The 72,089-nt window shown below is 41.6% G+C and overlaps 1 protein-coding gene across 2 annotated transcripts; it reads left to right on the top strand.

The window, feature by feature from the left end:
* Window positions 1–37,040: 37,040 nt before the first annotated feature.
* On the top strand, window positions 37,041–54,447 carry Ogfrl1 (opioid growth factor receptor like 1). 2 transcript variants are annotated; one of them, XM_021169840.3, is made up of 7 exons: window positions 37,041–37,414; window positions 41,272–41,358; window positions 41,534–41,615; window positions 44,040–44,118; window positions 44,223–44,289; window positions 44,401–44,546; window positions 50,049–54,447. In XM_021169840.3, the coding sequence occupies exons 1-7, from the start codon at window positions 37,178–37,180 to the stop codon at window positions 50,746–50,748; spliced, it is 1,398 nt and encodes a 465-aa protein (XP_021025499.1). In that variant the 5' UTR covers window positions 37,041–37,177; the 3' UTR covers window positions 50,749–54,447. The 2 variants fall into 2 exon arrangements, with proteins under 2 accessions (XP_021025499.1, XP_021025509.1); XM_021169850.3 differs by having other exon boundaries at window positions 41,537–41,615; window positions 50,049–54,446.
* Window positions 54,448–72,089: the final 17,642 nt, after the last annotated feature.

Raw genomic sequence — 72,089 nt, 5'->3', positions numbered from 1 at the left:
GTCATTCACCACATACAAAATTTATAAGTCCCACACAGACTTGGAAGTCTGTCTTCTTTTATGCTATTAGAACATCTGCAGCTTTGGGAGCCCAATTAGAGATTGTCTCTTTTAGGCCAAGAAGGCTTTTCCAGTGTGTTTGTGTTAGCTTTCCACCACCATCATAAATGTGTGAGATAATTTGACTCACAAAGGGAGAAAGTGGGCTTTCCTTGTGGTTTTGGAAGTTTCAGTCCGAGGTGGGTTGGCCTCATGGCTTTTGGCCTTTGTCCAGGCTGTCAAATCCTAAAGCAAACTGCTTATTTTATTAAAGCTAGTAAGCAGATAGAAAGTCATGAAAGAGCCAGGCTCCCACTCTCCTCTTTAAGGGCATATGCTAAGTATCCAGAAACACCCCCTCCCCCATTAAACCCAGTCTTTTGAAGGTTTCATCATTTTTCATTGGCAACACTGGTAGGGTGTCAAGTTCCACATGGGTCTCTGGAGAACACATCAAAACAATGGTAATGTATCAGTTACCAACAGTGCCTTTGACCATTGGAGGGACTATTGCTTGCATATGGAAGCTCTCAGGCTGGTTATGAGAATGGAATTGTGGGGTAAATGTCAGTCAATTCTAGTAACACTTAAGCTATGCTATATGGCAGTTGGGATTAAAGGAGAAGCAAAAGACTAAGGAAAATACAAGGAAAAAAATAGCAAAGCAGGGTGGGCATGGTGACACAGGCCTGTCCTCTCAGCATTCAGGAAGCTGAGGCAGAAGGATTGAATGTTCAAGGCCAGCCTGGGGTAACAGTGTTGCTCCAATGAGGTTCCCACATAAAAAGACAAACAAGGCTGAATGAAAAGTCAGGCCTGGCTTAACACATAGTCATTCTGACCCTCAAGATAGTGATGATGTTTTGCCGACCACGTCCTTATCAGCTGGTGTGCAGTTTCTTGAGCTGCTTTGTAAGTAGGCTGATAGTAGATCACGGAGGCCCTCTTTTCATCTATGGAAAGACAGGACAGTAGAAATGTGAGTACTTTACAATAGCACTTTGCAGGGATGCGGCCATCTATGCATGGTTAGTTGGCATGGAGCTAGAGAAGTTGCTCCTTCCTGTGTCCGCCTAGGAAAAACTAAAAGGAATCATTTATGCTTCAGGCCTGCCTTGAGACTGTGCTGCAGGTGGGCTTCAACAAGGACCCAGGCCCTAGTTCCATCCCCTGCCTTGTTGACCTTGGCCCTTTTATTCTGAGAATAGTGTCTCAGTGACTCTTGTGCAGCACTGTCTCAATAAACCACACTGTTGGAAACCCATACCTTAGATACAGGTATGACAGATTAGGTAGTTTAAAAGGAAAGAAATGGACTAGTGGTAGGGAGACAGGGTCTGGGAGCTCATTTCTTTAGCATCACCTTGAAGACCACAGTTTCATCTCTAGCTCCTCAGCTTCATGCCTGGCATTTACAAAATAATAGACAAAAAATCTTTTAAAAAAATTATACACACACACACACACACATATATACTGTAACTGCCTTCAGACACCCCAGAAGAGGGCATCCAATCTCATTACAGATGGTAGTGAGCCACCATGTGGTTGCTGGGACTTGAACTCCTGATCTCTGGAAGAGCAGTCCGTGTTCTTAACCACTGAGCCATCTTTCCAGTCCAACAAATCTTATTTGTTTGTTTGTTTACTCACTTACTTACTTATTTACTTATGTCAAACGAATTTGACTTGGAGTCCATCGAGTTTGAGAAAGCATCAAAGTCTGAGATACAGAACAGGAACTCAATCAAGACGGTTGTTATACCAGCTAGAAATTCAGATCTCTTATAGTGGAGGAAGTAATTCAAGAAAGAGGCAGTAATTAGTGTCAAGTGCAAATGAAATCTGGCTCTTTTCAGTGTAAAGCAGCCCACATTAGTCTTTATCTCAATTAGGTACCTAATTCTCATTACTCTTAATCAATGAGTTACGATCTTCTAGTAATGTCTGGGCACAATTCCAATTAATGGATTTTGTTCACTGCTAGTAAGTGAGGGCTGGTGGAAAGATGAATGGTGAGTTAGAGTACTTGTGAATTTTGTTTGTCTTTTTGTGACAAATAATAGAACAAGCCCCCAGGATTCTTAGAATAAGAAAGTCAACTCATATCGAAGAAGAGATCAGTATTCATTTTTCTTCATTAAAATATTGTATTTTAGCCAGGCAGTGGTGACACACGCCTTTAATCCCAGCACTTGGGAGGCAGAGGCAGATTTCTGAGTTTGAGGCCAGTGTGGTCTACAGAGTGAGTTTCAGGACAGCCAGAGCTACACAGAGAAACCCTGTCTCAAAAAAACGAAAAAAAAATGTATTTTTTAAAGATCTAAATAAAGAAAAGGAGGTGTAGCATTGATTGAGGAACTCCAAAGATGCCTTTGTTTATCTTTTGAAAAACTGTTTTATATTTTGAGATTATAATGCAATTCTATCCTTTTCTTCCTCCAATCCGCCCTTATATCTCTCTGTTCTCTCTTTCAAATTCATGGACTCTTCATTAAGTGTTGTTACACATACATGCATGTGTGTGTATGTGTACTTTTATATCTTTTAATACGTAAGTACAACCTTCCTGGTAGGTATAATATTATTCTTATGTGTCTCTTCAAGGATAACCATTTGCCATGGTATGTAAATTAGGTCTCCACTATCCAAGGGAAGGAAGCTTTAGATGCTTTCAACTGGATTGTCTAGCTTCTTCCCACACACTGTAGCTATGGATCTTTCGAGTGTGCTTATGCCCCTCCTCCTGGTAGATGCTTGTACTTTTCAAATATGTGTAGCCTACCATCATCCCCCTTCTCTTTTCACAAGTCCACACATATTTTATACCTGTAATACTTCTCATGAATCACATTTCTTAATGTGAAGCTGATTTTCTTAGTTCTTTATCCAATTCGTCGTTATATTTTTATATAGTGCTAATCAAAGAAAATGGGATGTTTCAGGTACAACTTATCTAAAGATTGTTTGAATGCCTATAAACTTTCTTGATACTGGTTAGAATTCATGGCTTAAATGTGCAGAATTTATTGGTACACCTTGAAAATTCATAAATTATTCCACATACAATATCCAAAAATCTCTATGCCATTTCTATTTTATCAATAATCAGGAAACAAGTAGAAATTAAATGAGTTTAGAATACATTCCTGCATTTTATTTATTATGCAATATTGAACCACATCCCATTTTATTTACATCCATAAACTATCATTATTTCTCAATATTCTTTCAAATGGGGAATATCTAGAAATGTAAAAGATAGTATATTCAGTCCAGATTGTTTCTTCAAACATCACTTTTAATCTTTCAACAGAATGCCTTCTTTTCAATAGCGTTTTAGTTGCGCTCACAATGTCATTATTATGACAGTTTAATGAGACTATTCCTTTTGATTCTGACTTGAAACTTGAGAATCTTCTTGCAATCTTGATTTTTTTTATCTTTTATTTACATGTATTTATTTGTGTGGGTGGAATGCATGCGGAGGACAGAGGCTTTACAGAGTCGACTCTCTTCTCCACCATGTGCTTCTCAGGGATCAAACTCAGGATGTCAGGCTTCTTGACAAGGGCTTTACCCACTGAGATATGTCTCCAACCCTGATATCGTGTGTGTGTGTGTGTGTGTGTGTGTGTGTGTGTGTGTGTGTGTGTGTGCATTGTGTGGGTGTAAGTATGTAATAGATATTGTATGCCCATTATACAAAATGTGCAGTGTTTTCTTCCTCCATGACTATATTCCATATCTATAGGTTTTAAGTTTTGAAATACATTTGTTTCTTATTGTAAGATATTCTTTTGTCTCACTGTTAGCACATAATGCTGATGAGACTCCTGGAGGTCCCACTCAGCTCTGTGCTTCCCATGTTTCCCTGGGCACCTTGCTTGTTTGTGAAGTCCTCAGAGAATTGCTTCCTTGTTACTTTAATTTATACCTCTATGAGAGCATTTGCTTTACTCAAAGACATTCTCTTATTTGTATATCACTGTCTCCCACACATCATCGGGTGAGCTTGTTTTCCCCCTGCCTGGTGACTCACAAAAGCAATCACTTTTTTTTAATTAATTAATTTATTTATTCTACACTCCATATTTCTCCTTCACTCTGCCTCCATCCACCTTCCTACTGCTCCACATCCAATATTTCCCCTCCACCACCCTGTCTCCACATTGATGTCGCCCCCCCCCCGCCCCACCTCCACACCGCCTGACCTCTAAACTCCCTGGGGCCTCCAGTCTCTTGAGGTTTAGGTGCATCATCTCTGAATGAGCACAGACCTGGCAGTCCTCTGCTGTATGTGTGTTGGGACCTCATATCAGCTGGTGTATGCTGCCTGTTTGGTGGTTGTATTAGTTAGGGTTTTACTGCTGTGAACAGACACTATGACCAAGGCAAGTCTTATAAAAAAACATTTAATTGGGGCTGGCTTACAGGTTCAGAGGTTCAGTCCATTATCATCAAGGTGGGAGCATGGCAATATCCAGGCAGGCATGGCACAGGAGGAGCTGAGAGTTCTATGTCTTCATCCAAAGGCTGCTAGTGGAAGACTGACTTCCAGGCAACTAGGGTGAGGATCTTATACCCACACCCACAGTGACACACCCATTCCAACTAGGTCACACCTATTCCAACAAGGCCACACCTTCAGATGGTGCCACTCCCTGGTCCAAGGATATACAAACCATCACATTCCACTCCCTGGTCCCCATAGACTTGTTCAAAAACATGAGTCTATGGGGGCCATACTTAAACATAGCATAATGCAAAATGCATTTAGTGCAACTTTCAAAGTCCTCATAGTCTATAGCAGTTGCAACAATGTTAAAAGTCCAAAGTTCAAGGTCTCTTCTGAGATTCATTCAACTTAATTAACTGTAATCCCCAAAGCAAGGCAGGAAACCAGCTGGGCAAACTCCAAACTCTGCATCTCCATGGCTGATGTCAAAGTGGTCTTCAGATCTCCACTCCTTTTTCATCTTTTTTGACTGCAACAAACTGCTTCCTCCTGGGCTGGTTCCACTCCCTGTTAGCAGCTTTCCTTAGCATGTATCCCATGGCTCTGGCATCTTTAACATCTTTGAGTCTCCAAGGCAATTTCAATGTTACAGCTTCTTCTTTCAGTGTCTGGGATTCCACTTGATCTTTTGGACTCCTCCTAAGGACTGGCATCACTTCTCCATCTCTGTCCTCTGTAGCACTCTATGCTCAGGTTGATCCACTCCATTACGGCTGCTGTTCTTGGTGATCATCCCATGGTACTGACATCTCCAATACACTGGGGTGTTCCACTCCCCTAGGCTTTACCAATAGCCTCTCATAGGCTCTCTTCAGGGTGCCAAGCCTCAAATCCTTTGCATGACCCCTTCAATCCTGGGCCATCAACTACAGCTGAGGCTTCACCTTCTCCAATGGGCTTCCCTGGCCTCTCACAGTGCTAAGCCTCAGCTTCTCTCCATGATCCCTTCATTCCTTCACAAGCAGTACCACCTGAGTGACTCTTACACATTACCAAGTCCAGCCACAGCATGAGCTACAACCTTATCTATCTCTGGAACACAGCTTCTTTGTGCTCCCAGAAAACAATTTCCAGAAGATTTCACCTCAACGATGCTGGTCTCTTCTTAATCACCGCTAATTCCTTAGCTCCAGCTAACCAGCATCAATTTTCCCAGTAGTTCCTTCCATTCTTAACTCTAGAGCCAGAGGCACAATGGCGGAAGCTGCCGAGTTCTGCTGCTTACAGGAATTAGAACATGATCCCCTTGTATTATTACATTATCACTAGCTTTATGTTTTCTAAATCCTTCATTGCCTAAGCTTGGCTATCCTGGTTCTTGCTCTGTAGATTGACCCTGAATGTAGAGATCAGCATGCTTGTCTCATGGGATTAAAGGTGTGTACCACCATGCCTGGATCTAATTTAGCTGGGTAGGATCTTGCCCCAAGGTCCTTCTCCCTTAATCTTTATCTCCTAGAACACAAGATTTTGCTCCATTTCGCTTCCTGGTACTCCTTTAATACTCAAACCATATATTTTATATTTTTCCTTTCTAAGCTTGCTATGCTTGTTCAAACTTCTCTTCATAAGACTTACCCAGAGAACAAAGTCTCTGCTGGGCTTTTTTGAAACTTCTTTTGTCAGTGCAATTAATCCAAGTCTCTTCACCTTAGCCTCAGGCAAACTTTTCAGACAAGGGCAAAAAGTAGCCACATTCTTCACCAAAATACCACAAAACCAGTCTTTATGCCACATTCTGAAATTCTTCTCCTTTGAAATCTCTTGGGTCAGGTCAACACAGTTCAAATTACTCCCAGCAACAAAATCTTCCATATTCCTACTAGGATGACCCATTAAGCCCCATTTAAAGCATTCCACTGCTTTCCAAATCCAAAATCCCAAAATCCACATTCTTTCAAATAAAAGCATGGTCAGGCCTATCACAGCAATACCCCACTCCCGGTACCAACTTCTGTCTTAGTTAGGGTTTTACTGCTGTGAACAGACACCATGACCAAGGCAAGTCTTATAAAAATCAACATTTAATTGGGGCTGGCTTACAGGTTCAGAGGTTCAGTCCATTATCATCAAGGTGGGAGCATGGCAGTATCCAGGCAGGCATGGCACAGGAGGAGCTGAGAGTTCTATGTCTTCATCCAAAAGCTGCTAGTGGAAGACATAGAACTCTCAGCTCCTCCTGTGCCATGCCTGCCTGGATACTGCCATGCTCCCACCTTGATGATAATGGACTGAACCTCTGAACCTGTAAGCCAGCCCCAATTAAATGTTGATTTTTATAAGACTTGCCTTGGTCATGGTGTCTGTTCACAGCAGTAAAACCCTAACTAAGACAGTGGTCCAGTGTCTGAGAGATCTTGGGGATTCAGATTGAGACTGCTGGTTCTCCTATAGGATCACCCTTCTCCTTAGCTTCTTTAAGTGTTCCCTAGTTCAACAACAGGGGTCAGCTGCTTCTGTCCATTGGTTGGGTGCAATTATCTGCCTCTGACTCTTTCAACTGCTTGATGGGTCTTCCGAAGTGCGGTCATGCTAGGTTCCTTTTTGTGAGTGCTCTATAGTGTCAGTATAGTATCAGGCCTTGGGACATCCCCTTGACCTGGATCCCACTTTAGGTCCGTCACTGTACCTTCTTTTCCTCAGTCTCCTCTCCATTTCCATCCCTGAAATCTTCCAGACAGGAAAAATTATGGGTCAGAGTTGTGACTATGGGACCCACCCCTCCATTTGATGCCCTAACTTCCTGCTGGAGGTGGGCTCTATAAGTTCCCTCTCTCTACTGTCAGGCATTTCATCTAATGTCCCTCCCTTTGAGTCCTGAGAGTCTCTCATCTCAGGTCCCCCCAACCTCCTATCTCCCAAGGTTGCCTGTTTCCATTCTTTGTGCTAGCCCTCAGGGTTTCAGTCCCAATACCAGATCAGGTTTCCCTCTCCCAATACCAGATCAGGTTCCCCTCTCCCCTCCAACTACCATCCACTTTCCTTCCCAGGTCCCTCCCTCCCTCCCCACTTGTGATTGCTTTTTTCTCCCTCCCAAGTAGGACTGAGGCATCCTCACTTGGGTACTTCAGCTTGTTGACCATTTTGAGTTCTGTGGACTGTATCTTGGGTATTCTGTACTATCTATCTATCTATCTATCTATCTATCTATCTATCTATCTATCTATGGCTAATATCCACTTATTAGTGAGTACATACTATGCATGACCTTTTGGATCTGAGTTACCTCACTCAGGATAATATTTTCTAGTTCCATCCATTTACCTGCAAAACTCAGGATATCCTCATTCTTAGTAGCTGAGTAGTATCCCCTTGTGTAAATGAACCACATTTTTTGTATCTATTCTTCTGTCATGGGATGTCTGGGTTGTTTTGGTGGCCTTATTTGTGATAGCCAGAAACTGAATGTAGAGTAATGGCTAACTGGAGTTTTCTATAGACAGATCTGTGGCGACAATCCTGTCAGCAACTAGGGAGTACATCCTTGTCTCAGTTAGGGTTTCACTGATGTGAACAGATACTATGACCAAGACAACTCTTCTAAGGACAACGTTTAATTGGGTCCAGCTTACAGGTTCAGAGGTTCAGCTCATTATCATCAAGGTAGGAACATGTCAGCAGCCAGGCAGACATGGTACAGGAGGAGCTGAGAATTCTACATCTTTATCTGGAGGCTGCTAGCAGAATATTGGCTTCCAGGCAGCTAGGATGAGGGTCTTAAAGTCAAACTTACTGTGACATACCTACTTCAGCAAGGCCACACATATTCCACCAGGGCCACACCTTCTAAGAGTGCCACTCCCTGGGCTAAACATATACAAAGCATCACAATCCTGAAAGTGCATTTCAGAGAAAACACAGCCCTTTACTTACATGATGTTTGGGATAGCTTTGCGTGAGTTGAGAGGAATCATAAAAGACTTTGTCCTATAGTCCATGCAGAGTTTTGTGCTCCTTTTGGACTGGAAGCAATCATGAGAGAAAGGAAGTGAAGATGGCCAGGCTTGGAATGATGAAGTGGCACACAGAGTCCTGTCATAGGTGACAGAAAACTGACTCTTGGGCTCATGTTCTCATCTATATGAGTCATTTATTCCACTAGACTCTGAGAATTTCTCTTAATATTTACTATTTGTATCACATAGGCAAGACTTTCTTTATTTGAATAAACTACCCTTTTCTATCTTGGTTCCATATAAATCAGAAAATAGAAACCACACCAGGAACCTCACACTGAGGGATTTGCACACAAAGTATTGACTTTTTTAAAGTGTTATAAAACCAACAAGATAAATCAATGGACATAGGTACCCATTGCCAAGTCTGAGGTCTTGAGTTCCATCTTGGAACCTATGTGGTGGGAAAAGAGAATCATCTCTGGCTATTGCACCTCAGATGGTCACAAGCATGTCATGGTAGATGTGCACACACAATCATCCAATCAATAAACATGGAAGTGTTGGAAAGCCTAAAGGAGCACAAGGCATGGAAAGTAGAACCAACTACAGGAAGTCCCTCCTAGGCCCTTGCTGGATGCACACAGTAGAGACCTAGGAAGTCACTCACCCAGGGACACTATAGGCAGAAACTGCACCACTGCCAATTTTGTTGGCAGAGTTGTTGCAACAGTGAAGGCCTTGAGGGTTGGAAGTATACACTGGTGATTGAACACTAGCCTAGGATGGACAAAGCCCTGGGCTTAGTCTCCAGCATTGCAAAACATTGCCTACCTGAGGAAGACAGTGAAGGCCGGGAGGGTGCGGGTGACTGACCTATTGATGGGACTTTCAACTGTGTCACAAACACAGGTAGTGCCTTAATCCTGGGGCTACTCACTGCTGTCAGACTTAGAATTTTAAAAAGCAAAAAAGGACAAGGTCTCTCGATTTCTATCTTTCCAGTATCCCATGGTTGCCTCTTTGTGGAAGATTTCTTACTCAGAAGTCATTTGGCTGGGAATATGGGGACTTCGGTATTCTGTGTTTCAGCCCTAGAGCATGAAAGGACAGAAAGAAAGCTGAGCTGGAGGTGGGGAGTGTGTGTGGGGGCGGGGTGGGGAGAAGAGTGGAGACAAGTGAGTGTCGCATATGCACAGTCAGCTAAAGCTCTGACTCAATTCCAATTCCCCATCTTTTCCCATCTATCCTGGAAATGACTGTTAAAGTCAGACATCAATGTCCCTTATCACTTATAACCTGGCAAAGATAGTTTTCCAGCTTTGAATTTTCTGGATCCTTCTTTAAATCAGGATTTTCTATTCTATTTTCCATAGCACACATCTGAAAATCAGGTCCAAGGACCAACAAGTTGTGGGAACTGTACACTTTACACATCCTCCTGGGAATTTCACACTTTAGGTTAGCATGTAAAGACCCAAAATGCAGCCATTCCAAAGTGTATTTGACTGTGCAGCTGTATGTTGTAGTGAACACAGTGACCGTGGTTTCTGATACCTGGAGTTTAGGTTGTAGAGACAGAATAAAGTGTGTGTGTGTGTGTGTGTGTGTGTATACATTTGTGTGTTTGTGTGTATGTGTGTTTGTGTGCGTATGTAGTTTTGTTTGTGTGTGTCTGTGTGTTTTGTATCTGTTTTTTGTGTGTTTGTGTGTATGTCTTTGTATGTATATAAGCATGTGTGTTTGTGTGTTTATATGTGTGTTTGTGTGAATGTGTTTATGTGTGTGTTTGTGTGTATGTTTGTGTTTGTGTATGTGTGTGTTTGTGTATAGGTATGTTTGGGTGGGTTCACTAAAAGAGAGTAAAGTGATAGAGTTTAATTGAGCACCCTAATGAGGAAACATGGTCAGGACATACCCTTTGAGGAAGATTGACTCCTAACCAAGCAGATGGCATCAACTATGCGCAGAGTCCTCAGCAGTCTGTGAATCAGACTCTATTAGCAAACTGCTCCTGGATCTTAATTACTTCCCTCGAGAGTAAACATTAGTAACCTATAAAGCAACTCCATAAGACCACATTTTATATCTGTTAAACATGAAGCTAAATATCTTGAATCTCTTTTTTAATAGTTTTGGAGGGGTGCTGCCTTTTACAAAGGTGTAAATACATGAAAGATTCACAAGAACAAAATCATTCACCACGCATAGTTTGAAAGGTTCTTAGTAAACCATGGTTGCAAAAACCACCGAGAAAGAGGCTGTTGAGTTTGAGGAACAGACAGTATGTTCATGAGTGGGAGTGTAGCTATGTGTTATGTGCAGAACTTTGAGGAAAAGTTTGGGTCACAGCCCAAAAAGTGGAATCCACTGCAGAATTTTAAATAGCTCAAACTGACACAGGATACATCTTTGGAACAATCATTGAGTTCCTACTGGATGGTGAAATAAGAAGTGTAAAACAGGTTGATGCTGTCAGAACCATTCAGAAGCTTGCAGAGAGGATGTGGGTGTGGGTGCGTGCAGGAGTGATGGGCAGGTGTAAGTTAAGTAGGGAGAACTGAATGAGTTGGCCCGTGCCTAGCTGATATATGAGAGACTGATTTGGAGAAATGGAACAATCACTCAGGAAGATGCCCAGATTTCTCTGAGAAAAACCCAATACATATAGAGATCATATTAATAAGTTTTCATAGCAACAGCGACTATACAACACTGAATAAGACAGAGAAGGAAAAACGTTGAAGATCCAGGACTAAGTCTTAAAGACTAGCTTAGATCCTGTAAGAGCTCCTGGAGTCTGCTATACAGAGAATTGACAGCCTCACAGGTACGTTGATTCCTGCGTGTTCATGTGTTGTGTTCTTAACATTAAATTCTTCTCAGGATGATTATTCAGTTTCTCATTCACATAAGAGTTCATGAAGGGTGTTGTCAAAGATGTAAGGCATACAATACTTTAAAGGATCTTCTATCTGGAAGGTCTCTGACACAGACCTGACTATGTTAGGAAAGAATTATAAGTCAAAAGGGGATCTCAGGGTCTGAGGTATCAACAAGGGTATGACATTGAGTTGGCATTGGGGGTGAATAGATTTTTTTTAAAATCCCATATCTAAATATGCATGTATATTAGCCCCAGACACACATATATTTGCTTTTCTATCTATATTAGTCTCTATATTATTCTCTGAGTTCAGAGTTACAATATAATTCCATTTCAATACTGATTGATTTGTTCTTTGACAACTAAAACCTTGGCCCTAATGGATTACAAGATATTTCTTCATTTGTACAATCCTACTGTACCCAAGAAAGTTCAGAATTGATAACTCATAGTTCTGTAGGAAACACACAGCTTAGAATATATCTGTATAATTAAGTAATGTGTAGTAAATAGTTATAATAAATAATTTGTTTGTAATAGTAGCCTATCAAAACACTGATTCTTACTTATTTCCGTCCTGTCCCTGTTTTGGTGCAGTAATCATTCAGAGGTAAGGTAGGTAACATTTGTCCTAGTTTGTAGTCTCCTCGGCAGTGCCGCCACTTGTGTGCTTTCATTTAGTTGACGAGGAGTAAAACCCACTCCTCGTAGTCTTTCTATTTTTTTTATTAGATATTTTCTGCATTTACATTTGAAATGCTATCCCAAAAGTCCCTTATACCCTCCCCCCGCCCTGCTCCCCCAACCATCCTGCTGCCTCTTCCTGGCCCGGGCATTCCCCTGTACTAGGGCATATAATCTTCCCAAGACCAAGAGCCTCTCCTCCCAATGATGGCTGACTAGGCCATCCTCTGCTACATATGCAGCTAGAGACAGGAGCTCTGGGGGGTACTGGTTAGATCATATTGTTGTTCCTCCTATAGGGTTGTAGACCCCTTCAGCTCCTTGGGTACTTTCTCTAGCTCCTCCATTGGGGACCCAGTGTTCCATCCAATAGGTGACTGTGAGCATCCACTTCTGTATTTGCCAGGCACTGGCATAGCCCCACAAGAGACAGCTATATCAATGTCCTGTCAGCAAAATCTTGCTGGCATATGTAATAGTGTCTGAGTTTGGTGGCTGTTTATGGGATGGATCCCTGGTTGGGGCAGTCTCTGGATGGTCCTTCCTTCTGTCTCAGCTCTAAACTTTGTCTCTCTAACTCCCTCCATGGTATTTTGTTCCCCATTCTAAGGAGGAATGAAGTATCCACACTTTGGTCTTCCTTCTTCTTAATTTTCTTGTGTTTTGCAAATTGTATCTTGGGCATTCTAAGTTTCTGGGCTAAAGACCACTTATCAGTGAGTGCATATTATGTGAGTTCCTTTGTGCTTGGGTTACATCACTCAGGATGATATCCTCCAGATCCATCTATTTGCCTAAGACTTTCATAAATTTATTGTTTTTAATAGCTGAGTAGTACTCCATTATGTAAATGTACCACATTTTCTGTATCCTCTGTTGAGAGACATCTGGGTTCTTTTCAGCTTCTGGCTATTATAAATAAGGCTGCTATGAACATAGTGGAGGATATATCCTTACTACAACTGGGAACATTTTCTGGGTATATGACCAGGAGTGGTATTGCTAGATGCTCCAGTAGTACTATGTCCAATTTCTGAGGAACTGCCAGACTGATTTCCAGAGTGGTTGTACCAGTTTGCAATCCCACCAGCAATGGAGGAGTGTTCCTCTTTCACCACATCCTAGCCAGCATCTGTTGTCACCTGAATTTTTTATCTTAGCCATTCTGACTAGTGTGTGGTGGAATCTCAGGGTTGTTTTGATTTGCATTTCCCTGATGATTAAGGATGTTGAACATTTTTTCAGATGCTTCTCAGTCATTCGGTATTCCTCAGTTGAGAATTCTTTGTTTAGCTCTGTACCCCACTTTTAATGGGGTTATTTGAATTTCTGGAGTCCAGCTTCTTGAGCTCTTTGTATATACTGGATATTAGTCCCCTATCAGATTTATAATTGGTAAAAACCCTTTCCCAATCTGTTGGTGGCCTTTTTGTCTTATTGACAGTGTCTTTTGCCTTACAGAAACTTTGCAATTTTATGAGGTCCCATTTGTCAATTCTTGATCTTACAGCACAAGCCATTGCTGTTCTGTTTATAAATTTTACCACTGTGCCCATATTGTCGAGGCTTTTCCCCACACTCTCCTCTGTTAATTTCAGTGTCTCTGGTTTTATGTGGAGGTCTTTGATCCACTGAGACTTGAGCTTTGTACAAAAAGATAAGAATGGACCAATTCACATTCTTCTACATGATAACAGCCAGTTTCGCCAGCATCATTTGTTGAAAATGCTGTCATTTTTCCACTGGATGGTTTTAGCTCCCTTGTCAAAGGTCAAGTGACCGTAGGTATGTGGATTCATTTCTGGGTCTTCAGTTCTATTCCTTTGATCTACCTGTCTGTCCCTGTACCAATACCATGCAGTTTTTTGTTTTGTTTTGTTTTGTTTTGTTTTTTTATCACAATTGCTCAGTAATACAGCTTGAGGTCAGGCATGGTGATTCCACCAGAGGTTCTTTTATTGTTGAGAATAGTTTTGGCTATCCTAGGTTTTTTATTATTCCAGATGAATTTGCAGATTGTTCTTTCTAATTCGTTGAAGAATTGAGTTGGAATTTTAATGAGAATTGCATTGAATCTGTAGATTGCTTTTGGCAGGATAGCCATTTTTACTATATTAATCCTGCCAATCCATGAGCATGGGAGATCTTTCCATTTTCTGAGATCTTCTTCAATTTCTTTCTTCAGAGAGTTGAAGTTCTTATCATACAGATCTTTCATTTCCTTAGAATCACACCAAGGTATTTTATATTACTTGTGCTTATTGTGAAGGGTGTTGTTTCCCAAATTTTTCTCAGCATGTTCATCCTTTGTGTAGAGAAAGGCCATTGATTTGTTTGAGTTAGTTTTATATCCAGCTACTTCACTGAAGCTGTTTATCAGGTTTAGGAGTTCTCTGGTGGAATTTTTAGGGTCACATAATATACTATCATATCATCTGCAAAAAGTGATATTTTTACTTCTTCCTTTCCAATTTGTCATCTCCTTGGTCTCCTTTTGCTGTCTAATTGCTCTGGATAGGGCTTCAAGTACTATAGTGATTAGGTAGGGAGAAAGTGTGCAGCCTTGTCTAGTCCCTGATTTTAGTGGGATTACTTCAAGTTTCTCTCCACTTACTTTGATGTTGGCTACTGGTTAGCTGTATATTGCTTTTATTATGTTTAGGTATGGGCCTTGATTTCCTGATCATTTCAAGACTTTTATCATGAATGGGTGTTGGATTTTGTCAAATGCTTTCTCAGCATCTAACAAGATGATGATCATGTGGTTTTTGCCTTTGAGTTTGTTTATATAGTGGGTTATGTTGGTGGATTTCTGTATATTCAACCATCCCTGCATCCCTGGGATGAAGCCTACTTGATCATGATGAATGATCATTTTGATGTGTTCTTGGATTTGGTTAGTGAGAATTTTATTGAGTATTTTTGAATCAATATTCATAGTGAAAATTGATCTGAAGTTCTCTTTCTTTGTTGGGTCTTTATGTGGTTTGGGTATCAGAGTAATTGTTGCTTCACAGGATGAATTGGGTAGAGTACCTTCTGTTTCTATTTTGTGGAATAGTTTGATGAGAGTTGGAATTAGGTCTTCTTTGTAGGTCTAATAGAACTCTGCACTAAACCCATCTGGTCCTGGGCTTTTTTTGGTTGGGAGACTATTAATGACTGCTTCTATTTCTTTAGGGAAAATGGGACTGTTTAGATTGTTAATCTGATTCTGATTTAACTTTGTACCTGGTATCTGTATAGGAAATTGTCCATTTCAACCAGATTTTCCAATTTTATTGAGTATAGGCTTTTGTAGCAGGATCTGATGATGTTTTGGATTTTCTCAGGTGCTGTTGTCATGTCTCCTTTTTCATTTCTGATTTTGTTAATTAGGATACTGTCCCTGTGCCCTCTACTTAGTCTGGCTAGGGGTTTATCTATCTTGTTTTTCTTTGATTTTCTCAAAGAACCAACTCCTGGTTTGGTTGATTCTTTGTAAAGTTACTTTTGTTTCCACTTGGTTGATTTCAGCCCTAAATTTGATTATTTCCTGCCCTCTACTCCTCTTAGGTGAATTTGCTTCCTTTTGTTCTAGAGCTTTTACGTGTGCTGTCAAGCAGCTAGTATATGCTCTCTCTAGTTTCCTTTTGGAGGCACTCAGAGCTATGAGTTTTCCTCTTAGGAATGTTTAGCTTCATTTTCATTAATCTCTAAAAAGTCTTTCATCTCTTTATTTCTTCCTTGACCAAGTTATCATTGAGTAGAGTGTTGTTCAGCTTCCATATGAATGTTGACTTTCTATTATCTATGTTGTTATTGAAGATCAGCCTTAGTCCATGGTGATCAGATACAATGCATAGGACAATTTCAATATTTTTGTGTCTGTGGCTGCCTGTTTTGTGACCAATTATATGGTCAATTTTGGAGAAGGTACCATGGGTTGCTGAGAAGAAGCTATATCCTTTTGTTTTAGGATAAAATGTTCTGTAGATATCTGTTAAATCCATTTGGTTCATAACTTCTGTTAGTTTCACTGTGTCTCTGTTTAGTTTCTGTTTCCAGGATATGTCCATTGATGGAAGTGGTGTGTTGAAGTTTCCCACTATTATTGTGTGAGGTGCAATGTGTGCTTTGAGCTTTACTGTAGTTTCTTTAATGAATGTGGCTGCACTTGCATTTGGAGCATAGATATTCAGAATTGAGAGTTCATCTTGGAGGATTTTACCTTTGATGAGTATGCAGTGCCCCTCGACTTTTTTGATATCTTTGGGTTGGAAGGTGATTTTATTCGATATTAGAATGGCTACTCCAGCTTGTTTCTTCGGGCCATTTGCTTGGAAAATTGTTTTCCAGCCTTTTATCTGAGCTAGTGTCTGTCTTTGTCCCTGAGGTGGGTTTCCTATATGTAGCAAAATGTTGGGTCCTGTTTGTGTAGCCAGTCTGTTAGCCTATGTATTTTTATTGGGGAATTGAGTCCATTGATATTAATAGATATTAAGGAAAAGTCATTGTTGCTTCCTATTATTTTTGTTGTTAGAGTTGGAATTCTGTTCTTGTGGCTGTCTTCTTTTAGGTTTGTTGAAGGATTACTTTCTTGCTTTTTCTCAAGCTTAGTTTTCCTCCTTGTGTTGGAATTTACTCTTTATTATCCTTTGAAGGGCTGGATTCATGGAAAGATATTGTGTGAATTTGGTTTTGTCATGGAATACTTTGGTTCCTCCATCTATGGTAATTGAGAGTTTTGCTGGGTATAGTAGCCTGGCTGGCATTTGTGTTCTCTTAGGGTCTGTATAACATCTGTCCAGGATCTTCTGGCTTTCATAGTCTCTGGTGAGAAGTCTGGTGTAATTCTAATAGGTCTGCCTTTATATGTTACTTGACCTTTTTTCCTTAATGCTTTTAATATTCTATCTTTATTTAGTGCACTTAACTGTTTTGATTATTATGTGTCGGGAGGAATTTTTTTTTCTGGTCCAGTCTATTTGGAGTTCTGTAGGTTTATTGTATGTTCATGGGCATGACTTTCTTTTGGTTAGGGAAGTTTTCTTCTATAATTTTGTTGAAGATATTTACTGGCCCTTTAAGTTGAAAATCTTCATTCTCATCTATACCCATTATCCTTAGGTTTGGTCTTCTCATTGTGTCCTGGATTTCCTGGATGTTGAGTTAGGATCTTTTTTGCATTTTGCATTTTTTTTGATTGTTGTGTCCATGTTTTCTATGGAATCTTCTGCACCTGTGATTCTCTCTTCCATCTCTTGTTGCTGATGCTCGCATCTGTTTCCTGATTTCTTTACTAGGTTTCTATCTCCAGAGTTGTCTCCCTTTGGGTTTTCTTTATTGTTTCTACTTCCAGTTTTAGATCTTGGATGGTTTTGTTCAATTCCATCACATGTTTGCTTGAGTTTTCCTGCAATTCTTTAAGGAATTTTTGTGCTTCCTCTTTAATGTCTTCTGCCTTTTTAACAATGTTCTCTTGTATTTCTTTAAGTGATTTATTAATGCCCTTCTTAAAATCCTCTACCAGCATCAGGAGATATGATTTTAATTCAGAATCTTGTTTTTCAGCTGTGTTGGGGTATCCAGGACTCACTGTAGTGGGCATACTGGGTTCTGATGCTGATGAGTGGTCTTGGTTTCTGTTAGTAAGATTCTTATGTTTGCCTTTTGCCATATGGTAATCTCTGGTGTTAGATGTTCTAGCTTTCTCTGGCTGGAGCTTGTTCCTCCTGTGATTCTGTTAGCCTGTGTCAGCACTCCTGGGAGACCAACTCTCTCCTGAGTTCCAGTGGTCAGAACACTCTCTGCAGGCAAGCTCTCCTGTTGCAGGGAAGGTGCACAGAGGTCTGGAGCTCAGATCTGCCTCCTGTCTGAAGATGAAAGCTGGAAGGGACCCTGACCAAGAAACTCTGTTGCTTCTGTGGCCCACGTGCTCTCCTGCGTGGACTGGTCTCTGAGAGACCCAGGGTACAAGATGGTGCTCTCACCTGAATCCCGGGGTCAGAGCCCTCTCTGGAGGCTGACTCTCCTCAGTGATCCTAAGATCCTGGGTGTGCTAGGGTGCCTACTGAGTGGAGAGCCCTCTGGGGACCGTGGGACTGTCAGTTTGTGCCCAAGGTGGTGTGGGGCTGGCACAGACCGGAACCCTTCATAGTCTTTCATTCTTCAGGATTTGACAAAAGCTTAGAGTTCTGTACCTACCATCACAGTCATGGCACAGAATGGTCCTGTCATCTCAATGTACTTTGTGTTTTGCACTTTTGCAGAGAGCCACTCCCATATGTCTAAACAGTTGCCTGCTTCTTTTCAACTTTGTATAAATAGAACAATACCATTGCCTTTGAGTCTGGGTGCAATCATTCGGCAAAGTATATTTGGAATTCACTAGTGCAGTTGCAAGTAGCACTCACTCATTTTTTTAATGGTACCTAGTATTCGATTGGTTGACTATACTGGGGTTTTATCTGCTCTCAACTGAAAAACACCTGGGCTGTTTGCTGAATAGAGATAGGATATACATTCAGGTGTAGGATTTTCTATCAGCATGGTCTGAGATCTTTTGGGTAAAAACACCTAGAAAGGTTTCAATCTTTTCTCCTCTTTGTTTTTCAGTTTGGTTAATTATCATTGACTGGTGTTCAATCTTTTTTAATTTAATTAATTAATTTATTTACTTACTTACTTATTTATTATTTATCTTCCTGCATACTGCTATGCTTTCTGCCATGATGATAATGCACTACACCTATGAAACTATAAGCATGCCCCAGTTAAATGTTGCCCTTTATAAGAGTTGCCTTGATCATGGTGTCTGTTCACAGTGATGAAAGCCTGAGACACCCATATAGATGTAGGTTTTTGTTCCAAATGATAGATGTAGAAGAAAGGTCCTGGTTTAGGATTTCCCTTTGGTAGAGGTGGCTACTGAGTTCTTTCTGTGCCCGCCCACTCCTGTGCACTTCCCCATACCTTAAGTTTCCAAGGGCTATGTGTTTGCCAGTCATCCCACATTCAACTTCTAGGAATCCATTGACTCTTCTACCCAAGTCCTTTCTATCAGGGCTGTGTCTGGCTAAGTTCATCTTTCTTTTGCTGTAGGTGCCTCTCACTCCTTAATTTATAGATTTGGCAAATGTCGATATTCTCTCAAAATCTCATTAGAATTTTGTTGTTTTGTAGTAATAAAATAATTTAATCACACACACACACACACACACACACACACACACACACACACACACACATTCAGCTCACCCCTGCCGTATTTTGACATCCTCATGAGCTTTTAATAGCTGACTGTCCAAGTTAGATATAGCAGACAGAGTTGGTTGTAGGTTTAAGGGCTATCCTGAAGAAACAGGTTTCTTTCTCATTTAGTACAGGAATATTGTGTGACGTTTCATTGGCTTAAAGCATGTTGGCCACTATATTGACATTAAGTCTTAATGGTATTATAAGTCCTGGGAAAGATTAATCTATTGATTAGGTCAGAGGCCTCATTATTCAATCCCTTTCTAACAGTCATTCAGCTGGCCACAAAACCTTTGCTGTGGACGTCTACAAGATAAGTTACAGATCCAAGCAATTGTGCATAAGTTTGGTTTTGTTACAGTAGATTCATTCAATAAAATAAAAACCCTATAGAGAACAAGGCAATTTGGACATATAAATATAAGAGGTATATTGATTTTTCATGGAAAGTACCAATATCTAATAGTTTGAGACTCAGGGTGTATTAGAAGTTAGTGCCTGAGTATTTGCAATGCATTCAAATATCAGTGTTTGAAGTCTTGCTAGCAGATCCATGGAAACCCTCTGCTGACCTTTCTCCACCATGATATGTCCTCAGGTATCATTAGCATTGTATTTTAATCCAATTAATGTGATAAATGTCATTATTGGTCATTAACTTATAGATATTATAATACAGCCATGGTAAATAGCATTGTTTTATTACCTAAAATTTTCTTTGACTCATATTATAAATATAATTTGTTGTTTATTAGTAGACACTCAAAAATGTTTATCTAACTATACTGAGCTTTGTATAGCTTACCAAACACCCAGTCATATGTTATTTTTGCAAAGAAAATTCTCTTTAAAAAGTAGACAATATCACCTTTAATTTGTTTATTTAGTTGGTTATGTTGTGTTAGAATCATGACTCATTTCTGGACAGACAACACCAGGCCAATAAATTACCACGTGGGAAGTTTATTGTGGGGAAGAGGGCAGAGGTGGTGACAAAAACAAAGGGAAACAGAGAGAGAGTAGAGGTGAGAAGGGTATGCCTTTTATTGATGTAACCATTCGCAGGTGAAGGTGGGAGGTGAACCAAGTGGATTCTGGGAATGTATGGTGATTGATTGCCTTGGCAACACATGCTTGGGTCCCTGTCCATTGTGAGTGATGTTGCTGATACCAGCATACCTCCCTTTTTTCTTATCATAAAGAGGAGGAAAAAAGTGGGGAGGGGGAAGCCAATGGTGAAAAGGGAATAGAGGTATCTTGTCTCTTAAACGGCTTCCTGCTGTTAGGGTGTCACCAATTTGGGGGTGTAGCTGACTTTCACCATCAGGGTCTACTTCCTGATACCAACAGGTTGGTTGCTTGCTTGCTTTTGTTTTTTCCAAGACAGGATTTTTCTGTGTAGCACTAGTTGTCCTGGAACTCACTCTGTTAACCAGGATGGCCTCAAACTCACAGCTCCACTTGCCTCTGCCTCCCAAGTGCTAGGATTAAAGGTATGTGCCACCACTGCCCATAACTTGTATAACTTTTTATTAAATATGTTCACATATACTAATTTCATGGTTGCTTTGGTTACCAAAACAGTATAAGCAATCTAACTATAAAGATGTCTCTGGAAGAACTTGGTGTAACAACTTAATTCTGATCTCTATTGTTTTTCTCTCTATTCATATTTTTTTCAGCTAGGCATGGTGGCTCATGCCTCTGATATCAGGTCTAGGTACACCAAGGCAGAATAACTGCAGGTTCAGGGACAGCTTGGGCTACATAGAAAGACCCTGTCTTTAAAAAAAAAATGAAACAAACAGACAAAAAAAAAAAAAAAAACCACACACACACCATATTTTTCTTGAGTTAACATAATGTACCCTTTTTGTATAAAATCCACAGATTCATGTAAGCACTGTTATAACCAGGATACATGAGTTTCATTCCCACCAGGCCTGCCTTAGTAGCATGGTTTCTTGCTGGTTACCCTCCCCTACCTTTCCTAAGCCCTGAATGTGCTCTGTTCTCTCTGGCTTTCACTTTCCTTTCCTGGAAGAGGATGTAGGTGCAGTGGAGGCGTTCTACGACTGACCTCCTTCAGTCAGTACACTGCTTTTGAGTCCCACCCTTGTTCTTACAGTGGCAGTAGTATGCTCTCCTTTATTCCTGAGCAGTATTGGTTGGGTGAGTGTCTTACTTAGTCTCTTCTATTGGTGGACTTTGAGGATTGGAAAGTGCAAAGGAAGCTGCCCTGTTCACTGACACGTATTATGATTTTATTTCTCTGCCTTTCCGGTTGTCAGCTTTTCGTCACCATTACCAAACACCTGAGAGAAAGAACTTTCAAGGAGGGAAAGTTTCGGGGTCCCTATTAATGCAATTAGCACCCTCATGATCCATTTGCACCTCAAGAGAGATACCAGCTTGTAATTCACAAACTTTTAGAGGGGGGCATTTCATATCTCCAACATAAAAAGGTTAAATACAACTGCTGAGACATTTTAAAGTGCATGTCTAACTTACTAATAAACTAACCACTGGTTCCAGGATGTACTTTAGATTTAGATTTTTCCGAGCAATGCAAGCACTTAGCATTCCCAGGTGTTGAAAGGTCAGAGTGAGTGATAAAGGCATGTCAGCAAAACCAAGCTCCCATTTTAAAATGGAAACAATGCAAGCGTTGGGTAGGAAATAAGAAAATATTTTACATTGATATGTATTAAGGAATGAGCTGACTGTGTTATCTGATAAAGACAAGAAAAAATCGAGTGGGCTGAACCATATGGGAAACCTGAGAGACCATGGAAGTACTACTAGGAAAGCCCAGGAAGTGAGTAACTGAATTTTGTATGTCAAAGCTATAAAGTAGCGTGTGACATTTCACATAAAGTACACAGGAAAAGTACTCCTTCCTTAAATGAAACCCAGCCCTGAAGATTTTTCTCTATAAGGAACAAATTAGAACTCATTTAGGGCAGTTACAAGGTTTTAAAGAAAAGAACTAAGAGAATGAGAAGGAGGTTGAGGGTGTCCATAACTTCAGTAGGGAGAAAGATCATGGGTAGCCTAAGATAGCCAGTTTGACCAAATTATGGTCCAGGCATCAGGGATCTCAGCTCTTAGCACTTCACCTGAGGGCCAACATACATTAAAAAAAAAAAAAACAAAAACAAAAACAAAAGCTCATACTGAGACTCTGAGATAGCAGGGACATTGGAGAAGAAAGGTATAGGAAGTAAGGTGGTCTTAAAGTCAGAAACGCAAACACATGTACTTAATAAGTGGACTATGGGTGTCACGTTAGAATGCATTCAGTGATGATGTATACTATGTGCAATGTGACTATTGTCTCAATTGGCAGTGTGTATCCACTGCAAAGCACTAACGAAGCCTGTGCAAGTGAAATGTCACCATGAAAGCCTGTACATACAGTGCAAGTGCATGCATGCACAGCACATGCACACACATACACACACACACCACCACCACCACCACCACCATACCACTACCATACCACACCACCATACCACACCAGTGCTGTGCATTTTCTCAGAAGAGTTACAGCCCTAATTTTCACTTGAAACACCTGTCTTTGATTTACTAGAGAAAGTACTGAATGTAGCACATCTTCTGAAGTATGAAAATAAAAAGATCCATCTCCAGATGTTCTTGTTAATTGTAGAACCTCCTTAGAGGATGAAGGTACCAAATGACAGCCATCATGGACGAGATCTGGTATTTCAAATTGATACCACAATAAGATGAACCCCTTAAGGGAGTTGGGGGATTGGGGAGATGACCGTGTAACTTCCTGAAAGTGGTGGGCAACAGGCACAAAGGCAAATTCAGTCATGGAAGTGGTATATTTAGCAAGAAGACTGACATGTTATAGAAATGCTGAAGCTCGTTCAATGACTTGGAGCAGTTTCAGGAGGGGGATAGAGAAGTGGAATTCAGACAGCACTGGAGGAAACGCGTAATGAAGAGGAAGCACACAGAGCACCTGTCATTTGTAGCTTGGGGTAAGTGGAAGTTAAAAATAGTGCAGTGGCAATAGGAGCTTCTGGCCCAGTGAACTGCTTTCAAAACTTGGTCTGAGGGTCACACTGTCTCCCTCTGTCTCTATCTCATCCAAGAGTATAATCATAATAAAGGATAAATTGGCAGTGCAAAAGAGTGGTGGGTGCCGTGGTGGGTGCCGAGACAAGAGCTTGAGGACTTCCCTGAAAAGGAACTATATATAGGACCTTGCAAACCAGTTGTTTTTGTTTCTGCCTCTGTCCAACCCAGAGTAACAGCCAGAGCATTTATATCTTCCCAAAGATGGCTACGTAGTCTGGGATACAAATGTTTTCACAAGTATTGTCAATATGTTTGGAACAACTTTTTCTAATGAATTAATTCGGGTTTGTTTCCAACCTGAGAACTTTCATGTTAATCATGAGCAGATACTCATGAAACTTTCCTCTGTATTTGCAACATAGACACTGAAGACTGATTGGTCTCTACTCTAAACAGCTGCAAGTGACATTTTTACTTATTAAAATAGAACCTTGAAAATACTTTATTGAGAATTATTTTATTTAGATTACTACAATTAAAAATTTTTAATTTTTATATAAATACCAAAATATGGAGAAAAATTATTCACAAATGTAGATTCTGTGAATGGAAAGGCTGGCCATAACTTGGAATTCATGCAATTTCTGGGAAGAAAGAGAAAATGACAGGGTATTTTCCTATTTATTCTAAAATAAAAACAATACATTGACTTTATTTGGCAGATGTGGCTGATGTATCTATGATCAGATTGAGCCATGTCTGTTACACTTTGTGCTTCCTAATTGTCCTAGTTAGGGTTTTACTGCTGTGAACAGACACCATGACCAAGGTAAGTCTTATTAAAACAATATTTAATTGAGGCTGGCTTACAGGTTTCAGAGGTTTAGTCCATTATCATCAAGGTGGGAGCATGGCAGTATCCAGGCAGGCATGGCACAAGCAGAGGTGAGAGTTCTACATTTTCATCCAAAAGCTGCTAGTAGAAGACTGACTTCCAGGCAATTAGGATGAGGATCTTATGCCCACACCCACAGTGACACACCTACTCCAACCAGGTCACACCTCCAAATGGTGCCACTCCCTGGCCCAAGAATATACAAACCATCACACTACTGATATACCAACTCAAGGGAAGGGGAGAATTAGTACAAGGGTGATGAGACCTGGTAGGAAACAAGGAAGGGAAGCAAGCTCCTGGCTTTTTGGTTTTTCTTCTTACTAATATTCTTTAAAAGTGGGTGTCTGTTTAACATCAGCAGTCTCCGCTTTCTCTTCTAATTTATTATCTATATTTTTAGCCTTCTTCAGAAAATGGCCCAACACAAAGCTTGCGTCATTGTCCCTTACGGAAGTATTAAATTTTGTTGCACTTTTAAAATGCAAAACAAAACTACCCCTTTGCACATTTTACAATTGCAAAAAAGAAAAAAAAAGCCAAAGATGCAATGCTGTAAAATTGGTAATTGTGCTGTTGTTAAGGTCTGTGAACCTCTATTTTTACACAATATAAAAGAAAAATGGAGACAAGTTTGTTCTCAAATGGATTATTCAGTGAATTGAAAGGCCGACAGCGATAAGCACTCAGTGAGCTGTCTTTGTAGTCACACTATTCAGCAGCAAGGTTTGGTGGAAGTAATAGATGCCGGCTTTATGAGCCTATACCTAGGTTTAAGAATGTATTAACCATTTTAGATCTCCCTAGCAATGTGAGCACCTGACATTGCCTGGTTTTTGACCCCATTTTCACAGGTATATACTGCTATGTCACTATAGGTGTGATTTTCATTTCCACAAATAACTATGTAAAGCATCTTTTTTTGTTCTTACTTGACTTGCCCTTTAATTGTGAATGTATTTTTTTTCTAGTGGAGTCCCTATTAAAATCATTTGTCATTTTAATTTTAAGATGCTGTTTATTGTTGAGTTTTAGAAAATTTTCAAGTATTCCAGATATAAGCCCCTTTGAATATATGATTTTTAAAATATTTTCTCCTGAAGTGTAGCCTTCTCTTTCGTTTTTTCTCAATTGTGTTGCTTATGGAAAAAAAGTTTTACGTTTTCATGAAATATTATGACTTTGCAAAAATTTTATGGATTGTGCTTCTTGTTTCATACTGAAAGATCTGTGCCTAACATGCAGTGTCTTCAGGGGGACAAGTCTGCTCAGAGCAGGCACTGATAGGTTAAGCAATGGATTTTGACTTGTGAGGGGCCTCCTGGGGTGGTATATCAAGCATCCTGCATATCAGATATTTACAATTCCTAACAGTAGCAAAATTACAGTTATGAAGTAGTGACAGAAGAGTTGGGGGTCACCACAACATGAAGAAGTGTATTAAAGGGTCTCAGCATTACGAAGGTTGAGAAGCAGTGGGTTAGAGTGTGTCGGGTGAGGGCACCCATGCTAAGTAGCTCTGGGGAGGAAAATATAAATTCCATTGTCATTTGTTAATGTTTATTAGAAGCAGTACTTGGAACAACCATATTACACATTTAAAAGCTGGGGAATCCAGGTTTCTCTGAATACCAAGTTTTGATTCATCATTGAATGGATTCAGATTGAAAGCACAAGTTGCAACAAAGACTGGAGTCAAAGTTTCTAACACAGTTTCAACAACACCCCTGTTCTCTCTCTTCCTTCCAACTACCCTGTAGCAAACATCCCATAATTCAGCAGGAGGCAGAGCAGGGCGTCTCCAGCAGTGGATTTTCCTACTGCTATGCTACTTGGCTGGAACCCATGACAATCCATTCAAGCAGTCAAGTCACTGACGGGCAGAAAAGCTAGAGTTCAAAGTATGTTTGTATGTGTGGTATGTTACATCAGAACATTTCCAGGGGGGTGGAGGGGTTGGGGAAGGTACATGCAGTTCTCCCAAAACTTTACAAAAGAAGGTTGTAGATTTGGAGAGCTGAAGACTTTGAAGACATAAATCCCATAGTGCCCGCCCCACCCCCACCCCCCATCCCTTTTCTGATTCTATGCTCACCAAGTTGAGTGGGGTAGACCCTGAGTTGGGGCAGCAGGCTTGTCAGGGTTCTCATGGTAAATGAAGAAGTGGAATGTGGTTTCATGGGCTGGTCTCTTGAGGGCTTCCCTGATGGACTGGTAAGATGATTGAGTATGCTCAGGCCACGTAAACTCCACACACTGGTCCTTGAAGGTTCTGAGCCTGTGCAGTTGATGTCAGTGAGCTTGCCTTGGGGAGTGCCACAGTGATCAGTAGAAGAAACCAGCTGGGCTTTCAAGAAACTCTTCTATGCTTACATAGACTGATGCCTAAAAAGCAGTAACACCGTTGCAGTTACTGGCAACCCTCATTTTCTACACCGATGAACCGCACTGAACCGCACTGTCGCATTTGTGACAGCCATTCCATGCACCACTGTCGCATTTGTGACAGCCATTCCATTCTTTTATAAAATTCACTTTAATGTCAAAAAGAAGTGACAAGCTTCCTAGAGCAATGGTTTTTAGGAAATGTTCACCCTTTGGGGTCCACTGGAACCCTGACCCTGCCACCAGTCGGCTTTGCTGTACTGCCTGGATCTAGGCCTGAGGAGATGGGAAGCAGACTGCCAGAGATGAAACTGGCAGAGAGAAGGGAAAGGAAGCAAGTGCTTGACCTTCTCTTTTCTCCTGACCGCTACCATTCTTGAAAATATGTGTGTGTGTATTCTAACCCCGGTAGTCCCCCTACCCTCTTCCTATTCTACTTTATTATCTATTTTTACCATTCTACAGAAACTGGTCTAAGGTCACAGTATGCCAGATCTGATGGCCTCGTTTTAACTTCCCTCCACCGTGTTATCTCCTTCCCGTTTCAGGATAGGTGGAAATCTATCCTGTTCTTTGTGGTTTTGACCAGCATTTGTCACACAGCACAATGACTACTTCCTAGGAAATATGAAATACAGTCTTACTGCGAGAGCCAATAACCTTTTTTCATTAATAAAGAAAAGCTTTCTCTTGTTCTTGTGCTTCGACAATCTTTTTCCAAAGAATCGTATTTAATTTTGTCTGCATTGACTCGTGGATGTTCCCACAAAAGTGGGGATGGCAAATGGGAAGAGGGGATGTGGCTCCTGTCACAGGTGATCAGTAGAAGTGTGACCAGTGATTGACCTTGGTGACATTGACTCCATGATGTCCTTGTTACTCTGCAGACTTTGTGACGCATCACTCCTCAAGCACAGCAGCTTCAGATAAAGATCACTTATATTCACTTTCCCATGTCCTGCTGTTTAAGAGTTGAGGAAGGGCTAAGCTGGCCATTGAAGGGGCTCTAGCAGGTCCTAGCACGGCAACATGGTGGTGACAGGCCTTGTCCTAGTCACCAAGGTCTTTCCCCTTATTTGCTCACGTCCCCCTCCCCAGGCTGACAAACAGTTTCTAGCTATCAAAGTACTGAAGTCCTGCAATCCAAAGCCCCCTTTGGCTTACTTAACTAATATGTGCAGTTAAAATGAAATACCTCATCCTAACATAGGGTTTCCCCTTTTACCTTTTTATAAACTGCTATTTGCTTATGGGACACATCTGCCTCCTCTCTATCCAGAGGTGGTTCTTCGTCCCTCCAGAGCAAATATCCCTTACCCCATTCCCTTTGTGCTGAGAACTTGGTCTTGGTGAGTCTTGTGCTAACTCCAGTTCTTTCTGTCACTTTTCTCTTGAAGTGCTCATGGGCCTTGTATGAGGATAAAGGCGTTGAGGTGTCAACTGAAGTGGTGAAATCTCAAGCTTTGCCTTGGGTTAGAGAATTGATTTCCAAGGAAACTACATCCCTTTGGCCTGGTGCCTCTATCTCTCTCCACAGGCTTGCCTGAATGTTCTCAAAGCAGGGTATCTAATGTCCCTTAGAGTGAGCAGCTCAGGACACCGGGGTGGAATCCACAATGCCTTTAGAACCTTGTCTCCTATGCCATATGTCACGGTCCCACCATGCTTTATTGATCATACAGAGCTCCCAGTTAGTGTGGCAAGATATTGAATGTCAGGAGTGAGGACATTAGAGCTTACTAGAAAACAGGGCACAGAGAGTTTAGCCTTAGGGGAAACAGTTTTGAACCTGGACAAAGCTCAGACATGCAGTATTAGGAAGGTAAGCATTCAGTCCCAATCCCCCCAAACAAACAAACAAACAAACAAACAAATAAATACGCAAACACATTGTCATCCAAGAGTGAGTTGTACTTCTTGTCTCTCAGGTTCCCACAGCTCAGTTCCATCTTGATTCAGTGGCTGGCCACCTGTGCATGAGTTACTCTTTAGGTCCCCAAACAGCCACACCCATCCCAATGAAGGCCAGGCAAGAGTTTGTTTGGGTCGGTTTAACATTAAGCTAGTTGGGCTGTTCCTTAGGCAGAAATGTGAGTGTAGTGGAGCCGCCACCAAGTCCAGATAAACTCATTCGTACTTGTCCTTTGGCCTCACTGGATCCCTGGGCCGGGTCTCAGGGCTCTAAGACAGCAGAACTATTGCTTCTGATGTGTTCTCAGAGCAGCATCTGGACTCAGAGTTGCCTGGAGGGAACACACTGCTTTACAACCATTTCAAAAGGGCTGGTGAGATGGCTCAGTGGGTAAGAGCACCCGACTGCTCTTCCGAAGGTCCAGAGTTCAAATCCCAGCAACCACATGGTGGCTCACAACCGTCCGTAACGAGATCTGGCGCCCTCTTCTGGAGTGTCTGAAGACAGCTACAGTGTACTTACATATAATAAATAAATAAATAAATCTTAAAAAAACAACCATTTCAAAAGACCAGGAGGAGGGCAGGGACTCCCAGGAAGCCTGCCTGCAGCACACCCACACAACACAGCATCACACAACACACCACATGCTCCTTGGCTCTAAGCAGTTAGGCTTCTCTGAGGAAAGCCACAGAGGCTGGTAATTCATGAATTAATGCCTAGGCCTTAAAGCTAGGCTCATCACCCCCCCCCCCCCCCCCCCCCGTCTAGCTTGCAACTCAGTAACTCGGTTAACCTGTTTATACTAGTCTATGGCTGACACATGACTAGTTACCTCTCAGTTTCACATGCCTGATGTCCTCTGCCAGTCGGTGGAGAATCCTTCAGATCCTGTCTCCTCCTGGAAGTCTCACCTTCTCTGCTGCCTTGCTGTAAGTCACTCAGCTCTGTCACTCAGCCTTTTATTGACAGGTGATGCTTTTACACGGTTGCACAAGAGATTATCCCTGCACGCAATTGATTTTTATAGCAAATGTCCCTTGGATCTGGGGAAAATTCCAGGATGTGTTTACATGTATATATATTTGGTTCAGTTACTGCTACACTTTTAGGTGATTAGAAAAATTTAAAGGACCAAGAATTATGTAAGGGAAAATAGTGGAATAATTTTTGAAAAGATTATATGATACATATCCTCTTAATTCATGAAATCAACTTTGAAATCAAGCATTCTTGTTTCATAAGATTTATGGTGTTCATTTTAAAACAACAATATGCAGCTGAATGATGCAAAGGAGAACTATAAACTATAGTTTTGAACAAGTGTTATTTTTAACTCTGAAGGCTGGTCTGCTTATCGTTCACAGGCTGACTTCCTTTGTTATGCAAATGACAATTTCTTACCTGGTTCTATATTAGTTTCTGCTTACTTTTACTATCAATATGTCCAGTAACTTACGATGCCCCAGTGCAACACATACACACTACGCACCTTTAATATTGGCCTTTTTGAGAACTTTGGTGTGATTGGTAGATACAAAGGACTTTGTGCTGTGAAAATACTCATTGTCTAATGTGACTGTGGACTTAGCCTTTGAATTGAAAAACAGTTCTTGTAAATAAACCTGTATTTTAGCAGTGCTAAGTTTTCCCTCTTAGACATCTACCTCATTGTGGAATGCGGCAGACCCTCTGGGCCCCTTTGTCTGCGTGGAACCGATTTCTAGTCTCGGGTGGGCAAAGCGTCGGATGAATTGACAGACAGATACACACAGGAGAGGTTGTGTAGAATCTGAATGTAATTTTTCAAATCGAGCATCAAACTTTTTATACAGAAGACAATAAGGAAGTTGAGTGACACACCAGCAAGGTACAAAGAGGTTACTGGACTCTTTCATAAAACAGAGGAATGCAAACAGAGAAGGTCTAATGGGAACCACCTGGGATAGAATTAATTGTTAACAACTGGGATCAACAAAGGCTCCACCTAAGATTCACTTAATCTTAGAAACCAGGGTCAAGGGCTTCGTGCCCTTGCCATAGTTCCTATTTTAGTCTATTGTATAGTCCACTTTCCCCTTAGGCCATTGTAAATACGTGTGTATGGGTGTAACTCAGCTATAGTTTTAAGTATCTATTCTGGTTTTTCTCTTGGTCTGAAACTTCCTTCTTCCTTACTGATGGTAAATTCTTGTGTAAGGGAGTGACTTAGCTTTTATTCAAAGTAATAGTGTAGTACCAGAGGCTATTCTAAATGTCAGTGAATAGCAACATTCTTACTGAATTTCAAGCCCATGGTCTTGCTCAAGGATGTTCTAGGACTGTTGGAACACTGGCTTTAGCTATGTCAAAATTCAATCTTAAAAGACACTTATAATAGGATAATAATAAAAGAGAGCACGTAGATCCATACACTAGACTAACTTGGGAATGAAAAATTAATATATGGGTTAGAGAGAACGCCAGACTCCAGGAGCGAGTTTCTGTGAAACTCTTTTGCCTCATGAGTAGCTTCCAAGCCTCAGCCTGTCAAGCTGACTCGACCAGAGAGCATGGCAGTAGAAATTTTCAGATATACAGTTTTTCGTATTTAAGGGAAGCAAGATGCATGCTAGAATCAGGGTTTCTCAGATTCTACCAAACAGTTAAGTTAGGCTCTGCTGCATCTGTCTGTACTGCAAGTGTCCTAAACAACTTGCCGATGGAAGGTCGCTCCTCACACTAGTACTTTATCTCAGTGTAATAAACAACATAAGCCTTACAGAAGTCATCAAAATAGGGTCGTTATTGGTGAAAGAGGCTACCTAGTAGTTTTTGAAAGAAGGAAAAGAACATCTTTAAGCTGGTTGCTCAGAATGCAGCTGCTCTGGCCGGCTCTGGCTAGCTCTGGCCGGCTCTGGCTAGCTCTGGCCGGCTCTGGCCAGCTCAAGTTTGTCTGTGCTGGAACCAGTCTTGCATTTGCTGTCTTTGTTCACACCAACATCTTGGCCAGAAAGTCTCTTCTCATTGCTCCTTGTTCTGGTTTTACTCCTCTGAGCCTTCATTTCTTCTCTTGCATGTCACCTCCCTCAGAGAGACCTCCTAACACCACACTCCTGTCACCTTGTCTTGTCTCTATTGTACTTGAACTTTGCGTGGCTATTATCAGGTTTATTCAATTGCTATCTTCCCTAATGTTCTCTAAAACGGGAAGTCTGTCGCCCTGGCTTGCACAATGGCCATCCCTCCCCTGGTGAAAGCTGGTTAAACAAATTAATTGTTGCAAACCAATGAAAACAAACTAGAATCATACAGTTATCATATTTTGTCATTTTGATAGATTGGATGTGGTAATATTTAAAGTCCCCCAGGGATGGATTTTAGTCTTGGCAGCAGTTTGACTGCCAGTGAGAGAATTTAATTCATTTTGTTACCAAGATTTGATAGCACAATATTTGGCATTGTCTGTTAATTATTAAAAATACAGAAATCTCTTCATTATATAAAACTCGATTTAAGTTGAAAAAAGATATATGGTTTTTTTAAATCTCATTTTAAAACAATGTTGAGAGCTTTGGCTCTGTTCTAGAAAATTGCTTGAATTGGAGACTGGGGGCAGAGGTAAGAAGAATATTAAGAAAGAGTTAATGGATAGAAAATACACTGGAAATGAAATCCTATAAGGATAATAACAACAGGCAGGATGAAGTCTTTCCAAGTGCAGCATTCAGTAGAGAGCAGATTCTGAAGGAGGTATTGTGGTGGTAATAGTGGTGTGGCCCATGTAGGAGAGCTAGTAGTGGGTGCTAGTACAAAGCAACCCCGAATTTTATCTTCATAAAATAAAACACATTTACAAATCCCTTATTTAGAAAGCGGAGATCGATGAAAATCTCCAGTGAGCTCCGGTTTGGCCAAAGACTCCAGGAGAGGTTGTATAAGTTGCGTCCTTGGTGAAGGTCTGTCCTGGAGTCTGGACTTAGACTCTGGTCCCATGGGGCAAAGAGCATCTTCTTCCCTTCCCAAGGGTACGATGGCCCTGCAAGCATTAGCAGAGACTTCTACTGTGAAGGGACTGGTACAGCACTCAACTGCCTCTTTGAGGCATCTTTTTTCTTTCCACCTCTAGGATTCTACGGGCTGTTGCTGTGGGGTTAGGTAAACTGGGCCTTAGCTGACCTCTGATTTTATTTGGAAGATTCCCAAAGGACATATTCAATAATAGAGCTTCTTTGTTAATATTCTTAAAACACAACTCACCATAAAAATCAAGTTATATCTGATGTATTTGGGAATCTACCCAAAAGGTTTAGTTTCTGAAATGTCCATTACTCTTTAAGACATTTCAATGCTCCCCAAACAAAATTGAAAGCAGAATTACCCTGGGTAGGTGCAGTAGTACTTGTGTGAATTGGGAAGAATCTGAATGCAGGGAGGCAGGAACCATGTTTCATTATTATTTATTCGGAGGGTACTTTTCTCTTCATTCCTCATACAAATTGCAGTAGTGCTTGTCTTAGTTTGGGTTTCCAGAGGTTCAGTCACACAGTATCATCACAATGGGAAACATGGAAGCATCCAGGCAGTCATGGTGCTGAAGAAGGAGTTCTACATCCTGATCCTAAGTCAGCCAGAAGTTTGGCTTCCACCCTTGGTGGAGCCACCCCCACAGTGATACAGTTCCTCCAACGAGGCCATGCCTACTCCAACAAGGACACACTTCCTAATAGTGGGCCAAGCATTCAAATACCAGTCTATGTGGCCAAACCCACTCGAACCAGGACAGTGTTCAATTTGATACTCTTGAAAGATGTTTTAGATGAATAATGACTAGAACTAACATACACTTACAGTGATTCCTGGTTATGGGTTAAGTGTTGAAATTTATTTTGTTTTCAGTCAATTTCCCTCTGTTTCTTGGGTTAATTTTGAACTCCAGGGCTAAATTAACCCTCCTGCTGACACTTCTGAGTGCCAGCACCCCAGGGGCTATGTTGACTAGTTTTATATCAACTAGATACAATCGAAAGTCATCTGAGAGGAAAGAGCTTCAATGAAAATCCTTCTCGAAGGTAAACCTAGGGCATTTTCTTAATTAGTGATTGATGTGGGATGGCCCTTCACATTGTAGTTGGGGACACCCCTGGGCTGATGGCCCTGGTACTATAAGAAAGCAGGCTGAGCAAGCCATAGGGAGCAAGCCAGTAAGCAGCATTCCTCCCTGCCTCTATTCCTGCTGTGTTGCCATTCCTGCTCTGACTTCCCTAAGAGGAGGAACATGACCTGACATTTGAAAGATGAAGTGAACCCTTTCCTCCCTGAGTTGCCTTTTTGGTCACAGTGTGTCCTTACAACAGTACTAACCCTTATTAGGACAGGGGTATGATACCATATCCAGCAAAAGGATGCATTTCTAGAAACACACTCAACTGTTAATTCAAGAATGTTGTATGCTCTCAAAAGGAGGAGGTTTTTAAAACATTCTTTATTAAGGGTAATTCCTTTATTACAGGGCCTAAGAGATATTCAGAATTAACTATTAAAAACATATGTTGAATACAATGTAGGCAAATTATTGCTTTATACTTACTCTAAGAGTTTTTCTATACTATGCTTTTATAATTTCTCATCTAAAACTACATTCACCAATAAACACACTTCACACCTTGGCAGATGATCTATAACCCTATTAAAAAACTAATAAAAAGATCAAAAGGTATAAGAAAATGTAGGAGCTTAACTGTAGCAGTTACTTATGTTTATATATGTAAATATATGTATGCTTGCATGCCTGCTCCCCACTGTATAACAGAGCACTTCAGAATTTAGTGACCTAAAAACAGTAGTCATTTTATCAAATTTCACGACTCAGAAATTTGAGCAGTGCTCTATTGAGTGTTTATTTTGTTCCAAGTAGGATCAATGAATCTTACTGAATGAAGTTTATCTGGTGAATGAAGTCAACATGAAGCAATTCACATTTAATAGGAGATCCTGAGAGGCAGGGATTAGTTGGTAGACCTGGTCAGGGTCCACATCCAGTGGCCTTTTCGGCGAGGCAGTATCATAGGAGTTGAATTTACATGTCAGCCCAGAGCTATCAGAGGGAATAACCCAAACTAATATACTGAAAAATGCAAAGTTCCCTTTGGCTTAACTTTGAAAAATCTTAAAATATATCTTATTCCAGGTTCGATTTTTTAAGGTAGATTAGAACCAATTCAAGAATGAGGGTTAAAACTCTATCTTTCTCTCTCTTTTTTTTATTTTTTGAAATTAAAATATGATTATATTATTTTTATCCTTCCCTTTCCTCCCTCCAACCCTTCCCATGCACCTCTACTCCCTTCTATTTATTTTTAAAAATCAAGTTCACAAACTATGTTTTTTAAAAAAAATTATTGTTGCATATAGTGGAAGAGGTAGGGGAAAGCCTGATAGAGCCAGAGAAACAGGAGTTTGCTTTGCGATTTCCTCTTCTAGACATGTCAGGGAAGCTACACCTGGGAAGACTCATGAACATGCCCTGAACAGGGATGGCACCAATAGACATGCTAACACGAAAAGGGGGAAGTCTCATGGGGCCTCAACCCTAGACAAAGAACTCCATGCAACGAAGACATTCTGGGAGCAGAGGAAATAGACTCCTAATTACAGGACAGCAAAGACATTGCAATGGACTTATTCTACAATACAGGTGGGAAGCAGGTAGCGCACCTGGGCACATTACCACTAGGCTTTCAGCCTCGATCTTGGACTAAATGTTCACTTTGCAGTCCAGTGCTGATGGAAGACACATGGAATCCCTGAATTTTAGCAGTGTCAGATTGATTTGTTCTACAGCTGCCACATACTTTTTTTTTTTTTCTTTCTCACCAAGTCATTGTCAACATAAACCATGATCAAAGGTTCTCTGCAGTGACATTATTTGGGATGAGCAGAGTCCTGAGAGAGAGAAGACAAACAAGAATTAACCACAGATATAGTCAAGAGGGTTTGAGGAAGGATACAACTCTAAATTTAAAAAGAGATAAACTTACAAAAGCACCTTGAATATCAAGACTTTGGGTTTTGGAGGAGGGAGGAAGAAGGCCTTGAGGTGGGTTTCCTTGTATAGTTTGTAGGATTGCTAGGCAAACTCTCTGCGTGATCATTCGTATGGACTGCTGCAGTCTTAATGTTACAGATAATCCTATCCCCTTCCCGCCCCCCTGTTGTGGGAGAGGTGTGCAAAGCAAGCTGGCCTATTAAAACAAACATCTTATCAGCCAAGAAACTCCCTACCTCGGACAGGTATGAACACCCCTCCCCCAATAATACTGTCGAGTTCTAATTTTGTTTGGATCTGACAAGGACTTCATCTTAATATCACCAGTTTTTATGAATGGATATCTGACCAGAACGTTCTCTTTGTGTGGATTAGGGGTCCATTATTAGTTTTTGAGCCCCTGATAGTCATAAGGTCATTAAAGGTGAAGCTAGATGCCACTCCAGAGAGAAAAACCTGGCTTCATTTTGAAGATGAGGAAACTACTGGGGTCTCAAGAAGCTACATGACCTGTCCAAAGCCAGAAACTACTAGTAGAGGCACACCCTACTGTGACGTTTGGAAAGAAGCAACCACTGATTTATCTGTGGAGAGGCATCTGCTAGCCGAATCTTCCTTATGCAATACCCATCTACCTGTATTTGCAATTTATTTAATTACTAGTTCTGAGTACAATTGATGCATCTAATAAAACTAACCCATGATCCCAGGCAAAGTCCCACGGCAGAAAAAAATCCTATCAAGACTCAGGTGCAGGTATCGGGCCACTAGCTCCTGGAGTTTGTTTCACGCTCTGCCATTATCAGATTCTTTGGTTGTTATTTTGCCTAGAAGTATTCTTACAGCAGGTTCGCCTCTGGTCCTTAGAACCATAGTCTTCAGCACTCCACTTAGAACCAGCCTGTTCGTTGTATAAATTCCGACGTTCTTCTGCCCAGAGCACAAATGTGGACTACTCACCGATGAAATAAATGTGCTGGCCTAATTCTTCGTGCTCCTTTGTTTCGAGAGAAGTTTGCTTTTAAGATGAGGGGACAGAGAGCTCTGACTTTTATTTTATAGACTGCAGGGACTCTAGGTGGCCTTAAGTACTGTTCCCGAAGCTTGGATTTCCTGTTTAGAGGGTGCACTGTCAAGATTAGCTTTTGTCTTCTGCTGTGGCTAATTTGTCTTCCTCTTGGAGCAGCCAGTGGAGGCGGGGTGTGGGCAGGACCGGCCTGCTGATGGAGACACCTCCTTCCACTCTCTGACCTGGGCGGGATCAGGCATATCGCTTGGCTGGGAGGAGCCCCAAGGGGGCGGATCCCGGTCCACAGGGGCGGGGCAGCTGACCCCTGGCCACTCCCGGGGACCGTGGAGGGGGGCGCGTCTCGGTGGAGCTGGTGCCGCGCGCTCGGGAGTGGGTTGGCCTCGCTGGGGCGGGGCGGGGCAGGGCGGGGCGGCGGCGGGATGGGCGGGCTGGGACGCGTGCGGCGGCGGCTCCGGGGGACCCGGCTCCTCCCCGCCTGTGCGCCGGAGCGCCGGCGGCCGCGCTGAGCTGTGCGGCGCGGGCCGGGCGAGCAGCCGCCTGCGCCCCGAGCGAGCGGAGCGCGGCCATGCCCGGGCCCTAGCGCGCTGCCGCAGCCCGCGCCCGCCGCCGCCTCTTCAATGGGCAACCTGCTCGGCGGGGTCAGCTTCCGCGAGCCCACCACCGTGGAGGACTGCGACTCCACCTGGCAGACCGATTCGGAGCCCGAGCCCGAGCAGCCGGGGCCGGCAGGCGGTGGCGAGGGCCAGCAGCACGACGAGCCAGAGCAGCCCAAGCAACCTCCCGAGAGAGCCGGAGGGCGGCCCCGCGCCAGCCCCGTGCCCGAGGACCACGCCGAGGCGGCGGGCGCGGAGCAGGTACGCGGCCCCGGGACCCACGGTGGGCCCGGAGAGGTCGTGCTCCCGGCGCCCGGGAGGGGACTGCCCCCCGGGGATGCAGGGCGGGATGCTCGGCGTGCTTGGCCCGGGCACCCGACCTAAGGGAGGCTGCGGTGCCCAGGATTGCCCGCCCCGGGGGCCTTGTTGTGAACCTTGCAGGGAAGTCCCCCCAAGGCAGACCCCGAATCCACTCGGTGTTCTTTGCCTCTGCAGCGCAGCTGGGTGATGCGAAGGTGGGGTGGGAGGAACTAAACTAAAAATAGAAGATTGTGAGGAGGACCCGGCCAGTGCCTGTTATTGATTTTTTTTTTTTAATTTTCATTTTTTAAAAAAAAGATTTAAAATGTTATTCAGAGCAAGACAACTGAACTGCAGTTGCGAAGCGGCCCGCAGCCTCCCCCCTCCCAGCGAGGGTCCAACGGGCATTAAAAGTATCACAGAAGGTTCCTGAGCAAACTTAAAATAACACCGTTCATTTCCCCAAGAGAGACCTTGCAACGACTTGAGTATTCCTTTAACATTTACGTTCACCCAGAAGACTTGTTGATCCAACCAAGCTTAAGTCAGTTGACCAATACAGTTAGGTAGATAGGTTAGAAGAGAGATAGATGGCGTCCCTTAACCTCTTGTGGCTTCAGAAACTTTTAAAAGGAGGAACTGTATATTTTTAAAGAAGTCTGCACCGTTTAAGGTTGGTGGTTCTATATTAGGCCTCCCTTTTACAACTTGAAGGAAAATGGAGCCCAAATCCAATGTGACTTTAGGGGAAGCATCACCCTTCCAGGAAGTCCGAGCCTTCCCATCCAGGTTAATTGAGCGTGTTATTGAATGGAATGCAATTTCCAGGTGTGCGGTCCGTTTTAATTCCCCATTTTGGAGAACTGTGAGCCTTAAAGGAAATCTTGTCCAGAGCATACAAGAAGAGAAAGTATGTCTGTCAAGGCCCTGCTAATGAGATCGTGGCCACCCTTGCCTTGTGTTCCCGTTTGTATTTTGCACTTAGTGTTATGTGCTCAACCCCAAAACGATATTGCATGCCACATTTCAGTGTCTTATCCTCCCATTTGTCTTCCAAGTAAATAGCAGATAGCCACTGAGAAGTTTGGAATTAAAGAAACAAAAACAAAACAAAACTTGTTAATACAATTGACTAGGTCAATTGTAAAACAACATACCATTTCAACAAATACTCTGCAACCTGAGTAAGAATAGAGCATCCTTTAACTGTTAATGTTTGTTCCTGGAAGTTCTACCAGACTTCTTAAATAATCGTTGTGACGTTGTTTTGATTCCTTCCTTACCCTATTTGCCCACTATGCGGACCGGTCAGTTCCCCCTTTAAAGTAGGTTGCAGACTGGCTTCTCCCGCTCACTGTCTTTGCTCTCATCCATCTCTGTAAACATTAGACAAAAGATGGTACCACTAACTGAAGTGAGGAAACCTGGGGTGAAAGATGTTTCAGAGGTTAAGTCAAGGCTTATGCTAAGTTTTACGTCCTATTAGACACCCAAGTGGATGGTCGAGTAGTTAATGGTCTCTATAAATAGATGCTCCATCTAGGCTGGAGCTATAGGCATGCGTTTAGTATCTATACACTGATGCTCCGTCTAGGCTGGAGCTATAGGCTTGCATTTAGTATCTATACATAGATACTGTCTAGGCTGGAGCTATAGGCATGCATTTAGGATAAGTTGTACTCAAAAAATAAAATCAATGCAAGATAAGAGGTCATCAAAGAGTCATGAGGGGTGAGAATAAGGCTGTCTATACGGGTTGTGATTAAGAGGAGCTAAAATAAAAGGGAGCAATGGTACAGGAAGCAAGTCAGGAGAGTGTGGTATTCTGACAGCCACGTGTTAACACTGCTTCAGGGCCTTACAGGGTCCAGAGCTGCTGGGAAGTCCCTGGGATGACCACTGAGACATGATTTGAGTAGATGGGGATTTGTTTGGAAAGTTCCTAATAGTCCCATTTTCAAGCAATGCTGTGGACAGAGTGTTACTTAGGCCGTGGGCTGTAGAGGAAAAGAGAGTATGCACAGTTCCTTGGTGATGATTCACTTCAGAAGAAAGCAGAGACACAGCTTGCAAGTAGGATAGACCCAGGTCAAGGGAGGCGTTATGGTTAGGATTGGAGAGAAGACAGTGTGCTTGGTGGCTGCATGGAATGGTTTGGAAGAGCCAAGTTTTGATGATCTAGGGAAGGGGAGTGTTAAGGAGCAGAATCCTTGCTGAGGAGGTAAAAGCGGCCAGGGTACAGCAGTGAACGGGGCAGACTCTGGCGGGCTGAAGGATGTCATCATTTACATGGTAGTCTTGGGGAACAGGCAGGACGTGAGTCGTTAGCTTCGTTTCACAGATGATAAAACTAAGATTCAGCTAAATGATTTGCTTAAGGCCTCACAAATATTAAAGAGCAGGACCAAGCCTCACCTTACTCTCCTGCATCCAGAGACTTGGGTCGTTGATCTTCATGACAGGATTTTTTCAAATATCCATCACTTCTAGCAGGGACAAAACTGGTTCTGACCCAATTAGTAAGACATGGAAGCAGCGACTTCTTACACTGTTGCTGGGCTCTGAGCCTTGTTCGCTTCCTCTTAAGTTCCAGCAGCTTTGTTCCCAAGATGCCGGCACTAATAACTGTCAGTCAGGTGTGTTTGCACGGATGTGTTTGGTAAATGGGAACGTGCTCTCTGCAAGTGCTTGTGGTTGTAGCTCAGGCTAAATAGATTCTGAACCTTGCTAGGCAGAGCTATTTTGAAAAGTGTGGCAAGAACCAGAATTTGAGCTTTTCCTTGCTTATGTAACATGACAGTGTAACTACTGTTAAACAGCGGAGGACTTGGTGTTAAAGTATCTCTGTACTTGTAGTAAGAGTGAGAAATCACACCACTTCAGAAATGCGTGAAAGCTGCTTAGAAGATGCCAGTCTGTCAGCACAGACAGACAGGGTGGGAAGGGTTGAGACAAAGGGTTGGGGGCAGACTTCTTGAATATTCATATCTCAGCACCGCGGTCTTCTTCATCATGTTCCGTTATACAGTCCTGAGTGTCACTGGACAAGTGCGTTTTGCCATACAACATATGGTCTGGATAATTAGAGGTTATTAGACCTGCATCTTCTCCGTTTAAAATGACATCACATTGCTGGCACTTTGTAAACAGCATGAGCGAGGCATCACGTAGAAAGTACTTCAGTGTTCATTCCACCCGAGAGCTCTGTCTTCTTGCTCTGTGTATTTATGTCAAGTTTGCTGATTTCTAGCCCACTGATCATTGAATGGGCAGATGATTACTCATGCCTTGTATGTTTGTTATGGTGCTTTGAAGTAGTTTAGAAAGCTAATTTAGTTTAAAGCCCTCCTTTTCTTTCATAAATATTGCTTGACTTTCAGGCGCAGCCAGGAGATGAAAATTTAATGAGAATCTTCTGCATAGAATTGATTTACCAACTTAACCCTTTCATGGCACCCTAGGAAATACGCTTTGTCACAGGCTCCATTGTATAACACCTGGTGGAACATGTTTTCAATTCGTTCTGAGCACTGTTCTGCATCGATACTGATCCTTAGCATTTGCCCTCCACGGGCACTGAACAATAAAGTCTTTTTATTTAGTGATATACCTTAGGACAGAAGTTTTTAGTGCAAATAAGGCAGGTTGATGCCAGCAAGCACAGCCCGAAAGCATCATGGAAGAGACAGAATCGTTTCCTTCATCTTGGCAGGTTGGAAGTGCTCAGGGGTCTTTATGGAGGTTGACTCTTTTAAGTTTGTTGCAGCAGTTTCTCAGTACTGTTCTCTGTGTAAGTGGAGTTCCACTTTGTGTCCTAGGGCGGCGAGTCCACGGAAGGAAATGCCAAACCAAAGAGAAGCTTCTATGCCGCGAGGGATCTGTACAAGTACCGGCATCAGTACCCAGTAAGAGAGGGCGGGGCTTTTGCAGTGTCTACTCTTGTCGTCTTTCTGTTTCTCTGATTTTACTCTTCCAGTAAACAAACATGTCAGAAGGGTCCTTGTGCCGTGTGTGTGTGTGTGTGTGTGTGTGTGTGTGTGTGTTTCCATACACCAGAGATTAATTTATCTTTTCCTCTAGCAGAACTTCAAAGATATCCGATATCAAAATGACTTGAGCAACCTTCGCTTTTATAAGAACAAAATTCCATTTAAGCCAGATGGTGAGTAAGCCACCTTGCTAACATGCAGGTTTTAAACAATAACATGTACCTGGGCGTGCGTTCCTTCTTCTGGGCTTCATGCATTCTTGCTGCATTTGCTGGATGATTACCTTGGTTTTGGCTTGCCGTGCCGGCTGATGTGTCCCCGGAGCCCTGGCGGGTAGGGCTGCTTCCATCCATTTAGTGAGCTGTGGAGAAATAGATATTGGTTAGTTGCACCTTCTCACTATCTGTGTGTCTTGGTGGTTATTGACAAGTTAGGAGGGGCAGGTTTCTGTTTGCTGGTTTAGTTTAGTTTCTTTCATTTAGGGAGTTTTAGTCTTCTTTTATGAGCAGAAAAGAGGAAAGATTTGTAGAGCTATCGGATTTTAAGTGATTAGACCTTGGAGGGGGTCAGATTCAGCTTTTTCATCTTGAAGATGTGGTTACTGGGATTTGAAACCTGAATGGCTGACTTGCTGGGCCACAGAATTGATTTTAGAGTGGACCTAAGTTGTTCCAGGGTCCGCAGTTCTTTTTGCTATGCCATACCTAAAAAAATTACTTAGAAGATGAACAAATATAGTGTTTGTCTTTAGAATTTCCTCTGTCACTTTTCAGAATCAAGGATTGGGGAACTACAGCAATCCCAGTTCAAACTGGGCCAAATAAATGTGCCTCGTTCACAATCGTACGGCCTCCCTCATAGAATAGGAGCCTTCCCAAGCCCATAGTGAAAACTCGCAGATTACAAACTCACAGATAAGCCAAACACTGGGGCAGCCCAGTGTGCCTCACAGTGGGTATCTGAATTGTGTGCAGGCAAACAGAAGCCAGATACACTCCTGAGGAGTTCAATGTGGGGTGGCCCGATTGCCCTGATTCTTGTCATTTGCTCTCAGTGAAAGCTGAGTGACATTCAGAGCCATGAGTCAGCTGGTGAAAGTCCTAGATTGTGAGCTGTGCTGGCTAGCTTTATATCAACCAACACAAGCTGGAGTCGGTCGGGAAGAGGGAGTCTGAGCTGAGAAAGTATGCCTGCCAGATTGGCCTGTGGGGCATTTTCTGGAGTGATGACTAACATGTGTGTGCGTGTGTGCGTGTACGCGGGGGTTACCTCACCACGGGCAGTGCCGTCCCTGGGCTGGTGGGCCTGGATGGTATGAAATAGTAGACAGAGCAAGCTGGTAAACAGTATTCCTCTATGGCCTTTGCTTCATTCCCTGCGCTGAGTTTCTGGCCGTCCTTCCTTTTAGTGATGGAATGTGATGTGAAAATGTGAGAGAAATAAGTCCCTTCCTCCCAGTGTTGCTTTTGGTCATGGCTCTGTCAAAGCAGTAGGAACCCCTAAGACACAAACATTTCAGAATGCCACAACCATGGGAAGGAGAGAGTCGTGGGGATGCTGGAAGAGAGTTCAAAGTTTGGAGGTGGTGTTTAGAAGGGGGGAATCCGGACATTTTGTCCTGAGGAGTGTTGCTGAAGTGGGCAAATCCAGGTAACTTGAACTTTTTGGTATTCAGAAGTTTGGAGGGTATAATGCACAGTGTATTTACCGTGATTTAAAAAAGAAAAAAGATAAAACCACGGGAAAATGACTCCAGCATGTTAATAATACTGAAGGAAAAATGGTGTGGTGTTACACAGATTTCTGGGAGGGGCCTTGGGGTCAGGCTGCTGGTCTTTGAGGAAACAAGGAGATGAGTTGTGGGTGTGGTTTTGTTTTTGTTTTTTGTTTTGTTGTTGTTGATTTTGTTTGCTTTCTGTAAGATTAGCTAACTGGCCCAGGCTGAGGACTGTGGCAGACTTGAGGATCACAAGGATTTCCTTAAGTTCTTACTGGCGAGCATGAGCCATTGTCAAAGGGCCTGCTTTCTGCAGGCATGAAGACTTGTGTTCCACTCCCACCCGACTTTGTAACTAGTGTGTGACATTGAACAAATTGTGCTGTTATTAATTTACTAATGTGAGACTCTGAGCAAATATTCCACATAAGAGCAGTGTTTTCCTGTTAGTCATGTGGAGATGGTAATGTTGTTTGAAGCAGTTTCCCTGCACAGAGGCAGATAGCAAATATGTTAGGCTTTGGAAAATAGTCCATTGAAATACTCAAGCCTGCAGGTGTGAGCAGTATAAAAATGTGTGCTTGTGAATATTATCACAAAACGTTGTCTTGTGTTATTTACAAAACGCTTGTTAGGCCATCATTTGCCACCCTCTGTGCATCACCCAGTATGCACTTCTGTAATCCGAGGTGCTGCTGTCTTTATTTTAATTGGGCTTTTAACATTACTGGGTGTATGGCATAGGATATTCCACTTTTAGGATCATTCTTGCGTGTTGCTTTTAAACTGAACACTTTAAGACTTGTGTGACTCACATGTTTTAATGCCATCCCCATGTTTTTAATGAATGGTTCCATTTTTCTCAATATTTGCCACATAGGTGTTTACATTGAAGAGGTTCTAAATAAGTGGAAAGGGGACTACGAAAAGCTGGAGCACAACCACACTTACATCCAATGGTCAGTAACACATTCGCCGCCTTGAGCCCTGTCCTGTTTAATCTTAGGTTTTCAAGACAATGTTAATTGAAAATTGTTCTTTCTTTTTTTTTTTAACAATCAAGGCTTTTCCCCCTGAGAGAACAAGGCTTGAACTTTTATGCTAAAGAATTAACCACATATGAAATTGAGGTAATGCAATCTCAATTCCCTTTCCAGAAGGTAGCCACATAATATCATCATTTTATTGTCCTGATAGCAACCGAGTCATTTCAATTGACTTTTCCCCTCCTTTTATATTAGGAATTCAAGAAAACAAAGGAAGCAATCAGAAGATTCCTCTTGGCTTATAAAATGATGCTAGAGTTTTTTGGAATAAAGCTGATTGATAAGACTGGAAATGTTGCCCGGGCTGGAAACTGGCAAGAAAGATTTCAACATCTTAATGAGTAAGTGAAGCCTAAGTGGTACGCCATTGGTCTCTTCCTGTAGCTGCGTTCTCTGGAAAGTAGCAATAGCTAGCCATTGGAAAGTAGCAATAGCTAGCCATTGGAAAGTAGCAATAGCTAGCCATTGGCATAGGTCTGTCTAGCTGTTGGGCATGGAAATAGCTAGTCATTGGGTGCTGGATAGGCTAGCTATTGGGCATAGGACTGGACATAAGAACAGCTAGCATTTGAACACAGGAATACATAGCTGTTGGGCATTGAAATAGCTAGTCATAGGGCACAGGACAAGCTCTAGGTATTGGGCCTAGCAACTTGACATTGTCCAATTGTAAATATTGAGGAAACAAAAATGAATTGACATTACCAGATATTGGGCATAGGACTGGCTAGATGTTGGGCATAGGATTAGCGTTTTTTGTTTTTTGTTTTTTGTTTTTTTTGCCGTAGGACTGCCTAGTCATTAGGAATAGGGATCAAAATCTAGTCAGAAATGTGTTTATTCCATCCCGTGCATTCTAAAACAAAGCGTAGGAATGAGAATGAACAAATTCTACAGAGAGCTGACAGTTCTACTCCAGAGTGGTTTCCTCTTGAGTCCTCGGCCTCCAGCCCAACGTGGCTTCTCTCCTTATATATTCCACATTTCAAGGAGTTTATAGTTTTTCATATGTTCCCTCTCCTAGGCTATAGGAGTACACATCATTTGTAATATCTTCATGCATGCAAGCTTCTTTGGTTCCATTCATAAATGCATTCTGTGATGTATAAAACTGGGTTCATTTGACGTGGCCATACTTCTACCTAACATAGAGGAAAAAGCACATTTGTCTTCATGAATTAGGGAAAGGACAAAACCTACTTCTGATTAATTCCAAAATCTATAAAGGAAAATTTAGCAGCTTTCTTAGATGAGTTTGGCTGTACCTTTTTGTTTGGATATGTGTAATGGTGATTAATACTTATAACCAAAGTTTAGTTTTAAAAATATTTTCTCCATATGCACACTGATTTTTTTCCTTTTTAATTATAGAGTGACTTATGAGTACTGGACTATAAAACTAACAATTTTAAGAAACTTTTTTTAGTACCTTATAATTAGCTGAACTGGGCAAGAATTAAGGAAAAAAAAAAAAAAACTAACGCAAGCAATTTCTCTTTGGCAAAAACAATCAGAGTTTTGGCATCAGCTCTTTAAATTTTTTCCAGAATTCTCCTCACTTTGGTAAAAGGAGTAAAATATTAGTGTTGAGGCCCCCATTTCCTTTGTTGTAAGTAACACTGTTAAATTAGGAGGTTCAGCCGAAGCTTTGAAACTCGTTAGGTCCTGACTGGAGACTCACTGGCTTATACCAGGTGAAAGTTTGATACGTAAGCTAATGTAGGTGCAAGACATGCCTCTGCCCACCTAATGCCGATAACCATATCTGGATGGTTTCTCTGTCATACTGTTGAAGAAAGCTATCTGCAAGTAAGGCTTTGGCAAACAGTGGTCACACCTCACCCTTTGGGTGCCCACCTCTCTCCTTTTGTTATTTTTGCTTGGAACGACATTCTTGTTTGGTACGTTGTTGTTGAAGTAATAAGTCATGAAGAGAATGTGAGCAAAGGCTTAAAGCTTCCCTAGGGTATCATTGTTAGGTCTTTTTGTTTATAGCCCAAACCAGAGCCCTTTCTGGAGGCTTTATTTAATTAGGTCATCTCTTAGCCTCTGATGAAGAATGGCCTGAACTCCCAGCCTTCCCACTCAGTCCCAAACTAGCAAGCCCTCTCCCTCTCATCCAATAGCTTTCTGCTTTCCCAGCTCTGGGTGAACTCTCCTAGGGGGGAAAAAAATTACATGTAGATGCCTGCTTGTCTGTGGGTGTGCCACACGTATGTGATGCCTGCTTGTCTGTGGGTGTGCCACACATATGTGATGCCTGCTTGTCTGTGGGTGTGCCACACGTATGTGATGCCTGCTTGTCTGTGGGTGTGCCACACGTATGTGATGCCTGCTTGTCTGTGGGTGTGCCACACGTATGTACAGGTGTGCCTCTAGAGGTCAGAAGAGGGCGTCAGATCCCCTGGAACTGGAGTCCCCAGGTAGTTGTGAACTGCCTAATGTGGGTGCTAGGAGCCAAACCTGGCTTCTCTGTAAGGCTTTCCTGTTTATTTATCTTTGAGACCAGATCTCTGAGTCTAGGTTAACTCCAAATTTGCCACCATTTTTGGCACCATCTTCCAAATTCTGGGATTGCAGACACATGGTATGATTTTTTTCATCACCGAAAGTTTTTATTGATTAGGTTTGGGCAGAGGATAAGGAGTGATATGGACGTATCTCCTCTATTTTCATTTGGATTCTTTTGTGATCCATTCGTAATGTCATTGCTCATCTGTGATTAAAGCTGGGAGGCATCTTGAGCTTTTTACAGTAGGCTGGCCAGGACTTGGTTGTGTGTATAGCTCAGTGGAGGAAAACTGTTTAATCAGAGTAAACTGAAGTGAAATTGAATGAGTAAGTGACCTGGATAAAAGTGGTGAAATGTGTTCAGCTATTAAAGTACAGATGCACAAATCTCCTGCTAAGATGCTGGCCAGGTCACATTTGTGATGAGGTAGGATTCCTGAGCCTCACTGAGTCTAGTTTTGGGTTTTATGTCCCTGCTGTGCCTTCTTTTGACCTATCTGATCTTCTGATAAAATTAGCACCGCCCCTTTGTCACCATAGCAGCCCCTTCCTCCATTCCTTGGTGTGGAAGCCAGGGCTGTGTACAGCTCCAGCCATATTTAACTTCTCTAGCCTCCATTTTGCCTTTCATTTCGACGTTTATTTCAAGCTGTCCTGAAACAACCAATTGCTTTGTTTTATAGATAATTTTTTTCTAGAATCCTAATCATTATTTTTCTCAGCTGCTCAGGTTTTTTAACTTCTTTTTTTCCTCGGTTGCATAAATGCTTTAACTTGTGAATATGTAAATACCAATGAATGTATATGCAAATGCCAAGTTTCCTGTTCCTCTTAGAGGGGTTCTGGCTGCAGATCTGGTATCTGCTGCATCCTGTAGTGCACCTTTTCTTTTAAGTAGTCTCCCTGTCTTCTCCACTCCTTGTTCTTATGAAGTCAGTTGTGATACAACGTTCTTTCAATATAAGAGCCCTACATGCATGTGACAGCTAAATCACTGTTGTTAGTGGGATAGTGGCTTCACATTACCCGAGTCAGGTGGTCTTCAAACAGTCAGGAGCAGTTACTGCTTCCCCAGAGGGCCAGTTCCTGTGGGTCAGGCACCCTCTTCTGACCTTCTTTGGCTCTTGCACACGCATGACACATATACACTAAACAGGTACACACATAAATAAGTTTTTAAAAGTTCAAATATTACAGATTCATAAAACTGAGACATATGTGCTGGGTTTTACCCTTTGGATTACAAATTAGATTTTAAAATAATACTTTTGGGGCAGATATCCAAAAGGATGTAGATAACAAGTTTTCTTTTATTCCAGTAGTTGCTTAGCTCAAATAACACCAATTTTTATTTTGTCTGTATTTGTTTTTAAAATATAAGACCGGAAACTATGTACTTATATATCTCTAGTAATTTGACATATTTTTCCAACATTCCCAGGTGATTTAGTAATTACTTCTAATAAAAAACTCAAGCACTTTTGGAAGCCGAGGCAGATATATACAGTGCTTTCAAGAAAATTCAATGTCTGCTCTAAAACAGAAGTTAGCAAGTTAGAAGCAAGTGCTGATTCTGTTGTTGTAGCAATCCTGGGTAAATACATGCCCGACCTGCTGACCTCAGGCGTGGGTCTGTGATGGAGGAGAGGGCCCTAAGGGCTCAGCCAAATGTGTGTGTATGTTCAGCTGAACAAGGCTAGGGAGATGAGTTATGAATTGTAACAAAGTTTGGAAAACGCTAGTCCAAGCATGGCCTCGGTTTTGAAAGAGAAAGGTATAAGTGTCATGTGGGGGAAGTGTGTGTTTAGAATCAAGGTTGTTCTAAGTAAGATCTGAAGCCTTTTAATAAGGCAAGGCTGGTAAAGATGGAGAGAATAGGTTAAATTGAATTCAGGTGTGCTGTTACTCAGTCCTAAATCCTGTTGTTGTAGATGATACTAGGAGTAACAACTGGGGTGCTAACACCTGAGGGTGATAGCTGACACGTGCTCATAATCCCAGGTGGTACGCTTGCAGCCACACTGCATACGTGAACACAGGCACCCACAGAAGAGTTCTAAATAACGTCCCTATTCACTGAGTTTGTTCTCGCCCTCCATTTGTTTCCTCTCGTTGGAGTTTTGCAACGGGGGCAGTGAGAGTGAGAGTTCTTTTTCCCCCCATTTTACAGGTGCAGACACTGAGGCTTAGATGGGCATCATACTTTTTCATTGCAGTTAAGGAACTCTCTTAGGTCCAGAGATTTAGTCCGTTATCAATCATCATGGAGGGAAGCATGGCCGCATTTAGGCAGACGCGGTGCTAGAATGGTCACTGAGAGTTCTACCTCGGGATCAGCAGGCAGCAGAAAGAGAGCAACATTTGAGCCCAGCTTTGGCTTTAAAGCCCCAGAGCCAACCCCCAAGGTGACACACTTCCTCCAACAAGGCCACACCTCCTAGCAGTGCCACTCCCTATGGCCAGACATTCAAACACTTGAATCTATGGGGACCACTCCTATTCAAAGTGCCACAAGTAATAACGCTAGGGTAAGGCAAGCTCTGTCAAGTAGTTTTGTTTTCTTTGTCAGAATTCTTCTAGGTAGACAGAGGACGAAGCACTGCTTTCTGGATTTTGCTGGTCATTTGGTGCTGTTAATGATACCGTTCAGCTTTTAGCTAGTGCATCTCTGTTAGCTAGTGCATCTCTGTTTGTTAGCTAGTGCATCTCTGTTTAGCCCTGGTTACCTGTGACCAGAAGCATACTTCTTTGATGTCTCAAGTTCTGAAGTTCACCGTAGATGGCAGAAGTCGTATGTACAGAGTCCTCCACATCCTCTGTTTTGTTCCACGATGAGGTTTTTAAGTTAGGCGTAGTAGGAGACAACAATAACTAATAACGAAGCAGAGCTTTAATAACATTACCATAATAAAGGCTACGTTCATGGCTCCTTCACTCTCTCATCTTCTACCATGGTCGTTTCTTTTCTTATGGCCGCATCGACTAACCTGATGCTTGGCTGTATGTGCGAAGCTGCTCTTTTAGAATACTAATCTTCAGTGACAATAAATTGGCCCCAGCAAGGACAAAGTCAATCTTAGTGGTTCTTTATGTTGATGCGTCTCTTAAAGAGGAGAGTTGGTTTTTACATTTGAGTTTCACACTTGCTAGATTACACTGCAAGGTTTCACATCCATTAAACAAAATGCATTCTATTTTTTTATTTCGTTAGAGTCACTATAAGACTTATTTTCTTACTTTGCATTTCTGTAAACACCCTCTCAATAGTTAGGGTTTTTCTACTTTTCTTCTCCTGATTCTTTTCTCTCATTTTATTCAATGCTCTCTTTCAGGTCTCAGCACAACTATTTAAGAATTACTCGAATTCTTAAAAGCCTTGGCGAGCTTGGATACGAGAGTTTTAAATCTCCTCTGGTAAAGTTCATTCTTCACGAGGCTCTAGTGGAGAATACTATTCCCAATATCAAGCAGAGTGCTCTGGAGTACTTTGTTTATACAATTAGAGACAGGAGAGAGAGGAGAAAGCTCCTGCGATTTGCCCAGAAACATTACACACCGTCAGAGAATTTCATCTGGGGGCCACCTAAGAAAGAACAGCCAGAGCGAAGCAAAGCCCAGAAAACCCCGACTCAGCCCGCGTCGGGCTCCAATGGCCAAACGTCTACACACAAGAAATCCAAGGACTCCAAAATTTCCTCAGGAGCTAGTCACGTAAACAGCAAATCAGTGGAAGAAAAAAAGGGGGCATCAAGAGAGCCTGGGGAGGAGGCGGACAAGCCGAGCCCAGAGCCTGACAGTGGAGATCCCAAGCCAAGAAACACAGAGAAAGACAGTGCTGCTGACCAATCTGATTCTCCACCCGAGCAAACAGTTACTGATACCGCAGGAAAAGGGGAATGTCCAACTTCTTCTGAAAAAGATGGAGAAGGGGAAGAGCAGAGCCAAGACTCTGAAAATCCTGAAAATGCCGGTTGTCATGCTGAGGTAGTGACACAGCAAAATGTCACAAACCCACAAACCAGTTCTGGTTAAAGAAGTAAAAACAAAACAAAACAAACAAACAAACAAAAAAAAAAACTGCTTTCTAATGTGTCCTGAAGAACAGAAATGAGGTCACATTTAAAATGATAGCCACCTGTGACTTTTGCTGTAAGCCCTTTGTTCTTGTTTTTATTTTGGATCACAATGAATTGGACATTTAATAAGAAGTTTTAAGACCAGATCCAATAAAAGAATACATTTAGGATGTGTTTTCAAATTCTGTATATAACAGTCACTTTAAAAATAGTTTCAAGTTATCTAGATGCAGTTCCATAGCATTTGGTATTCAACACGTTCTCTTGAGAGATTCCTGCAGACATCAAGACCCTCTGGTGATGCGGCAGCACCTGGTTTTTAGCCTAGTGAAGGATGCTGCGTGAGGTGTGCCCAAATGTTTCCAGAAACTAGTCTGGATTCCCTGATTACAGCGCCTCTGTGCTCTTAGCTTTGGTGGCTGCTGTGGCTGGTCCTTCCTTCCCATTGGTCTGCTGTCCTCGTCTTCCCAGCTCTGCTTGCCTGGGCATCATCATCTCTCTCAGCCTCCACATGAGTGTTCTAGTACACGTTAGGATCCTTTCCTGTACCAGTGTCCGGTATAACAGACGGGATTTTTACTAGTCTAATTTCAGGATTTTTTTTTATGTTCATAATAATAAAAATATTCTCAATATTAAGTGTTTAGAAAGGATTTTTTGTGTGTATGTGAAAAAAGGAACAAAAATAGACTTGTTTTTTTGTGGCTGTTCTATACAAAATTGATAGTTGATTATGGATGCAAATCACTGAGGAATATTATAAAAATCACAAAAAATTAGTCATTTTGAAAAGATGACTCTTTATATTGTCAGCAAGCAAATTGTCCTTTAACCCATTAGTGTAGTGATGCCCTGAGGCCTATGCTGATGTCACCAGTCCAGGGTGTCTATACATGTCTATGCATCTTCATGTATCATGTGTATGTTCATCTCATCTTCATGCACTCTGTCTATGTTCATCTTCCTGTATTGTGTGTGTATGTTTGTCTTCATGCACTGTGTCTATGTTCATCTTCCTGTATTGTGTGTATATGTTGTTTATCTTCATGTATTGTGTGTGTATGTTTATCTTCATGTATTGTGTGTATATGTTTATCTTCATGTATTGTGTGTGTATGTTTATCTTCATGTACTGTGTCTATGTTCATCTTCCTGTATTGTGTGTATATATTGTTTATCTTCAAGTATTGTGTGTGTACATTCATCTTTCATTTGCCATTTGAAATTGAGAACAGTTTGAAGTTATATATACCGACTTTAAGTAAATATTAGATTTGCATAGAATTGGTTGAAAGTTTTATTTTCTACAGTGTTATTGCTAATTATTAGTACAAATGAGAAGACAATCAGAAACACTGTGATAGGAACTTCAGAATATTCATACAGACAAAATGATGAACAGAAAATATTTTTACTTTTTTTTTTTTTTTTTTACTGAGCAAAGAACTGACTTAAAAATCTCTCTTCAGCTTTTCAGAAAAGCCCCATATGTTTTCACCCACCCCACCCACCCGCACAGCCCAGGGAACATTTCCTATTTCCTTTTCGTAGTACATATAATCGTTTTCTTGGCTTCTTCAGCCCACAACTTTCAGTGGTGTTTCCTACAAAATACTCCCACTAGTCTTAGGTTAGGTTTTTAGAAATAAGATTTTATTGTTTATTGTTCGATATACACAGCCCAGATATTTATCCCTACTTTATTTGTGCACCATAGTGGCACAAATATGATACATACTTATTTGTGAATCATATCCCTGTAAGTAAGACAAGAAACACTTTGTCATTCTAGGTACATAATACACCAGCTTTAGCTTGTACCAATGTGTGAGGTGTTAAGATTTTGAGGTAGTAATCTTGGTTTAAATTCAGTTTAATGCAAGGAGTTCATGGGCTCTCTTATGTGGTGTTTGTAGCAACAGTCTAAAGATCTTAGTAGACATTTATACAGGGTTCAGGAATGAGAGAGGATTGCCAACTCGGGATGAGTTGTAGGGATATGAGCAATTAAATAATATATTACTTTTGAACACACAATGAAGCATTCAGACCACTTTAAAGGTATTTAGTATAAAAACATGGGACCCGGAGACTAGAGAGATGACTCGGTGATAAAGAGCTCTTGTTGCTCTTCCAGAGGACCAGGGTTCAACACTCTGTGCCTATACTGGAGAGATCACAATAGCCCCTACTACCAGGGGATCTGGCTCCTTGTTCTGGCTTCTGGGGGCAGTGGGACCTGCATGCATGTGGTGCACATACATACACTCAAGCGCATACATACACAGAAATAACTTTTTAAAATAGACATGGAGTCAGATACTAAAAATATTTTTCTTAAAAACCAAGCTACCAGATACTAAAGTTAATAGAATACAAATTACTTAGAAGTTACAGTATGCCAGAACCCTTAGAAATAAAAACACTTACCAATTTAGATTCTAGAGTATTATTCCTTATTAGTGGTTTTGTTAGGTTATGCTACTTAATTTGAGAATACTTAGTCTCTAGAGGAGTACACCCTGGCTTTCATCCAAAATAGTGGCCTTTTTCTTGCAGCAGTTATTTAAACTGCATCCTCATAACATGACAACGTTTCCTACATTTAATCTGTAAATAGCAGAGAAAATAGTGAAGAACAAGTTGAAGTAAGTCATTCCTCATGCTGATAAAAATTGAGCATCTCGAATTTTTTCTATTAAGGGCACTTTGTACATTTAATAGTTTTTTAACATCAGATCTATAGATGATGTGTTTTATGTGTGTGTTCGCTACCAAGCAGTGGTCCAAATTTGACTTAGCTGTTTTGTGTTTCTCCAACCACCATATGCTTACAGTAATTGAGAAGCTGTTCTAGGAGATGCTGTGCGGCATGGCCAAGTAGTTAGATGCATTGCTGAGCATCCACAGGTGTTCTCATGTGGTCTTTGTTGTACCCAAAGCGTCAAGGATACAAAGTATCAACTGTCGATAAAATTACATTTCACAACAAATAGATGCTATATTGCTTGATTAGCTTGGTGCAGTTCTAATATTTTTTTTGCTTTCATATTTCAGAGGAGAAAATATATGTGAAGATATTTTGAAATACTATAAAGTGATAAATAGTTCTATATTTCTGTATGGTGGAGATGTTTCTGACATTAAGATTATTGTATTGTTCTGTGTTTTCCAGATCATTCTCATAGGAAATTTTAAATGATCATGACTTGAAAAAAATAATATCTGCTTTCTCTAAATCGAGGCTTATTGTCAGTTCTAAAATTAAATTGTATAGTTTTATTTTGTTTTTAGGTTTTGAAATTATAATTTATAGTTTTAAGGAATGAAGACCTACAACTCAGGAGTTACTAAGAAAGTTTTAAGACTTGGTTTTTGATGTTACGTATATAAATAAATGAATGTGTAATAAAAACCTGTCATAGCCATGGTGCATTGTACCACGCCCTCCTGATTTTAATAATTTACTAGGAATGAAGGTAGGTTGGGGTGAGAAGGAAAAAACATACACCGAGGTAGTCCTTAGAAAAATCATTTTGATAAATAAACCTACATGCCAATTTTTTTAAGTGGTTAAATGAGCAAAGAATATTTGGATAGTTGTTTTAAGGTCAAAGTTTGTAATATATTTAGTCAAGAAAATGTGAAACTATTCTCCAGGCTCCTCTAAAATCTGTGTTTTGTAACACAAGAAGATCATTTAAAACATCTTAGTTATAATTACATGCACAGGTCTTTAGTGACTATTTGGCGTAAGATTCCTTGTTACAGGAGGTTTGGGGAGTAGTTGTTTTTAGAATATTTTCCTTTTCCTTTCACTGTGGGCACGCGAGTGCATGAGTATGTGCTAGGATGAAATGTGACATGCTAGAATCACTCAAGGCAGGAGTAGGATTAAAGGAAGATGGTTGAGTGAGTGTTGCCTAGCAATGCCTGTTTACTTACCTCTTTAAGCATTGACTTTATTGCAGGAACAGGTTTGTGTGGGATATCTCTAGGCTGACAGTGAATACTACCTCACCCACTGTTCTGAGGAGCCAACACAACCCAACAGATTGTACTCCAGGACAGTCTACATTTAGGAATCTCATTATTGAAATTAACATTGCAGTTATAACATGAATGCCTAGAGGTTTCAGATGTGCCTTAATGAACGTAAATGGTTTTCATTCAGAAGTTCTCATTACTATCCCATTGTAAACTCTTGCCAAGAGGAACCCTAAGCACCCATTCTTTTATTTATTTATTTTTATTTATTTATTTATTTATTTATTTTTATTAGATATTTCCTTTATATACATTTCAAATGCTATTCCAAAAGTTCCCTATACCCTCCCTCCGCCATTCTCCCCTACCCACTCACTCCTGCTTCTTGGCCCTAGCATTCCCCTGTATTGGGGCATATAAAGTTTGCAATACCAAGGGGCCTCTCTTCCCTGTGATGGCCAACTAGGCCATCTTCTGCTACATATGCAGCTAGAGATACGAGCTCTGGGGGTACTGGTTAGTTCATATTGTTCCACCTATAGGGTTGCAGGCCCCTTCAGCTCCTTGGGTGCTTTCTCTAGCTTCTCCATTGGGAGCCCTGTGTTCCATCTTATAGATGCCTGTGAGCCAGGCACTGGCATAGCCTCATATGAGACAGCTATAACAAGGTCCCTTCAGCAAAATCTTGCTGGCATTGTGCAATAGTGTCTGGATTTGGTGGCTGATTATGAGATGGGTCCTCGGGTGGGGTAGTCTCTGGATAGTCCATCCTTTCATTTTAGCTCCAAACTTTGTCTCTGTAACTCCTTTCATGGGTATTTTGTTCCCTATTCTAAGGAGGAATGAAGTATCCACCCATTGGTCTTCCCTCTTCTTGATTTTATTGTGTCTTGCAAATTGAATCTTGGGTGTTCTATGTTTCTGGGCTAATATCCACTTATCAGTGAGTACATATCTAATGACTTCTTTTGTGATTGGGTTACCTCACTCAGGATGATACCCTCCAGGTCCATCCATTCTTAAAGGATATTCAACAATGTGTCACCTTTGCTGAAAGAATTCAGAGGCACAAAATGTCACTGGTGCTAGATTGTTTCTATGTTTCTTCGTTCTGTTACACGCTGGCCCAGTCAAACACCCTTTGGTTAGTACAAGTCATAATGATGGTTTTGCTTTCTGTTCTTGCATTTAGATACAAACTTAAAATGGACTGTTATTAGAGAAATTATTTAAGCCTTCATTCTCATAGTTGTTTGGAGGAATCGGAAATTAGTTTGAAAAACTTTCATATTACCTTCTTAGTCCATACGTTTAAAAAGGCTTATTCTTGCTTTCCCTCTAGATTAGAGAAAGTATTCAAAGGCATCTAATTTTACTAATTCTCTTGTGAAATGTATTGTTTTCATTATTTGTGGAAAATAATTTTCCTTGAATTAAATTTTTCATGTGGACAGTCTTCTGATGTACTTGTGTGGCCCTAACCGTGGCTGGCTGCTAGTGGTTTAGAGAGGAAGGCATGGCTAAAAATCATGTGACCATCTTGAAGGCAGAGCAGGCTCCTTTCATGGGTGTGTGGGACCTTCAGAATTGTCTCTGGATCATGAAGGTGTGATCGCTGATGCCCAGGATAATAGGCCTTCTTGGACCCTATGCTTAATGGGTGTCACTTCGATGGGTGTCCTTTTCCCCAGGATATCTACTATAATTTATCTGCTATCATTTTATAGTGGTTCGGAAATTTATGAGCAATTGAACATCTGCTATGTAAATTAGTTCTATCTTTATACCTGTCCTGGGAAATACTGAAAAATCACCCTTTACATTGGTTCTTCAAATTTCTTTTGGGCTATTTTTTTTAAATGCCATATTTTATAGGCAGGACTCTGGAGAAATATAACTTAGAGAAAAAAATATATATATACCTTTGCAATATAATGTTTTCTATATATTTAGGGATTTGTCAGACTAGCTTACAAGCTGTGGTCCAGATTGTCCAACAGTGGTTGTCTACTAACAGAACATGGAGGAATCTAGTAGCTGTTCAGTCCACAAGGCCGGGTTCTCATCTGGTCTCCAGGATCCACTGGAATCTGTAATGGGAATGAAGGAATGGACATGCCAGCAAAAGCAGAAGCAAGCAGGCCAAGAGAGCCACCTTCCTTTTTCTATATCCTTTATGTAGGCTGCCAGCAGAAGATGGGGACCCAGAGTAAAGGTGACTTCCCACCTTAAAAAAATCTGTATTAAAGATCTATCTTCCCACTGCAAGAAGTTTGTTTTAAGAAAGAAAGAAAGAAAGAAAGAAAGAAAGAAAGAAAGAAAGAAAGAAAGAAAGAAAGAAAGGAAGGAAGGAAGGAAGGAAGGAAAAGAAAACCCTCACAGGTGTGCTCAGCTGCTTGGGTTTTAGTTAATTACAGATGTCGTCTGGTTGCCAACCAAGAATAGCTGTTATGTTTATATTTTAAAAACAAGAACAACAAAAATGTTCTTGTAAAGCGGGTGCAAAAGGGAGCTTAATGTCCACTTATTGCTCTAAAATATTTTCCAAATCATAGCACCATAGTGAAAAAAAATTTAAATGATGATCAGCAATTAAAAACAATGAATTCATGAAATTCTTAGGCAATTTGATAGACCTGGAGGATATCATCCTGAGTAAGGTAACCCAATCACAAAAGAACGCACATGATATACACCCACTGATAAGCAGATATTAGCCCAGAAACTTACAATACCCAAGATACAATTTGTAAAACACATGAAACTCAAGAATAAGGAAGACCAAAGTGTGGATACTTTGCTCCTTCTTAGAATGGGGGAAAATTACCCATGGAAGGAGTTACAGAGACAAAGTTCAGTGCTGAGATGGAAGGATGGACCATCCAGAGACTGCCCCACCTGGGATCCATCCCATATACAACCACCAAACCCAGACACTATTGCATATGCCAGCAAGATTTTGCTGACAGGACCCTGACATAGCTCTCTTTTGTGAGGCTATGCCAATGCCTGGCAAATACAGAAGTGGATGCTCACAGTCATTTTTTGGATGGAACACAGGACCCCTAATGAAGGAGCTAGAGAAAGTACCCAAGGAGCTAAAGGGGTCTGCAACCCTATAGGAGGAACAACAATATGAACTAACCCCCCCTCCCCCGAGCTGCATCTCTAGTTGCATATGTAGCAGAGGATCAGCCATCAATGGCAGGATATGTCCTTGGTCTTGTGAAGATCATATGCCCCAGTACAGGGAAATGCCAGGGCCAGGAATCGGGAGTGGGTGAGTTGGGGAGCAGGGCGGGGGGAGGGTATAGGGGGCTTTGGGGATAGCATTTGAAATGTGAATGAAGAAACTATCTAATAAAAGAGTTTGAGAACTAGAGGCAGCTAAGGGATGCTACGAGAGAAAGAGACAGTCTTCCCCAAAAAAGAGCACCCCAGCTGATTATCTGATATGGTCAGCACTGAGGACATACTCATGCACAGGGCTGAGAAGATTGTAGCTATGTATTTGGGAACATATATGTATGTGTATACACATACACACACATATATAAAGGGAAAAGAAGTAATGAAATTGAAGAACAAAGAGTCAGGTAGACACTTGGGAGGGTTTGGAGGTAGGAAAGCAAAGGGGGAAATGGTATAATTATGGTCTCAAAAGAAAACCTAAAAAATTATGCAGCTTGTATTATCTAGAGAAACCAGGTATAGAAGACACTTTTAGCCTAAGGAATGCTCAACTACTGGGCTTGAATATTTTCAACGCCAATTGGCTTATGGTTTTATGTGAACAAAGACACAGCGAAATCTAAGTTCCTGCAAATACCAGAGTTCTTTGAAGCAAGAGGGTGAGAGACGCCGTGGGGTGTGTTGTGAGGATCAGCCCAGCCGGGAGCTCTGTGCTGAGGTGATCAGCAATTGGTGTGGAAATAGACCCATTAATACTCTCCATGAACTGTGATTTCCACATTGACACCTTCATTACGCTAATGGAATTAATCAAATGATCAGTACTGAACTGAATTCCTTTTTTATGTGCAGACAATCAGAGTTACTAAGCTGACTCAGTGATAGGTGGCAGATGGAGTTTCTGTCTCCAGCACTATCTAGTTGTCTGCATAGTAATTGTATGGCATCACAACTAAGAATAAAGTGAGGGCCAGAGAGAAGGGTCAGGGGGTAAAGATGCTTGCTGCCAAGCCTGACATCCTGTTGGATTACCTGTAAGACACATGGTGGAAGCAGAGAGCTGACTTTTGCAAATTGTCCTTTGACTCTCCCAAGTGCACCACAGGCCTCTCAAAGGTACACACTCCAAAGCACAGGAGCGCGCGCACACACACACACACACACACACACACAGTAAATACATGAAAGTAAAGAAACCACAAAACAATACATGAGTGAGAACAATTTTAAATCCTTTCTTAAGTTTTTTATCTTCTCTAAAGCACTTTTGTTTGTTTCCTAATTGACATTGGTTCGTTCTTTTTGCTGTCTAAGGAGGTTTGGGGACAAAAAAATGTCTAGGCACTATTTTAAGTTGGAAATTGTTGGGTCTCTGGTATTTCAGGGAACTGGGTGGGGCTCTTATAAAGGTGTGTGTGTTCCCCATTACCTGGCTCCCATCCTCTAGGGGTGACGGAGTTTCCTCTGCACTGTATTCTCCTGCAGTGTGAACCACCCAATGCTTTCCACGCTTGCCATGTGTAGAAGTTGTAACCAATTTCTGGGTCTGTATGTTCCTATGGAATACTTCCTTTATAATTCTATAACTGCATTAGCACAGTTAATCCCAAGCAAGTGGAAAGTGCAATAGCTTCTGTTGCTAAATATTGTGTATTGTTTCTAAAATAGAAGACTTTCTATTATTTTCATGTAGACTTTCTTTAGGATTGTTATTTTTTAACAGCTATTGTGTTTAAGAATTATTATACCATGAAAATTAATACAAGTCAATCAAGCTTAGGGAATAGTTTAGTATTGTGGTAGAGTACACTGTGTTGATTTTGCATAATTAAAATGTTTTTAAAGAGCTAGGAAAAAAAAAGACTTGCTGTTTTCCAGTGATTAAACATAGTTTTTCTCATGCTTAACATCTAAGATATCTCCTTTAATCCTCTAAAATAAATATTTTTATTATAAAGGGTTAAATCTTACTCATATGAAGTTATTTCTACTGTGAGACTTTACATGGCAGATTGTGTATGCACCTACTTAGATATATATCTTGCTTTTTTTCATTTTTAAATGCCTATTCAAAGATGTGTCTGAGGAGGTTCATAAATATGATAACTTTTTCATTTAAGCAGGATAGAATTTGTAGGAAATTAAACATTTTTAAAGAAAAATTTGGTCATGAGATACAAGTGAGGAGACTCTAGAGCAGTGGTTCTCAACCTCCGTGATGCTGAGACCCTTTCATACTGCTCCTCATGGCGTGGTACCCCAACTGTAAACCTCCCTGATGCTGAGACCCTTTCATACTGCTCCTCATGGCGTGGTACCCCAACTGTAAACCTCCCTGATGCTGAGACCCTTTCATACTGCTCCTCATGGCCTGGTACCCCAACTGTAAACCTCCCTGATGCTGAGACCCTTTCATACTGCTCCTCATGGCCTGGTACCCCAACTGTAAACCTCCCTGATGCTGAGACCCTTTCATATTGCTCCTCATGGCCTGGTACCCCAACTGTAAACCTCCCTGATGCTGAGACCCTTTCATACTGCTCCTCATGGCCTGGTACCCCAACTGTAAACCTCCCTGATGCTGAGACCCTTTCATACTGCTCCTCATGGCCTGGTACCCCAACTGTAAACCTCCCTGATGCTGAGACCCTTTCATACTGCTCCTCATGGCGTGGTACCCCAACTGTAAACCTCCCTGATGCTGAGACCCTTTCATACTGCTCCTCATGGCCTGGTACCCCAACTGTAAACCTCCCTGATGCTGAGACCCTTTCATACTGCTCCTCATGGCCTGGTACCCCAACTGTAAACCTCCCTGATGCTGAGACCCTTTCATACTGCTCCTCATGGCCTGGTACCCCAAATGTAAACCTCCCTGATGCTGAGACCCTTTCATACTGCTCCTCATGGCCTGGTACCCCAACTGTAAACCTCCCTGATGCTGAGACCCTTTCATACTGCTCCTCATGGCCTGGTACCCCAACTGTAAACCTCCCTGATGCTGAGACCCTTTCATACTGCTCCTCATGGCCTGGTACCCCAAATGTAAACCTCCCTGATGCTGAGACCCTTTCATACTGCTCCTCATGGCGTGGTACCCCAACTGTAAACCTCCCTGATGCTGAGACCCTTTCATACTGCTCCTCATGGCCTGGTACCCCAACTGTAAACCTCCCTGATGCTGAGACGCTTTCATATTGCTCCTCATGGCGTGGTACCCCAACTGTAAACCTCCCTGATGCTGAGACCCTTTCATACTGCTCCTCATGGCCTGGTACCCCAACTGTAAACCTCCCTGATGCTGAGACCCTTTCATACTGCTCCTCATGGCGTGGTACCCCAACTGTAAAATTATTTTTGATGCAACATCCTAACTGTAATTTTGCTACTGTTATGAATTGTAGTTAAACATTTGATATGCATGGTATCTGATATGGAGAGAGGTCATTTGACCCCAAGGGGTCATGACCCACAGGTCTCAAGCCACTGCTCTAGAGTCATCAGACAATGCGGACAGATAAGGTTGGGAGAATATTTTAACTTGGCTGCATTGACCTGTTTGGGCAGGAAGAAATGGGATTAGAGAATGAAGAACAACTTGTGCTGAGAGAATGAGGTCACCTTGTACACAACGGAGAAAATGACAGAAAAGTGTAACAATCACAGGAGCGGAAGAACAGGATGTTAACCACAGCTTTTAGATGAGCCAGCAGAGAGGGTGCACACACACAATTACTGTCAGTGAGAGAGAATGAACACATCCTGGTAAGAGAGCATCGAAGGGCTTACAGACTGAAGGCAGTGTAAAATCTAGTGAAAGGAGATTCTCTGGCTAGTCAGGCTGAAGCCTGCCTCTGTCTCAGAGTGTAATGTTCGATAAATGAAAATTCACACCTTCTTCATTTTAAGGTTCCAGTGGACACCATACAGGCACAGGCATGCCAGTATTTTAGAAATAAGAGGGAGACCCCACCTGTCTAGGGTGTGTGTGTGTGTGTGTGTGTGTGTGAGAGAGAGAGAGAGAGAGAGAGAGAGAGAGAGAGAGAGAGTGTGATTATTTTAGGTCTGGAAATAGTGACTGAATCATCTTAACTATGACAAAGGAAACAGAAGGGTTATAGATTTATTTAATTGGAACAACATTTTAAAATAAGACACTCAGGAGACAGATTAGAGAGTCACAAGGCTTTTGATTTGATGGCTGGGAACACAGAGTTTATTAATTTTTCTGTAATAGTCAGCATTGTTCTAATCAGATTAACATTATTGTGTATTCAATACTTTGAAGAAATATACAAATGCTGAAAACGTGTATAAGATTTTTGTTGGTGGTGCTGCTGCTGATTATTCAACCTACTCTCGGCCTTGGAGAAGAAAGGGGTTGTAAACAGAAGGAAAGTGCCTGGGCCAGATGACTCATGGGAGGTCAGACAGGTCTTCCTAGAACACTGAGGGGGCCCGAACGCCTAGAAATGGATGGTATAAGGAGGCAGAAGGAAAGAAAGACAAAGAGATGTTGCTTGACAGTGGGCCCTGAAGCACGGTGGACGTGAGGACATGACAACACCATCACTTAAAGTTGGCTTTGTAACCTCGCGCAAGTCTCTCAGTCTCTGGGCTCCATTTTGCTATGCTCTTCTTGGATCAGAGAGAATGTGAAAGTCTAGGGATATATTCCAGGCAGTGCCTTAAAGGACTAGCCACTGATGCTCACAGAGAATGGATGGACACCAGGAATTATAGAACATTTATTTCAATAAAAATGGGTCTAAGCTCATCTATGCTAATCAGCTTTATAAACCAAAACAAACACTGTAGAGTTTACTTATAAATTCTAATGTGCTTCTCAGAAAAGATTCCGTGGGGTATATAAAATGGATGGTTTATATTAGATCTGTTGACATAGACAGGCAGAAGCTTATCTCATTGAAGATATGGTATACGGAACAGCTCCTTGTTGCTTCAATCATCATTTGGAATGGCTCGTAACTAGAAGACAGTTTTGGCTTTTTTAAGGGCACTATCTATTTAATCCCTATTGAAAGTAGGACATTTTAATTTGTAACCCTCTAAGTGGATATTCACTTTATGTCTTAATGGGAGGCCACTTAAAAGTTAAGTTTTAAAATGCCCGTGCAATTGATTCTCTGAGCATGATGGTTTAACTGCCTTTATTTTTGTAAAATTAGATAGATGAATAAACTTGGCTGATGTTCACACTTGGAAATCCTAAATTGTAGGCACTGACATGCTGTGCATTAAAAGGGATCCTATGCAACCCTTATACCCTAAGAATATCATACAAGTATTATCAGCATGATAGGAAATAAATTCACATTGAGTTGGACAGAAATTTAACATTTTTATTTCCTCTAGAAAAAAAAAAATCTAGATTCATGTCAAGCCTTTGCCTGAATTTTGTTGTTTCAGTTTCCAGAAATGTGAGAGGAAATCAAAGATCTCCATCCTTGGAAGAATGTTTTCTAACTTTACAGAGAATGAGGGTGAAACAGGGGTGACTCCTTTCCCACACAGAGGTGCAAAGGCAGGGGCCTAATGTAGAACCAAGGCAGTGGAGAGGGGCTCAGTGGATATGCTGTGTAGCCCCTTTAGCTCAGTCTACATTTTTAATAATTAGAATAGGAATAAGGGGATCCTTCAGGCAATGAGCTGGTCTATTCTATGCAAAGAATTTTAAACCAGGAGTCTGGGGGCTGGAGCAAAGAAAACACATGGTGGGACTCATGTCTCTAGCTGCATACGTAGCAGAGGATGGCCTAGTCAGTCATCAATGGGAGGAGAAGCCCTTGATCTTGTGAAGGTTCTATGCCCCAGTACAGGGGAATGCCAGGGCCAGGAAGCAGGAGTGGGTGGGTTAGGGAGCAGGGTGAGGTGGGAGAGGAAAATAGGAAAGGGGTAAACATTTGAAATGTAAATAAAATATCTAATAAGAAAAAAAAAAAAAAGAGAGAGCACTGACTGATCTTCCAGAGGTCCTGAGTTTGATTCCCAGCAACTACATGGTCGCATACAACCATCTGTAATGTGATCTGATGTCCTCTTCTGGTGTGTCTGAAGACAGTGACAGTGTACTCATATAAAATAAATAAATTGTAAAACAAAACAAAACAAAAAACAGGAGGCTGAATTGAGAGAGGCTTCACCACTTGAGCCATGCCCCCTGCCTCCCCCAGCTAGTGCCATCCCCCTCCCCAGCTAGTGCCATTCCCCTCCCCAGCTAGTGCCATCCCCCTCCCCAGCTAGTGCCATTCCCCTCCTCCCCAGCTAGTGCTTATAATTAGCAGAATTTCACGTTTCCATTTGGGAAACAAACCAAGGAGCCTCTAAAGATGGTCTTGGAATACAGCGTAGTGCAGTTAGCTCTCTGTGAACTTGTCCTTGGGGTGATGATGGACCCCATGGTACTGCTCTATCCCTGATGGACCCCATGGTACTGCTTTATCCCTGACACTTCTTACCCTCATCCAGCAGTAGTGCCTGATCTCCCAACTGTTCACCAATACATCCAGTGTGATAACAGAGCCCACTAATGCTACTTCTTGGTTTGACTTGAACTCATTCACTCACCATCACCATCAGCATCACCACCTTCATGGGCCTTTGTCTACACAATGCTGTGGTGTCTCTTTATATTTTGCATGCTTAACATAAATCCTACAGTAAATACTGTTTTAAACACATGGCAATAGCATCTTAAGACAAGATATGTGTGTATGTGACGGACAATTACTCGTGTTCTTTTATGGAAACAATATCTCTTCCTCAGGATAGGTAATTTGAAGAATGAATTATTTGGGACTGGGAATGGCGGTGCATGCCTATAATCCCATCGCTTGGGAGGGAGGCAGAGGCAGGCAGAGCTTTGTGAGTTTGAGGCGAGCCTGATCTACAGGGCAAGTTACAGGACAGCCGGGCCTCTGTTACTCAGAGAAACTGTCTTGGAAAATAAATAAACAGACAAAGGAAAAGAATGGATTATTTGGGGATTGGGGAGGTGACTCAGCCGTTAAAAGATTTCTGGTACCCACATGGCAGCTCGCAACTGTCTATAACTCTAGTTCCAGGGATCCAACACCCTCTTACGACCTCCATAAGCAATGGGAACACACTCAGTGCACACACGTACACACAGGCAAAATACCCATACACATAGCTTATCTAAAAATTTAAAAGAATTATATCTGTATGGAGATACTAATTTTATAATTAAAATATTTCTCATGTTTTTGTTCTGTGAACTTCGGTCCTGCTGTCTCTGGTCACTTAAGTAGTAATTGTTTTTAATAGGATTTAGTGGCAGTCTTGAGTTCAAGGTTAGGAAAAGAAAAGGGAAACAAACCCATGGATGCACTGTTTCTGCTTGGCTAGAAATTTTAAATCAAGTCAAGTCATTTTCAGGTCATATTCTGTAAGTCAGAGGAGTACCTGACTCTGTGCCCGGCTGAATTATGAACATGCAAATCAGTGTGAGCTTGATATGGAAATTTCTGTGGAAGAAAACCACCTGGACCATTGGCAGGATAAAGGTAATTCTCGAGGCAGTTCACAGCAAATATAATTTGCCCTCTCTGCTTTTGCAACCCAGAAATCTTGATTATCAGCAAAAAAACACATACAAAGGAACATGGGGTTTGTCGGTTTTTTTTTTCCCCAATAACATTTAATTTTCAGGTTGTATTTGTATCTTTCATTTGAGCTTTTGTTTTTTGTTTTTTTTTTTTTCATCTTTTTGAAAGTTGACATCGACATCAAAATAAAACATTCACTTACTTTAAAGTTTGTGTCAGTAGAAACGTTGTGGAGGTTCAGTGGATGGAAGCAAGCGGTCACTCAGATTTCTCTAACCTACATGGGCATTGTTAGGCTCCCTAAGAAGTTTTGAGTATGTTATAGACTAGGGAGACCCTTGAGTTGACAATGACTTTTGTGAAGAGGGTAATTCTTGATTTTGTCTGTTCTTTTGTGGCTCATACTGTTAAAAAATCAAATTATACAAGTATGACGAGGACGCAGAGTCAGATTTGTAAGTGAATATGTAAATAAATGCAAGGCATGGTTTCTAGTTCCTCCTCCTCAGCTCTTCCCAAGCCTAGTCGAGCGATTGGCTGGGTCTCTGTGATGGTTTGTATATCCTTGGACCACGGAGTGGCACCATCTGAAGGTGTGGCCTTGTTGGAATAGGTGTGACCTGGTTGGAATGGGTGTGTCACTGTGGATGTGGGTATAAGATCCTCACCCTAGTTGCCTGGAAGTCAGTCTTCTACTAGCAGCCTTTGGATGAAGACATAGAACTCTTAGCTCCTCCTGCACCATGCCTGCCTGGATACTGCCATGCTCCCACCTTGACAATAATGGACTGAACCTCTGAACCTGTAAGCCAGCCCCAATTAAATGTTGTATTTTATAAGACTTGCCTTGGTCATGGTGTCTGTTCACAGCAGTAAAACCCTAACTAAGACAGTCTCTGTAGACTGGACCGTGGGAGCTGTTTGTTATTTCCTGCTTGCATTTATTTGTCTTTCTGGTTGAAACGTCCAGAGTGTTCAAAACTCGAGTAGAACCAGTAAAATGCTCCCATGGAACAATCTCATTTCTTTCAGTAAATCACTGGCCATTCTGGGCTTTGGGCTCCATTTTCTTGCCTTTACCAAGATGTCTCCCGGGAAGCTGGCACCGAGCAGTTCTGCTCCACATCTATGGCAACACAAATGGAATGGCTGAGCTTGGCTACTCCCAGATGGAAACAGGCTTTGTCTGGCTACTTAGACATAAACTCAGTGGTAAGCATGGCAGAACTGAAAGCCTCGGTCTTACAGTTGTCACATGTAGCAGCTGTAGACTTGAGGCCCCCGAGCCTGTAGGGTCATGAGCATTATAGAAGACAAGTGAATGATGGGAAGAAATTTGGTTCTGAAATTTTAATCTCATTTTTTTCCTATCCTTCCGTGTGACCTTGGGAAAGGTTACATACACATTGTGAGTGTTGATTTATTTATAAGGTGGAAATAATACTTACCTTGCACAGACTGAAGGTTCTAGAATTAGGATGTCTTTTCCTGAGGCAAAGCAGACAGCTACTGTTTGTTGATTGGCAGTTATTTAATATTTGCAGTTTATGAGTATTTTCCACAAGGCCAGAGTCAGAAAGGGAACAGGAGAATGGTGGGGAAGAAAAGCAGAAAGAGGAGACAGAGCTAATTCTACCTGTGATATTTTAGACACCGCCGTGACTTTTGTTTGAATCTATTTTCCAGTTAGGTAATACCTAATCATGTCTTATCTAATCTGTGTGATATGCCACAAAATGATGGCACCAACAGAAAGGTTATATAACTGAGCATATTTATTATTTAATTATCATGGTAATCTTGAAAAAAATCTTTTCAAATTAAAGGAATCTATAAAATGCCCATCAGGGGATTTACCAGGAGGAATAATACAATTTTAATGTTTTAGAAAGTTACTTTCCTCTTTATCATCAATATTTTTTTGTGGACAAAGCATAAAGATCAATGAGATAGTTAGATTTCCCTCCAGTGTTTCAAAGACAATTTTGTTTGTGTAGGTAAAACTCTGCTAGTAAAACATCAAAATCTCCATTCAGTTTCTAGGCTTCCTCCAAGTACTTTATAATTGCATAAATATCATTGCCTGCTCACCCTTAAGTATGGGGATTCTGCTAAAATAAATACCCCCAGGGGCACATTTTCATAGTGTCTATTACTGTGATAAATCAGATGGATTTTTAAGAGGTAACTATGTATAACTCTAGGCTGGGGCATCCAGAACATAGCTGCTTTCAGCCTCAGAGACATAATTATCTTGGTCAACAGCTTCACCAATGACACGAGAGAGACCTGGGCACCTTATAAGTCACCCTCGTCTGTGTGCTTACTGGCATTCCCTACTGGTTGTAGCTGAGTGGGGTTTCATGTAGATTTTCCCCCATACTGGCAGGAAATTAACTTTCAATTGGAAATGCTTCCAGCTGGGAACCATCTCTCCCCTACTGTCACATCTCCTCCCCCTGCCACCAAGGTGAAGGACTTATTGTTACAACACTAACCACACTGACAAATCTGGGATGCTATTACCTTCCACAACAGTCCACTTCTAGGACAGATGTCTAAACTACTTAGGGATAAATGGCACAAAGTATGTCTAAGATCTCTACATTGATAACACCAAAGGCTATTAGGAAAAATTGGAGAGAGGGGTAAAAGATGGTTGTCCAGATGCTGAGCACTTTCTGGGACCTGCGCAAGTTGTAAATGAAACAGCTGATGTGTGATTGCAGAGAGTGGTGGAAGCCATCAGACTTTGTCCTCGGATAATGAAATTAAATTAGAAAGTACAGGGAGGTTATAAAACCACTCCCGTGGGAACACACGAGAGTTCAATATGTAAGGTAAGTGGTGCACAGAGACTAGACAGAGTTCGAAAATATCGAAGTTTGGATTTAGAGTAGAAACCACAGACCCTAGCATTGGTTACTCTGCATCATGGTTGAAAAGGGCGAGAATCCCCTGCAGTGGGGCTTTAAGTGAAAGATAGAGTGAGTGCCATAGTTATGGAATGTGGAACTCTGCAAATTATTATCTAGGACAGAAATTCTGCAATCTGAGGTTAGAGAAGGAGCTCCCCAAAGCCTCCCCTGCTCACCGGTGTGGAAGATCCTTCTTGAGACGTCTTTCTGTCTGTCTTTCTTTCTTTCTTTCTTTCTTTCTTTCTTTCTTTCTTTCTTTCTTTCTTTCTTTCTTTTTTTTTTTTTTTTTTTTTTTTTGGGTTTTTCGAGACAGGGTTTCTCTGTATAGTTCTGGCTGTCCTGGAACTCACTCTGTAGACCAGGCTGGCCTCGAACTCAGAAATCCGCCTGCCTCTGCCTCCCAAGTGCTGGGATTAGGTCTTTCAGCAAACCTCTCTGCTGGCAGTGGCTTTGGGGCAGACAGAAGCACTGCATTTTTATAACCTCCAACCCTAGAGGCTTCCCCTTCCAATTAGTTAGAAAAGGATCAGACCTAAGAAACTGGTTGTGATTTTAATGCAGAAACAGAAACAAAGGCCTCTCTGGTGGGAACTATGGCTAGGCTACAGAAGGAAGTGGAGCGTGCTCATATTTCAGAACTATAGCTCATATTTGTGACCTCTAAGAAGAAGAATGAGACCAACTGGGCATGGGCATGAGCAAGGAGGCTGAACTAGCATCAGGTGTACGGCCAGGGCACCCAGGATCACTCTGTCTGTACCTTTGCAGTCCTTCCCCCATCATGCTGATGCTTTGAGGTCACTTGCATTCACTGCATTCTTTCAAAGCCCCAGTTATATTTGCTGGAAGCTCGGCAGCTTCTAGAACATGTCCCATGCAGACACCTGCACTGGCAGGGTAATCTTTTGGTATTGGGCCATCCAGCTGGAAGGTGTACAGGCTCAGCTGGCAGGAGCAGTCTGTGAGGGACTGCTATGCTTACCCCGTCCAAAGACCTCAATATGCGAAACGCTGGCAGGAATCCAGCCCATCAGAAATCAGTGTAGCCTGCATGCCAAGGTGAGAGAGAAGAGCAGAGTGTTCTGAGCCTGCAACCAGTTAGTATCTGCCTGCCCCAACACCAAGTAAACTGCAAACCAAATAGTCTGGGGTAAAAACAAAATGTATCGACCCCTAGCTCCTTAAAAAAGAAGGTATACTGACTGTCTCCTTATCCAAGGTGGTGGCTAGGGTCTAGTGATTATTTCAATGAGTATGATCTTGGCTAGGCAAAAGAAAATAAGTTCGGAGCCAAAGACCTTGGCACTTTCTTGTAGGATTCTAAATTTTAAACTGACCCCTTTCTGGGGGTTGTAGTAAATAAGAAAGAATAAGAACATCATGAGAAAGTAGAGAGAGAGAGAGAGAGAGAGAGAGAGAGAGAGAGAGAGAGAGAGAGAGAGGAAGAGAGAGACAGAGACAGAGACAGAGACAGAGACAGAAAGAGATTGCCTTTTCAAATCATGAGCAAAAGGTAAGAGATCTAAATGCTTGACAGCAATGCCTCCAGGCAGCCAAATGCCGCTAATCTGTGTCCAAAGCCAGCTGAAGGACACTCCTTTGGGCCGATTCACCCCAGCACATATAATTTGATTAGATAGTACCTCATCCAGGAGAAAATCAGTTTATGCCAGGGAACAAGGCCTGGCAGACAGAGTTCAGAGTGGCTTTAAATTCCGTCACTACTAGAAACTACCCCTTTACACTGTACATAAGCATACTACATGTACATAAGACCTCTGAGGGATGACTCCCTGGTACACATACAGGGGAGACATCTGCAGTATTCTTACCAACAAGTTCATACCTCCATGTTCTGTGGAGCAGAGAAACCAGAACTCTAAGGAATCGCAGGTTTTGAAGGAGAACCATGGTGTATATCCGCTGGGACTGTGACAATCTAGGAATGAGAAGACTTTGTCCCGCCCCTACATGTGTGGCTTCCTGAGAAAGGACATGATCTGGGAGAACTGATACCTTAATGAAGTTTTATTCCTTGGCAGCCTTGAGCAAAGGTGGAGTCTGTCTTATTTGAAGTCAATAAGAAGCAAGATGTTTCTTATTGCTTGAGTTTACATGCTGTATTTGCCATGCCTGAATTGTAGAGTTATAGTTCCTCTTGGGAAATAAACCTACAAAATGCAACCTACAAATTGACAATGGATTCGTTCCTCACTCTGTTTGTGTAAGTGGGCTGTCGTTTGCTCCATATGAAGGAACATCAGGATACAATCTGAACCTTGACTTTAATCCTGTACACTTGGATCAACAAGACCCCCTGACAAGGAGTTACAGGACTCACCACATGAAATCTCAGGCATCTAGAATTAGTCCTAAAGGTTTGACATTTCCAACTGGCCATGTAAGCAGATTTCTTGTGACTAGTTTATCCTGCTGTATTTTTAACATAAGAAGCAACAATATCTGAGATGGTGTGGCTCTGCCATTAACAGATCCTCTGGCCTACTCCTCAGTGTCTGCAGCACAGCTGCTTGCTTTGTTAACACTCAGCGGTGAGTCATTTCATAACAGCACAGGGTAGTCTATGAATACTGTGTAGTCTGAATTTGACATGGCAAGAGTCATCATGGCTGAAATTGAAAATTAACTTTGTGACTCATTGAGGGAAATAAAAATTAAAGAGGTCAGAGTCAGAAACGTGAAAACAACTAAGGAAAATTAAATTAACTGTGTTGACATTTAAACTAAAATAAATATGGTGTTTTCCAAAGCTCTTCCTTGTAAATGGAAGTTCAGATAGAAAAGCAAGCACTTTAACACATGTAATGCCTAGCATCCTAGAACTCTTCCAGGAAAGTACTAGAAGAAAACATTGTCACATTAAACAAAACAAACCCATTGTAAAGCTGAGAGAATTTTGGTGTATTAATTGTGCTATAGATCCTAGTACCTTTTTCTCTAACAGATTTAAAGCATGTGAAAATGGATTCACTTCTACATACTCCATTTTTTAGAATTATGAAAAGCCTCCCACTCACAAACAAGAAAACTGCATCACAAACTTTTTTTTTAAAGATTTATTTATTTATTTATTTATTTATTTATTTATTCTATGTAAGTACACTGTAGCTGTCTTCAGACACTCCAGAAGAGGGAGTCAGATCTCATTACGGATGGTTGTGAGCCACCATGTGGTTGCTGGGATTTGAACTCCAGACCTTTGGAAGATCAGTCGGGTGCTCTTACCCACTGAGCCATCTCACCAGCCCCTGCATCACAAACTTTAAACGATTCTGTAATTTCACAGCCATGTACGTTCCAGTGGCTTCAAGATTTTCTATCATCATGGAATGCCTTCTCTTTATTCTCCATGTCTCAGAACATTTCTTATACTTTTATATCAAACTAGAATATTGGTTTGTCTTTCATGACCACGCCTCCTTCTTTAGGCCAAACAAATGACTGGCAGCACCCCTCATTCTGAGGTTTCAGAACTCCATCCTCAGAATTCGGAGTGTGCTCCTTAACCTCTGTCCAAGCACAAGCCAAGCTGCAAGATAAACCGGAAGTGCTAGCCACGGTAGTGGAGCAGACATAACTCTTCAACTTCT

This window comes from Mus caroli, unplaced genomic scaffold (assembly GCF_978045245.1).
Source record: "Mus caroli unplaced genomic scaffold, Mus_caroli_1 scaffold_1, whole genome shotgun sequence".
Taxonomy (NCBI): domain Eukaryota; kingdom Metazoa; phylum Chordata; class Mammalia; order Rodentia; family Muridae; genus Mus; species Mus caroli.
This window is presented reverse-complemented; position numbering and strand designations above follow the sequence as displayed.

Excerpts from the sequence above, each read along its gene's own strand:
- Ogfrl1 (XM_021169840.3), top strand. The coding sequence starts at position 37,178 with ATGGGCAACCTGCTCGGCGGGGTCAGCTTCCGCGAGCCCACCACCGTG. Across the intron at positions 37,415-41,271 it reads AGGCGGCGGGCGCGGAGCAG|GGCGGCGAGTCCACGGAAGG; the intron begins GTACGCGGCCCC and ends TTTGTGTCCTAG. Across the intron at positions 44,119-44,222 it reads AACCACACTTACATCCAATG|GCTTTTCCCCCTGAGAGAAC; the intron begins GTCAGTAACACA and ends TTAACAATCAAG.